Below are 72,089 nucleotides of genomic sequence, written 5' to 3'. Positions count from 1 at the left end.
ATTGAAAATTATGGAAAAAATATAGTAATTTTTAGTTCTATTTCTCCAATCTCTGGCCCTGACACACATAAGGTATGATACAGATGTCTCGAGTCACTGCAGACACCCTCTATATAAAAAGTATTGAAAATGATGGGAAAAATATAGTAATTTTCAGTTATATTTCTCCAATCTCTGGCCCTGACACACAGAAGGTATTGGACAGATGTCTCTAGTCACTGCTGACACCCTCTATAGAAAAAGTATTAAAAATGACGGAAAAAATATAGTAATTTTCACTTATATTTCTCCAATCTCTGGCCCTGACACACAGAAGGTATTAGACAGATGTCACTAGTCACTGCAGACACCCTCTATAGAAAAATTATTGTAAATGTTGGATTTTTTTTATACTGTAGCTATAAAATACTGCCAGCTTGCTACCACACACAATAGTCCTTAAACTTTAAGGACTTTTGGGTTTTTGAAACGTTTTTCTACTGAATTGATTGCGATCAGATTCCCTACACTCTCTGCCCCTTCCGAAGCGCAGCTCTCCCTGACTACAAACGAGCCGAACATGCGTCATCGGGTGCTATATAGCACCCGATGACGTCTTCCGGCCAGCCAATCACTGTAATGCCAGTAGCCAACATGGAGGGCAGTACTTACCTGCAAGTTTATTGGCTGCATAGCAGTCGCAAAACGTGCGGGAAGGAGACTCGAGCATGGCGCTCGAGCACATGCGGTAATCGGCCGAGTGCCGCCATGTGCCGAGCATAGCGATGCTCGAGCCGAACTGCAGTTCGGCCGAGCATGCTCGCTCAACACTAGTCATAACCATGGAAATTAGCAGTGTATAATGTTATGGGAAAATGAATCCAGCTAGCAAAGTATGCAATACGGATAATGATACATTAGTAAGTGGCTTACATTAATTTCCTCTACATGATAAATGTTATTTGCTGAAGTGAGATTTAATGTCACCCTAAATCATTGTAGACGACTGGAAGTATAACAGGAATACTTTTACAACACTACCTCAGCACTTTCCTCTAACCACTTTTTTGGAAAAGTGGTAAGCGGGGGCGAAATCCTCCCAAAGGGCAGAAAATGTGGGGTGTCTGATAAATTTTAAAACTTTTTGACTCCATTTTTTTTTTTAACACACAGGGGATGATAAGTGTTCCCCTAAGTGTTTAATAATTAGTATTGATGGTGATGATAAATTATGACATATAATAAAAATGACTTTGCCCATTTCCTTTTTTAACCTTTTTCAATTGTAGTTAAATTCCTGCAGTAGCGGATCACACGCACAATACAGAATGCAAGCTGAACTTTACTATAGCCTGTCAACATCAATATGGTTTGTGGTCATTGGGCAAAAATTGCATATAAAAGCATAAAATCTGTGCTACACAATGAAGTCAAGATATGCCAATGACAATCCATTCATGTGACTCACTACAAGTATTATGGAATTTAAAATAGTTTACATGAGTTACAAGGGGGGCTAATTTCAGACAATACCTCCCACTTGCACAGGTTTTCCTTCCATTAATATGTTTGCACCAGTTATTGACTGGGAGTTAATGTGAAGCAAACCTGTGCAAGTGAGAGTTATAGACCTGTGAGTGACCTGAATTGACTGATATTGTTCTACCATGATTACAGTGTGACGGCAGTGAGTATGGAATCACTGTGCCTACTCAACAGATTAGAATTTGGGCTACTCCTAATGGCATTTATCCTGGCAGTCCAATGATCCCTGTACAGGGATTTAAACTTGTCTTCAGGGGAACAACCAGGCTGTTACCACCTGGAGTAATCTCGGTATGATTGACAGCTGACCCACAGGGATCAGAGACACCGAGGGATCAGGCAAAACCCTAGTCAGGGACAGTCTGAGATCAGGATGAGCAGAGTACAAGTAATTAAAAAAATAGCCCAAGGTTAAAGCAGTCAGCAAGAGGTCAGAATCCAGGAAACGGGCAGAAGTCAGTATACAGGCAGAAAAACAAAAACAGAACACCTTTACAGAAACTTAGCAAGTAGGGATGAGCGAACCCGAACTGTATAGTTCGGGTTCGTACCGAATTTTGGGGTGTCCGTGACACGGACCCGGACCCGAACATTTTCGTAAAAGTCCGTGTACGGGTTCGGTGTTCGGCGCTTTCTTGGCGCTTTTTGAAAGGCTGCAAAGCAGCCAATCAACAAGCGTCATACTACTTGCCCCAAGAGGCCATCACAGCCTTGCCTACTATTGGCATGGCTGTGATTGGCCAGTGCAGCATGTGACCCAGCATCTATATAAGCTTGGGTCACGTTGCGCTGCACGTCACTCTGCTGATTCAAGCATAGGGAGAGGTTGCAGCTGCGACGTTAGGGCGAGATTAGGCAGATTAACTCCTCCAAAAGACTTCATTCTGTGATCCATCTGCAGCTGTGGATCATTGAAGTGCTAATATTGACTTGCTCACTTTTTTGAGGCTGCCCAGAGCGTTTTTAGATCACTTTTTTTCTGGGGTGATCGGCGGCCATTTTGTGACTTGTGGTGCGCCAGCACAAGCTATCACCAAGTGTACTTAACCATCAATAGTGTGGTTATTTTGTGCTATATCCTACATCAGCTGCAGGCTGAGCCTGTGTCACCGAAGTGCATTTAACCATCAACAGTCTGGTTATTTTTTGGCCATATACTACATCAGCTGCAGGCTGAGCCTGTGTCACCGAAGTGCATTTAACCATCAACAGTCTGATTATTTTTTGGCCATATACTACATCTGGTGCAGGCTGAGCCTGTGTCACCCAAGTGCATTTAACCATCAACAGTGTGGTTATTTTTTGGCCATATACTACATCAGGGGCAAGTTGAGCCTGTCACCCAGCGCCTAAAAAATAGACCTGACATTTCTATTCAACCAAATCTGTACTGTTTTAGCTGGTCAAGTTATTTGTAGTGACCGTAAAAGCACATTTTTTGTTCTGGGTTGAAAAACTATTCCCAAATTTGCCATTCTCAAAATAACTAGTTTCTGGTATATGAGGCCTACTTGAAATCTATCCCAAAAAGGATATCTTACATTGAAGGTGCTGATAGTGTCATTCAGAAAAACCAAAGACACACGCTACCGTGCAGATAGAAGTCTGATTCTGTGATTAAACCTATACCTGTCACACAGCGCAAAAAAAACAGGCCTCACATCTCTATTCAACCAAATCTGTACTGTTTTAGCTGGTCAAGTTATTTCTAGTGACCGTAAAAGCACATTTTTTTTTCTGGGTTGAAAAACTATTCCCAAATTTGCCATTCTCAAAATAACTAGTTTCTGGTATTTGAGGCCTACTTGAAATCTATCCCAAAAAGGATATCTTACATTGAAGGTACTGATAGTGTCATTCAGAAAAACCTAAGACACACGCTACCGTGCAGATAGAAGTCTGATTCTGTGATTAAACCTATACCTGTCACACAGCGCAAAAAAAAAAACAGGCCTCACATTTCTATTCAACCAAATCTGTACTGTTTTAGCTGGTCAAGTTATTTCTAGTGACCGTAAAAGCACATTTTTTTTTCTGGGTTGAAAAACTATTTCCAAATTTGCCATTCTCAAAATAACTAGTTTCTGGTATTTGAGGCCTACTTGAAATCTATCCCAAAAAGGATATCTTACATTGAAGGTACTGATAGTGTCATTCAGAAAAACCTAAGACACACGCTACCGTGCAGATAGAAGTCTGATTCTGTGATTTAAACCTATAACTGTCACACAGCGCAAAAAAAAACAGGCCTCACATTTCTATTCAACCAAATCTGTACTGTTTTAGCTGGTCAAGTTATTTCTAGTGACCGTAAAAGCACATTTTTTTTTCTGGGTTGAAAAACTATTCCCAAATTTGCCATTCTCAAAATAACTAGTTTCTGGTATTTGAGGCCTACTTGAAATCTATCCCAAAAAGGATATCTTACATTGAAGGTACTGATAGTGTCATTCAGAAAAACCTAAGACACACGCTACCGTGCAGATAGAAGTCTGATTCTGTGATTAAACCTATACCTGTCACACAGCGCAAAAAAAAACAGGCCTCACATTTCTATTCAACCAAATCTGTACTGTTTTAGCTGGTCAAGTTATTTCTAGTGACCGTAAAAGCACTTTTTTTTTTCTGGGTTGAAAAACTATTCCCAAATTTGCCATTCTCAAAATAACTAGTTTCTGGTATTTGAGACCTACTTGAAATCTATCCCAAAAAGGATATCTTACATTGAAGGTACTGATAGTGTCATTCAGAAAAACCTAAGACACACGCTACCGTGCAGATAGAAGTCTGATTCTGTGATTAAACCTATACCTGTCACACAGCGCAAAAAAAAACAGGCCTCACATTTCTATTCAACCAAATCTGTACTGTTTTAGCTGGTCAAGTTATTTCTAGTGACCGTAAAAGCACTTTTTTTTTTCTGGGTTGAAAAACTATTCCCAAATTTGCCATTCTCAAAATAACTAGTTTCTGGTATTTGAGACCTACTTGAAATCTATCCCAAAAAGGATATCTTACATTGAAGGTACTGATAGTGCCATTCAGAAAAACCTAAGACACACGCTACCGTGCAGATAGAAGTCTGATTCTGTGATTAAACCTATACCTGTCACACAGCGCAAAAAAAAACAGGCCTCACATTTCTATTCAACCAAATCTGTACTGTTTTAGCTGGTCAAGTTATTTCTAGTGACTGTAAAAGCACTTTTTTTTTTCTGGGTTGAAAAACTATTCCCAAATTTGCCATTCTCAAAATAACTAGTTTCTAGTATTTGAGGCCTACTTGAAATCTATCCCAAAAAGGATATCTTACATTGAAGGTACTGATAGTGTCATTCAGAAAAACCTAAGACACACGCTACCGTGCAGATAGAAGTCTGATTCTGTGATTAAACCTATACCTGTCACACAGCGCAAAAAAAAAACAGGCCTGACATTTCTATTCAACCAAATCTATACTGTTTTAGCTGGTCAAGTTATTTGTAGTGACCGTAAAAGCAGACTATTTGTTCTGGGTTGAAAAACTATTCCCAAATTTGCCATTCTCAAAATTGTGGTGAACGGGAACAATGAGGAAAACATCTAATAAGGGACGCGGACGCGGACATGGTCGTGGTGGTGTCAGTGGACCCTCTGGTGCTGGGAGAGGACGTGGCCGTTCTGCCACAGCCACACGTCCTAGTGAACCAACTACCTCAGGTCCCAGTAGCCAGCAGAATTTACAGCGATATTTGGTGGGGCCCAATGCCGTTCTAAGGATGGTAAGGCCTGAGCAGGTACAGGCATTAGTCAATTGGGTGGCCGACAGTGGATCCAGCACGTTCATTTTATCTCCCACCCAGTCTTCTGCAGAAAGCGCACAGATGGCGCATGAAAACCAAGCCCATCGGTCTGTCACATCACCCCCATGCATATCAGGGAAACTGTCTGAGCCTCAAGTTATGCAGCAGTCTTTTATGCTGTTTGAAGACTCTGCTGGCAGGATTTCCCAAGGGCATTCACCTAGCCCTTCCCCAGGGGTGGAAGAGATAGAATGCACTAACGCACAACCACTTATTTTTCCTGATGATGAGGACATGGGAATACCACCTCAGCACGTCTCTGATGATGACGAAACACAGGTGCCAACTGCTGCGTCTTTCTGCAGTGTGCAGACTGAACAGGAGGTCAGGGATCAAGACTGGGTGGAAGACGATGCAGGGGACGATGAGGTCCTAGACCCCACATGGAATGAAGGTCGTGCCACTGACTTTCAGACTCCGGAGGAAGAGGCAGTGGTGAGACCGAGCCAACAGCGTAGCAAAAGAGGGAGCAGTGGGCAAAATCAGAACACCCGCCGCCAAGAGACTCCGCCTGCTACTGACCGCCGCCATCTGGGACCGAGCACCCCAAAGGCAGCTTCAAGGAGTTCCCTGGCATGGCACTTCTTCAAACAATGTGCTGACGACAAGACCCGAGTGGTTTGCACGCTGTGCCATCAGAGCCTGAAGCGAGGCATTAACGTTCTGAACCTTAGCACAACCTGCATGACCAGGCACCTGCATGCAAAGCATGAACTGCAGTGGAGTAAACACCTTAAAAACAAGGAAGTCACTCAGGCTCCCCCTGCTACCTCTTCTGCTGCTGCCGCCTCGGCCTCTTCTGCTGCTGCCGCCGCCTCGGCCTCTTCTGCTGCTGCTGCCGCCGCCTCAGCCTCTTCCTCTGCCTCTGGAGGAACGTTGGCACCTGCCGCCCAGCAAACATGGGATGTACCACCAACACCACCACCTGCGTCACCAAGCATATCAACCATGTCACACGGCAGCGTTCAGCTCTCCATCTTACAAACATTTGAGAGAAAGCGTAAATTCCCACCTAGCCACCCTCGATCCCTGGCCCTGAATGCCAGCATTTCTAAACTACTGGCCTATGAAATGCTGTCATTTAGGCTGGTGGACACACACAGCTTCAAACAGCTCATGTCACTTGCTGTCCCACAGTATGTTGTTCCCAGCCGCCACTACTTCTCCAAGAGAGCCGTGCCTTCCCTGCACAAACAAGTGTCCGATAAAATCAAGTGTGTACTGCGCAACGCCATCTGTGGCAAGGTCCACCTAACCACAGATATGTGGACCAGTAAGCACGGCCAGGGACGCTATATCTCCCTAACTGCACACTGGGTAAATGTAGTGGTGGCTGGGCCCCAGGCGGAGAGCTGTTTGGCGCACGTCCTTCCGCCGCCAAGGATCGCAGGGCAACATTCTTTGCCTCCTGTCTCCTCCTCCTCCTACTCAGCTTCCTCCTTCTCTTCTTCCACCTGCTCATCCAGTCAGCCACACACCTTCACCACCAACTTCAGCACAGCCCGGGGTAAACGTCAGCAGGCCATTCTGAAACTTATATGTTTGGGGGACAGGCCCCACACCGCACAGGAGTTGTGGCGGGCTATAGAACAACAGACCGACGAGTGGTTGCTGCCGGTGAGCCTCAAGCCCGGCCTGGTGGTGTGCGATAATGGGCGAAATCTCGTTGCAGCTCTGGGACTAGCCGGTTTGACGCACATCCCTTGCCTGGCGCATGTGCTGAATTTGGTAGTGCAGAAGTTCATTCGCAACTACCCCGACATGTCAGAGCTGCTGCATAAAGTGCGGGCCGTCTGTTCGCGCTTCCGGCGTTCACACCCTGCCGCTGCTCGCCTGTCTGCGCTACAGCGTAACTTCGGCCTTCCCGCTCACCGCCTCATATGCGACGTACCCACCAGGTGGAACTCCACCTTGCATATGCTGGACAGACTGTGCGAGCAGCAGCAGGCCATAGTGGAGTTTCAGCTGCAGCACGCACGGGTCAGTCGCACTGTGGATCAGACACACTTCACCACCAATGACTGGGCCTCCATGCGAGACCTGTGTGCCCTGTTGCGTTGTTTCGAGTACTCCACCAACATGGCCAGTGGCGATGACGCCGTTATCAGCATTACAATACCACTTCTATGTCTCCTTGAGAAAACACTTAGGGCGATGATGGAAGAGGAGGTGGCCCAGGAGGAAGAGGAGGAAGAGGGGTCATTTTTAGCACTTTCAGGCCAGTCTCTTCGAAGTGACTCAGAGGGAGGTTTTTTGCAACACCAGAGGCCAGGTACAAATGTGGCCAGACAGGGCCCACTACTGGAGGACGAGGAGGACGAGGATGAGGTGGAGGAGGATGAGGATGAAGCATGTTCACAGCGGGGTGGCACCCAAAGCAGCTCGGGCCCATCACTGGTGCGTGGTTGGGGGGAAACACAGGACGATGACGATACGCCTCCCACAGAGGACAGCTTGTCCTTACCTCTGGGCAGCCTGGCACACATGAGCGACTACATGCTGCAGTGCCTGCGCAACGACAGCAGAGTTGCCCACATTTTAACGTGTGCGGACTACTGGGTTGCCACCCTGCTGGATCCCCGGTACAAAGACAATGTGCCCACCTTACTTCCTACACTGGAGCGTGATAGGAAGATGCGCGAGTACAAGCGCACATTGGTAGACGCGCTACTGAGAGCATTCCCAAATGTCACAGGGAAACCAGTGGAAGCCCAAGGCGAAGGCAGAGGAGGAGCAAGAGGTCGCCAATGCAGCTGTGTCACGCCCAGCTCCTCTGAGGGCAGGGTTAGCATGGCAGAGATGTGGAAAAGTTTTGTCAACACGCCACAGCTAACTGCACCACCACCTGATACGGAACGTGTTAGCAGGAGGCAACATTTCACTAACATGGTGGAACAGTACCTGTGCACACCCCTCCACGTACTGACTGATGGTTCGGCCCCATTCAACTTCTGGGTCTCCAAATTGTCCACGTGGCCAGAGCTAGCCTTTTATGCCTTGGAGGTGCTGGCCTGCCCGGCGGCCAGCGTTTTGTCTGAACGTGTATTCAGCACGGCAGGGGGCGTCATTACAGACAAACGCAGCCGCCTGTCTACAGCCAATGTGGACAAGCTGACGTTCATAAAAATGAACCAGGCATGGATCCCACAGGACCTGTCCATCCCTTGTGCAGATTAGATATTAACTACCTCCCCTTAACAATATATTATTCTACTCCAGGGCACTTCCTCATTCAATACTATTTTTAATTCCATTATATTGCGGGGCAACCAAAAGTTGAATGAACCTCTCCTCTGTCTGGGTGCCGGGGCCTAAATGTGTGACAGTGGCCTGTTCCAGTGGTGGGTGACGTGAAGCCTGATTCTCTGCTATGACATGAAGACTTATTCTGTGCTGACATGAAGCCAGATTCTCTGTTACGCGACCTCTCTCCTCTGCCTGGGTGCCTGGGCCTAAATATGTGACAGTGGCCTGTTCCAGTGGTGGGTGATGTGAAGCCTGATTCTCTGCTATGACATGAAGACAGATTCTGTGCTGACATCAGGCCAGATTCTCTGTTACGGGACCTCTCTCCTCTGCCTGGGTGCCTGGGCCTAAATGTGTGACAGTGGCCTGTTCCAGTGGTGGGTGACGTGAAGCCTGATTCTCTGCTATGACATGAAGACAGATTCTGTGCTGACATCAGGCCAGATTCTCTGTTACGGGACCTCTCTCCTCTGCCTGGGTGCCTGGGCCTAAATGTGTGACAGTGGCCTGTTCCAGTGGTGGGTGACGTGAAGCCTGATTCTCTGCTATGACATGAAGACAGATTCTGTGCTGACATCAGGCCAGATTCTCTGTTACGGGACCTCTCTCCTCCGCCTGGGTGCCTGGGCCTAAATGTGTGACAGTGGCCTGTTCCAGTGGTGGGTGACGTGAAGCCTGATTCTCTGCTATGACATGAAGACAGATTCTGTGCTGACATCAGGCCAGATTCTCTGTCACGGGACCTCTCTCCCCTGCCTGGGTGCCTGGGCCTAAATGTGTGACAGTGGCCTGTTCCAGTGGTGGGTGACGTGAAGCCTGATTCTCTGCTATGACATGAAGACAGATTCTGTGCTGACATAAGGCCAGATTCTCTGTTATGGGACCTCTCTCCTCTGCCTGGGTGCCTGGGCCTAAATGTGTGACAGTGGCCTGTTCCAGTGGTGGGTGACGTGAAGCTTGATTCTCTGCTATGACATGAAGACAGATTCTGCGCTGACATAAGGCCAGATTCTCTGTTACAGGACCGCTCTCCTCTGTCTGGGTGCCGGGGCCTAAATGTGTGACAGTGGCCTGTTCCAGTGGTGGGTGACGTGAAGCCTGATTCTCTGCTATGACATGAAGACAGATTCTGTGCTGACATAAGGCCAGATTCTCTGTTACGGGACCTCTCTCCTCTGCCTGGGTGCCTGGGCCTAAATGTGTGACAGTGGCCTGTTCCAGTGGTGGGTGACGTGAAGCCTGATTCTCTGCTATGACATGAAGACATATTCTGCACTGACATAAGGCCAGATTCTCTGTTACGGGACCGCTCTCCTCTGTCTGGGTGCCGGGGCCTAAATGTGTGACAGTGGCCTGTTCCAGTGGTGGGTGACGTGAAGCCTGATTCTCTGCTATGACATGAAGACTAATTCTGCGCTGACATAAGGCCAGATTCTCTGTTACGGGACCTCTCTCCTCTGCCTGGGTGACTGGGCCTAAATGTGTGACAGTGGCCTGTTCCAGTGGTGGGTGACGTGAAGCCTGATTCTCTGCTATGACATGAAGACTGATTCTGTGCTGACATGAAGCCAGATTCTCTGCTATGGCATGAAGAGACTGATTCTGTGCTGACATGAAGCCAGATTCTTTGCTATGGCATGAAGAGACTGATTCTCTGCTGACGTGAAGCCAGATTTTCTGCTATGGGACCTCTGTCCAATTGATATTGGGTCATTTTTATTTTTTAAATTTTTATTTTAATTCATTTCCCTATCCACATTTGTTTGCAGGGGATTTACCTACATGTTGCTGCCTTTTGCAGCCCTCTAGCTCTTTCCTGGGCTGTTTTACAGCCTTTTTAGTGCCCAAAAGTTCGGGTCCCCATTGACCTCAATGGGGTTCGGGACGAAGTTCGATTCGGGTTCGGATCCAGAACCCGAACATTTCCGGGAAGTTCGGCCGAACTTCTCGAACCCGAACATCCAGGTGTTCGCTCAACTCTATTAGCAAGCTATGAACTTATTGCTCTTGCACTTTCTCACAGGGGAATGTGCCTTAAGTACCTAAAGCAGCCAGCCATAGGCTGGAGCAGATTAGGGTGCATTCGCACTGGCCCTTTAAAAGCAAGAGGGAGTGTGTTCCCTATAGGTAGAGGAGGAGCCTTGCTGGTTAGCAGGCCGCAGACTGTGTAGATGGACAGAGCAAGAACAGGTCTGTGCCGCCGCGATGAAGAAACCAAGGACTGGAAAGCAGACAAGTGGTAGCCATTGGTAGCTATTGCAACATGCAGTGCGTAGTTGTGGATTTTATGCTTTTTATAGAATTTTATGCTTTTACTGTGTATAAAATTCTTGCTCATTCCCCGATGACCACAGACACTAATGATTTTTGCTGGCTGTAGTATAATGCAGCTTGCAGTATGTAATCCTCAGTAAGCTGTTGGAAATTTTTAGACTACAGTCGTGACCAAAAGTTTTGAGAAGGACACAAATATTAGTTTGCTGCTAAACTGCTTTTAGATCTTTGTTTCAGTTGTTTCTGTGATGTAGTGAAATATAATTACACGCACTTCATACGTTTCAAAGGCTTTTATCGAAAATTACATGACATTTATGCACAGAGTCAGTATTTGCAGTGTTGGCCCTTCTTTTTTAGGACCTCTGCAATTCGACTGGGCATGCTCTCAATCAACTTCTGGGCCAATTCCTGACTGATAGCAACCCATTCTTTCATAATCACTTCTTGAAGTTTGTCAGAATTAGTGGGTTTTTGTTTGTCCACCCGCCTCTTGAGGATTGACCACAAGTTCTCAATGGGATTAAGATCTGGGAAGTTTCCAGGCCATGGACCCAAAATGTCAACGTTTTGGTCCCCGAGCCACTTAGTTATCACTTTTTCCTTATGGCACGGTGCTCCATCATGCTGGAAAATGCATTGTTCTTCACCAAACTGTTGTTGGATTGTTGGAAGAAGTTGCTGTTGGAGGGTGTTTTTGTACCATTCTTTATTCATGGCTGTGTTTTTGGGCAAAATTGTGAGTGAGCCCACTCCCTTGGATGAGAAGCAACCCCACACATGAATGGTCTCAGGATGCTTTACTGTTGGCCTGACACAGGACTGATGGTAGTGCTCACCTTTTCTTCTCCGGACAAGCCTTTTTCCAGATGCCCCAAACAATCGGAAAGAGGCTTCATCGGAGAATATGACTTTGCCCCAGTCCTCAGCAGTCCATTCACCATACTTTCTGCAGAAGATCAATCTATCCCTGATGTTTTTATTGGAGAGAAGTGGCTTCTTTGCTGCCCTTCTTGACACTAGGCCATCTTCCAAAAGTCTTCGCCTTACTGTGCGTGCAGATGCGCTCACACCTGCCTGCTGCCATTCCTGAGCAAGCTCTGCACTGGTGGCACTCCGATCCCGCAGCTGAATCCTCTTTAGGAGGCGATTCTGGCGCTTGCTGGACTTTCTTGGACGCCCTGAAGCCTTCTTAACAAAAATTTTACCTCTTTCCTTGAAGTTCTTGATGATCCTATAAATTGTTGATTGAGGTGCAATCTTAGTAGCCACAATATCCTTCCCTGTGAAACCATTTTTATGCAACGCAATGATGGCTGCACGCGTTTCTTTGCAGGTCACCATGGTTAACAATGGAAGAACAATGATTTCAAGCATCACCCTCCTTTTAACATGTCAAGTCTGCCATTTTAACCCAATCAGCCTGACATAATGATCTCCAGCCTTGTGCTCGTCAACATTCTCACCTGAGTTAACAAGACGATTACTGAAATGATCTCAGCAGGTCCTTTAATGACAGCAATGAAATGCAGCGGAAAGTTTTTTTGGGGATTAAGTAAATTTTCATGGCAAAGAAGGACTATGCAATTCATCTGATCACTCTTCATAACATTCTGGAGTATATAAATCGCTGTTATAAAAACTTAAGCAGCAACTTTTCCAATTTCCTATATTTATGTAATTCTCAATACTTTTGGCCACGACTGTATTTCCATTATCTCTGCTTTGACTTCACTGAAGACAGTGTGCTGGTACCTCATCACCTACATAAACTACACATAAAAAAAAAAATTGAATATACTGAACAAATAGTACAGCAAAGCAAATAAGTAATTTTTAAGCAGTAGAAGAAAAGGGCACAGTCACATTTTCACTTAATATTTACATTATGGAGAAATATCCATGCTAATAATTAGCTATTGATTCCCCAACTTCCCTAACCTTTTCTTTCTATGCTATTTAGCAGATCACTGAAGGAAAGAATGAACTCTGCGCAGCAAATCTATTTGTCAGAATATTGCATGCCAGATAAAAAAAAAGTTCTTGAACTATGAAGTTGCGCCTTTTGATTTCTACTTAAAAACGTTGATGATGTAGAGCAAACAAATAATATAGCATTTTCCCATCTTTGCTGTAATTTTTGTACCATGTAACCTTCACAATGCAGCTGGGGTTCCTGTGACAACTAAGGACTATCAACTTATCAACACCGAAATAAATAGCTTTCTGTAAATCCAGCCAAGGGCACTTCCATCATCACAAGGTGTGATAGCACTAAGGTGCTTGGGGACTCTCTCTTTCATTTAAAATTTTGTCAGTTGTAATTTTACAAGGATTTTTTTTTCTTCCGTAGTTACACATTTTTTTATTTTTTTCCCCTCTTTTACCAGTATAGTACCAGAATGTTAATTTGGAAAGTATCAATTGTGTCCTCTCAAGTGTACTTAAGAATAAACACAGATATTCTGCCAATAACATTTATTAAAAATTCAGCAAGGCAGCTGGGTGAAACACAACTATACATATTTTATCCTGGGGAACTATAAAAGTCCCTCAGCTTGCAGATGTCAAGTATAGTTACATTATGACAGACACGAGCTGCCTAAGAAACTGATGTGTAAGCTCCAATGAAGCATTTACTCTTTTTGTTACATCCATCTCAGTAAATGTGTTAGTTTTAACATATCGTTAATTTGACCTGTTAGGCTCCCTAGGGTTCTCCTGTTGTATTACGATTTTAGAACTGTACCACGACCGCTGAGCACCGGCTTTAAAGCTTTTTTTAATACTTTGAAGACAATGTGATTTCATTTTTTGTTTCAAAGCCATTTATAAAATAAAGGACGATTATTGTTCACACATGAAACAAGATGCTCTGGGTTCTGTATTTCACTTCTCATTTCATTACTTTCTATAGTTATACATTACATGAGTGCTAAGGAAGCATAAACAGGCACCATAATACCCTAGGGTTTAAAAGAAGCCAGAAGAAAAAGTGGCGTCTATTTTTTCACCACACAATACTTGAACAGATGTATAATCTTCTTTTGAAATTCTAGACACCACATGAGCAGATTCTCTCCATGATATCTGACGTATTTAGACTGTGACTGATAGATTCAGATTTGGAAATGTAAGAAGATGGATAATTATTTTCACTTGTAAGATTTCTTGATAAAAATGCTTCCAGAGGAGAAGCCATAACTATTTATTAGGCAGGAGTTCTACTGCTGGGACCACCTACATTATTGGAACATGGCGGTCCCTAGGGGACTGGCAGTGTCTGCATTCAGGCAGAGGCTGACTCTTATGAACTGAGCTCTTCGGATATGTTTGAGAACGATGTGGGTAATTTTTACATGGTTTCATTTATGTATTGCACAGTCCAATGCATGTTTAATACACATTTATATTCCATTTGATAATTTTTTTGTCTGAAGAACATACACACATTTTGAGGTGGTTAAAGAAGCCTCTGTGATAAAGGTAAGTTGCCTAAGCCAAGATATGGTCAGGATATAGATGGTTGATACTGGAAATATAGTGCAACAGCTGATCAATAACCATGTTTTAAAGAAGAGTGCTAGGCACATGGATTCAAGCAGTTCATAAGGGTTGTCCTACTTTGCCAATTCCATGGCGAGATGGGACTAGCCGCCAGCCCCAGGTGTCTGGGCTTATGGAAAACACCAAAAGGGCAAGCATTCTGCTATTTCCGTAACTCTCCTTGAAGTTAATGGGAAAAGGCAAGCTGGGACCACCTCTTTAGGTACTGATTCCAGATCAGGCTTAAAGAGTCACTGTGTTTTCAAACAATTACATTTAATATAGAATTGTGTAGTTAGCAAGTTTCTAAATCACTTCATTTTAAAAATGTATCTGCATCAACCTGAAAAAAATAAATAACATCATAGCCACTAGAGGTCTCACTTCCAGCTAATTTGCAGTCCAATGCCTGTTATTGGTGTCACGAACCAACGGGTGTGAACCGATTGTGCCACGTGTCCTACCTCCTCTAAGGGCATTGTCTATGTGAACCCCTCGATCGTCACAGTACCCCTGATGGTGGGGATAGACTTTCCCGAGGGGAATACCAGGTAGCTACCTGTTGAGGAGGATAGACACACGAGGAAGCTGGTCCAGGTGGACCAGGAGGTACCTGAGAAAGGTAACAGAGGTATAGGCATTGTTAGCAGGCTGAGTCGTTACCAGGAGCAACAGTGCAGGACCGAAGGATGAGGTAGAGGCAAAGTCAGACAGGCAATAGGTCAGGGCATGTGGCACAGATACAGCTCAGGCAATCCAGGTCGGCAACAGGAGAGTCAACGCAAGCAGGCAGGGGTCAAACAGGTAGCAGAGTCCAGGAACACAAGTACCTATCAGGAACACAGGAACACAAGCAAATATCAGGAACCTTAGCAGGACACAAGGACCTTGACACTCAGGCATCTAGGAAGGGGGCTGAGCCACTTATATATGTGCAGGAGGGCTAGGATTGGTTGGCGAGGTCACATGATCCTACTTATAAAACACAGGAAATGACTCGTGCCGGCCCTTAAGGAAATGCTGCATGAAACAAACAGCAAGCATGCTGTGGCCAGGGCAGAAAGGAAACCCTGGCAGCAGATCACCGATGAACATGGCGCCCGGGACTGCGGCGGTAAGCAGGGGAACAGCTGCGCACAGCAGCCGCTGTTACAGTTAGGCTAGATCAGTCTCTAATAGAAACACAGTAGATGGTTCACAGTAAATGGGGGAGTGTTACAGCTAGCTGGGCTCCTGAGCCTGACAAAAGAACTGCTTCTGAAGAGAAGAGAATTGCCTGTTTGTCTGTAAATTTGATCTCTCCTTCCTCTCTCCAGATTTCTGAGCTTCCTAGAAGAAAACAAGGAAAGTATTGTGAAGGATTGTACGGTATATGATCATGAAAATACCAACGGTGTCCACAATAGGATGTTCTCAAAGAAGTTTTGTTGTACATTCTATATTAAAGAATGGTGGTGTAATACATGGTTATTCCATCCATTGATACAGTAACTGAGCTATTATTTGATTGCATTTTATTGTAATCACATTTTTTCACCTTGTCACGTAGCACTTCATGTGTGTTTGCACTTGCAATTTCACTTAGTATGTCACTTTTGTTTGATTATATTACACAGTTTTTTTTTTCACTTGTTTCACATTATATTTTTTAATAATTTTATTATATACATTCTGATTTTTCATTGTTTTTGTATGTACTGGTTTTTATTTATGTACACTACTAATTTATTGTATTAATGAAGTATTTCTGTATATTATTTTGCTATAGATAATTACTGCTAATTATTGTGTTCACTTACATAGTAACATAGTACATAAGGCCGAAAAAAGACATTTGTCCATCCAGTTCGGCCTGTTATCCTGCAAGTTGATCCAGAGGAAGGCAAAAAAAACCTGTGAGGTAGAAGCCAATTTTACTCACTTTAGAGGAATACAAAATTCCTTCCCGACTCCAATCAGGCAATCAGAATATCTCCCTGCATCAACGACCCCTCTCTAGTAGCCATAGCCTGTAATATTATTACACTCCAGAAATACATCCAGGCCCCTCTTGAATTCCTTTATTGTACTCACCATTACCACCTCCTCAGGCAGAGAGTTCCATAGTCTCACTGCTCTTACCGTAAAGAATCCTTTTCTATGTTTGTGTACAAACCTTCTTTCCTCCAGACGCAGAGAATGTCCCCTCGTCACAGTCACAGTCCTGGGGATAAATAGATGATGGGAGAGATCTCTGTACTGACCCCTGATATATTTATACATAGTAATTAGATCTCCCCGGCACCTACACTTATTATGTATTTTTTATGTATTTTTCATGTATTCAGCTTACAGGCATTGGCAACTGTCCCCCTTGTCCATGGCGTTGTCAGTAGATAGGGATCAGCAGTATAGGGCACATATGGCACATGCGTCCCACTGTGGAATGCAACCTGATAGATTTTTCGGTATTGGTCCAAGGTCTCGCGAGATCACGCGACCAAGGTTTTCCTTTATGTGCTCCCATGATCGCACAGGATCGTGCTCATTCTGTGCACTAGCAGGGGCGGAACGTGACTTTGCGCTCCATGGTGGACCGCAGACCGGACTTCCTGTTGGGGTTCTGCGATCCTCCATGGAATACCTCGTATCCGTCCTCCTGTTTATTATATTTTCTGCTTGGCCCAGTCTATATGTTTCTCTTTCCCACATGTGAATTATGTTTCTATCTTCACCTCCTTGTAGATGACGGATCTCCCAAACATGTGTCCAGACACCTGAGGAACTGGAAGTGATGTTGTGCGTTCCAGCTTCCTTTTCCCCCTCTCCTATTTTGATCGTATTAGGTTTTTTCCCATGTGTATCTAACCAACCTAATGAAGAAGCTATATATAGGTAGTAAGTAGAGTTGAGCGGAAACCTGGATGTTTGGGTTCGACGGGTTCGACCGAACTTCACAAAAAACCATGGTGGCTGGTATTGGTTGAGGAACCCCCTGAACTATAGGGACATTACCTTTAGCGAGGACCACCATATCCTCACACACCAACGAGCAGAGGACCATCTATCCCTCTGCAGCACGGCAATCCTGCACCACGGATGTCAGTTTTTCAGGCTCTCACTCCAATCTTTTGAGCCTGTCTTTTTGTAACCATATGACTGCAGTGTTTGCCTACTTGTTACCTGCGGTTACATATGGTGCATATTGTCTTTTCCTACATGTACTGATTTCCCCTGAGGAGTCGACACGACAGAAACGTGCTACGTCGGGAGGTCTGTAGTATTTGCATGTTTAATAGACTAGTGATCAGGTCCATAACTAGGGACAGGTATCCTGACGGGGTCGCCCTTTCCAGGGCGAGTGCTCTGTGTAGACAGGCAGTATGGGAGCAGCCCCCTTCCCCCAAGTTTCTAGGGTGAGATAGGGCACAGCATCACCACTCCCGTGACTGCACGTCTACTCTAGACTCCGTCTGACCTAGGCATTAGCGTTGCCACGCTGATCCTAGTCACCTGGTTGGTCAGGTAAGACTGTCTGCGTCCACACAGGCGCAGCAGTTTCTTTACTTACCCTTGTTCTACCAGCAGTGGGGTATCTATTACAGAACCCCTCATTTGTTTATATGTTTGTAATGTTGATGCATCCTCTGGTGTATATTTTATTGCATATCTTATAAAAGTTATTTTTTAATAAGGATATTTCCCCACATTTTCTCTGGTGGGCCTCTGGCAACTTTGAATCTTGAAATATCGGTGAGACTTCTGTAACTATTAGTCCCACTCAGGTACTGTACTTACAGTTGATAAATCTTGGAGAGATATTCGATGACACAATCCTGTCACCTGTCTTGAGTTTGCGATCTGCTGTTTTCCTCCAAGAACACAGCATCCTAGATCAGTTTGAACAGCGTAGGGTTCACAATTTCCTCCTGTGATCGCCTTTCCTGGTACCAAGGCTTCGGGACAATTGTAGCCTATCAACAGTCCAACACCAAACTCCTTCAGCGGGGACATTTCATGTGATATGTCAGATAGGTGCATTTATTGGCTGTTTCACAGGTAGGTATGCGATCTCGAACTAGAGGTATATTGTCTTTTGTATAAGCTGGAGGTAGATCTAATGTGCAGATTGAATGAAGTCCTCTAACTCTCAGTCCTTTGACCCTTTGACTGTTCACTAATGTGTCTCTCCCCATCATTGTGGTGAGTTTGAGCTTCACTGGTTCAGTAATCACTTGTAATTTCTTGCAGATTTTTTGATCAATGAAGGTGACGTCACTCTGGGCATCCAGTAGCGCATAGGCATATACCTTCTTGTTCCTACTTTTAGGATTTGAAATGCAAACTGGTACAACCATTGATGTGCCGTTGCTTTCTCCTTCCCTCACTCTGCAAGAGAATACCGATACTTTATTTTCTTCCTCAGTATCTTTAGGTATTGAGGATTTATCCTTCTTTGGACATTCTTCATGTAGTGGTGTAGGATGGCGTCCTTTTGCAAACGCTGCATGTGGCCCTTTTCTTACACTCCTTAGTAACATGGCCTTTTCTTAAACATCCAAAACACAGTTGGTTATCCAGTACATTGTTTTTATTTTCATCTGGGGGCTTCTCCTTCAATTGTTGGCACTTATGGATGGTTTTGTCCACAGAACATGCATTTGAAGGTAGTCTGAAGATTTGTCGGTTCTGTCTCTCTACTGATCCCAGTAGTGACTTTGAACTTGCTCTCGTAGGTATCTGGACCTTTAGCTGCTGCGTTTGTTGCAAAGCTAGTTGCTCTTGCGCGTCTTATCTCTGTTGTATACCTTTCTTCTAAGGATTTCAAGATGTAAGATGATATTACTGGATTACATGTTATCCGTGCTTCCTCATTGACGAACCCAGAGAACTCTTTAAAACTTGGGAAGTTCTTAACTAGATCTAACTGTTTAGTCACATAGCAATTCCATCTAGAAGCTACTTCTTCAGGTAGCTCAGTTAGCATCCTGTGGTTTTCTAGATAATCGTTCAGCACTTATAGTCCTCGTACATGTGGGATGGTATTGCTGCATGCTTGCAGGAAGTCACCATACTTTTGGAGTTTGAAGTGTTCTTTAGGACCTATTTTAGGCCAGTTATTCAGTTTCTCTCAAAAAGCTTTTTCCCAAGCTTGCTTGTAGGCTTCTTTGTCTTTTCTAAAGGAGTTACCTTCAAGAACTTCCTTGGCTTCTTAACCAACATATCTCTGAATGTAGAATATCTTGTCAACTGGACTGAAGCAATGATGCTCAATGATCATTTCAAAGCTTGCCTTTCACTCTATGAACTTCAGTACTTCTCCCGAAAATACAGTGGGTTCCGGAACAGGAAGTCTAGCTAGGACTGTTCTTTGTTGTCTTGCTGGGACAATGGTTGTAACACTCTCCTGAGCATTGCCGTGACATCTAGGAATAGAATCATCCGGTTCTATTTTTTCACTTAGTTCTGTATTAGGGCAGTCCCTTTCTTTATCTTTTCCAGTAGAGATAGAGGGTAAATCCACACACCTTTTTCCTAACACTAGACTAGGCCTCTCTTTGTCTTTCTGAGCAGGGATGGAAGGATAATGACTTATTTCCTCACTAAGTGCTGGAGATTTCCTTTCATTCTCTTGAGCGTATAAAGAAAAATAAAAGTCTTTTTCTTCACTTAGTACAGATTTGAACCTATGACTACTCTGACTCATATCCTCCTAGCGTCTTGCTTCTATGATCTTAACTTTTTTCTGCCTTTCCAGACTTTTCATCTGTTGGCGCTGTGCTTCCATTTCAGCTTCCATTTGATGGCACTGTGCCTCCTTTCCAGCTTCCATCTGATAGCATTGTGCATCCTTTTCAGCTTCCATCTGATGGCATTATGCATCCTTTTCAGCTTCCATCTGATGGCGTTGTGCATCTTTTTCAGCCATCAGTTGGCGCTGCGCCTCAATGGCAGCTTCCATTTCAATTTCTGCTCTCTTGACAGCAAGTTGTACAGTTAATTCCTTTCTTTTGGCTGAAGTATTTGAGGACTCTGGTATGTGGCTGGTACTTCTGCTAGCAAAGGAAGTCACACTTGAAATTGTGGTACCGACCTAAGGACCTAGCATAGTCTCTCATAAAAAGCTTGTTTATTCTACTTCTTGCTTTAACTTCATCATAGTTATCTGCAGATGATAGTTCTCTCATGAGCTTTACCAAATCTTTAGTGACTGCAGTACATGTGTCCATGTTCCTTACAATATCCTGGGAAGGTTGACATATGCTGCCATAAGCTCTGATTCAGATTCTTCTACTGTCTCTACCATATCACTCAAGTTCCCTTTTATACTTTCTTGCTTTAGCTTTTTACGAATGTCTTTAATGTATAATTTCCACTTATCATACATTCGGGCAAACTTTTTCTCTTTTAATGCTGCTTCTTGCTCCAAATTTTCTAGCATCTTTGGGGTCGGTTATCTGGCACATGATGAATGTCTTAGTTCCTCTGCTTGGGCTATATTTGTTTTAGGCAAAACTAATGCTGCATCAGACTCTTCTACCTCAGACAGGTTCCCTTGCTCTTTAACTTCTACCCTATCTATCTTTGCGTCCTCTAATAGTGGCATGGTAATACTAGGCTCAGACATTTTACTTTAAATGCAATACTGACAATCAATATGAATAATAAGATTCATTTCACTTTAGGCTACTTTCACACTAGCGTTCGGGTGTTCGCTCGTGCGCACCGTTTGAAGGGGCTCACGAGCGGCTCCGAACGCATCCGTCTGGCCCCAATGCATTCTCAGTGGAGGCGGATCCACTGAGAATGCATCCGCCTGCCAGCGTTCAGCCTCCGTTCCGCTCAGTGAGCGGACACCTGAACGCTGCTTGCAGCTGTCGGGTGTCCGCCTGGCCGTGCGGAGGCGAGCGGATCCGTCCAGACTTATAATGGAAGTCAATGGGGACGGATCCGCTTGAAGATGACACAATATGGCTCAATCTTCAAGCAGATCCGTTCCCCATTGACTTTCAATGTAAAGTCTGAACGGATCCGCTCAGACAACTTTCACACTTAGAAAATTTTCTAAGTTTTAATGCAGACGCATCCGTTCTGAACGGATGCGAACGTCTGCATTATCGGAGCGGATCCGTCTGATGAAACATCAGACGGATCCGCTCCGAACGCTAGTGTGAAAGTAGCCTTAAATGCAATATTGACAAATGCAAATATAAATGACTTTCACTTTAAATGTAACAGCGATAAATGCAGGCAATAAATGACTTTCACTTTAAATGCAATAGAGTCCGTGTATTACAAACTGTCCTTCGCTTTTATTCCTGAACACGAAAATGTCTCTTTATGCCAAAACATATGTGCAATGATAAGCAACAAAAGGAAAGCTCTGAACTTATTCTGAAGAGCAGGAACGAATGTCAGTCTTAAAGGAGACGTGTCTTTTCTTGATGTGTTGCGATGCTTGCGCTGACTTGCGATGCTCTGCGATGACTTGGGATGCTCTGTGCAGACTTGCGATGCTCTGTGCAGACTTGCGATGCGCTGCTTAGATACTCTGCTGCAGGCTTTGGGCCTAGTGGCGGGAAACTAGCTGGTTGCAGTACGTGGTCTCTCTGTGGATAGCAGTGCGGGCACTATAGCTCTGGACTTTGGCCTCCCACCATGTGTCTCTTTCTCTCTCTAGGGATCGCAGGATTGTTGGTGCTCTTTCTATGACTATTTTGCCTTTGCCGTTCTGCCACTTTAGGAGTTGGCTGCAGTTTGACTAATGCACACGTTCTATGGCCTCTATGGTAGCTCCGCTGAGGTGTCTTTGCTTGCTCACTCAGGGAACAGTTGCTGCACGGTGGTATATGCTCTAATGAGCTCTTTACTGTGCGAATTGAGGAGCGCTATTACTTCGCCCTCTGAGGGTAATAGTTCCACTGTGGCAGGCGCAGCACTATGAAGTGCCTTTTGCGATGTGGCATTAGAAGAATTTTGATATCTCTGACTTTTTAGTCTAACCAGACTGTCTAGTACTCTGTAATTACTCTAGCGCCGTTCTATGGAAACAGTAGGTCAAAAGAGCACACCAAATGCTTGAAATAACTTCTTTGTTAACTTCAACTTTTCTTCATATATAACACTGCCGCCTCCGCAGCAGATGGTCAATGTACAGTACAGACCAAAAGTTTGGACACACCTTCTCATTCAAAGAGTTTTCTTTATTTTCATTACTATGAAGGCATCAAAACTATAAATTAACACATGTGGAATTATATACATAACAAACAAGTGTGAAACAACTGAAAATATGTCATATTCTAGGTTCTTCAAAGTAGCCACCTTTTGCTTTGATTACTGCTTTGCACAATCTTGGCATTCTCTTGATGAGCTCACCTGAAATGGTCTTCCAACAGTCTTGAAGGAGTTCCCAGAGATGCTTAGCACTTGTTGGCCCTTTTGCCTTCACTCTGCGGTCCAGCTCACCCCAAACCATCTCGATTGGGTTCAGGTCTGGTGACTGTGGAGGCCAGGTCATCTGGCGCAGCACCCCATCACTCTCCTTCATGGTCAAATAGCCCTTACTTTCAAAGTTTTCCCAATTTTTCGACTGACTGACTGACCTTCATTTCTTAAAGTAATGATGGCCACTCGTTTTTCTTTACTTAGCTGCTTTTTTCTTGCCATAATACAAATTCTAACAGTCTATTCAGTAGGACTATCAGCTGTGTATCCACCTGACTTCTCCTCAACGCAACTGATGGTTCCAACCCCATTTATAAGGCAAGAAATCCCACTTATTAAACCTGACAGGGCACACCTGTGAAGTGAAAACCATTTCAGGGGACTACCTCTTGAAGCTCATCAAGAGAATGCCAAGAGTGTGCAAAGCAGTAATCAAAGCAAAAGGTGGCTACTTTGAAGAACCTAGAATATGACATATTTTCAGTTGTTTCACACTTGTTTGTTATGTATATAATTCCACATGTGTTAATTCATAGTTTTGATGCCTTCATAGTCATGAAAATAAAGAAAACTCTTTGAATGAGAAGGTGTGTCCAAACTTTTGGTCTGTACTGTACATAACACGTGTTGAAAAGATATCCCAAAATGGCAGTATGCATAAGATGGTGGTTCAACTGTTCAATCTTGTCATTCAACATAAAATGGTGGATATATTTCTATCTTCAGAATCTGTACTCTCACTTAGTATTATTTAAGCACTTTATGATCTCTCTGAGAGGTATATCTGAGGTTAACCAATAGTTCACTTGGTTTGCAGTTTTCTCTATACAATTGCTTATGATCTGGTATGAGCAGTTCGCATTTGTATGCAATTTGTTTGGATTGTATGATTGTATAGCTCAGTAGTTCGTTTGCATGGTGGAACAATTTTGGCCTCTCTGCTTCCATAAAACACAGCTCTTAGTGGAGTGAATGTCTGTTCAGCTTCTCTCTCTGGTAAATAATGATTCCAGCAGCTCCTGCTAGGGGAATTTCCCACACAAGCTGTGTGTGAGGCTGACATTAATTGGTCAAAACTCCTGGGCTGTGTGAGGCTGGCTAGGATTGGTCAAGCAACAACAGTTTAACTCTATGCTTTCTGTTGTTTCTGCTGTGTCATTGAGCATACCTTACATTATATAATGAATCTTAAAGGCATATTATCTTTTCTGCTTCTGTGAACACAATATATATAACAGTTATATGACATCCAAACATGAAGTCATAGTAAATAACTCTGCTTTTGTCTTTAACTTATAAACATAGGAACTGTATTAAGGTTATTGGCAGGTCTAGCTGTATAAACACACAAGCTATATTAGCAAACTAGGACAGGACTTACACACAGGGCCCCCCACCCTAAGTATTTTCATTGGTGGCAGTGGCAGTTTCTGATCGGAGCACCAGCAGTGAAATTGCGTTGCTCTGATCGGTTACCATGGCAGCCAGGATGCTACTAAAGGCACCCATAGCTGCCATGGTAAGCTCCCTGCTGCTGTGTGCACAAAGCACAGGGCATCAGGGACAGTATAAAATATTATTCATCCTAATAGATCTCTATTAGGATGAATAGGACAAGGGTTCTAGTCTCTGAAGGGGGCTAATAGACACTAAATTATTAAGTTTAAATCATAAATAAATAAAAACAATAAATCAAAAACAACAATAAAAAAACAAATTAGGTATCGCCGTGTCCGAAAAAGTCCAAACTATTAAAATAGTAAAAAATATCACCTATGTTGTGAATGCCGTAACAGAAAAAAAAACGAGATTCGCCAATATGTCAATTTGTCCCCCCTAAAAATAGTATAGGACTATTCTATGGGCAGAATGTACATGGCTTTTTTGGTGTTTTATTTTTCTTTCGCGTGATATCAAACGGTATCGAGTATCACAATATTTTTTTATGGTACCAAAAACAAACCACAATTTGGTATTGTGACAACCCTAGGGCAAAGTCCGACTTTCTAACAACCCATGACAAGGGAAAATAGCCAAGCCAAATATCCATCTTTAGATAGCTGTTTGAGAAGTGCTTTACCCTCATCACAGTAGGATTCTGGCTGGTTGATTTGGCTAATTTTCCCTAGTTGAGTTCCCAGGCTTCTTTAACTCACAGGGAGCCACCTCCAAAAGTGGTGCTAGTAAGATGGTTCTTTTTCCCTGGGAGATACTTTTTGCATGTTATTTTCCCATGGAACATTGCCACTAAGGCCTCATGCACACAGCCGCTGTGCGGCCGTTCCGTGCATTGGGGACCACAATTTGCCTTTCCCAATGCACGGGCAATGTCCGTGTGGCGGCCGGGACGTATCGAGACCCATTCAACTTGAATGGCTCTGTGATCCGTCCGCACCACAAAAAAATAGAACATGTTCTATTTTTTTGCAGTGCGGAGGCACAGACAGAAACACCACGGAAGTGAATGGGTCGGCATCCGCGATGCGGGGAGCACATTGCCGGTGCCCGCATATTGTGGACCCACTGTTTGCGGGACGCAATACGGCAACGGCCGTGTGCTTGAGGCCTAAGTCTCCATCCACAGCTGGTCCTGTTAAAGAGCACCCCCTAAGAGAAATACAAATGGCCATTAAGCTGCTATGTGCAGTTTTACTAAGTTGTATGTGCTGATATTTTATAACGTGTTCTCTTTAGCCATAAACACAAATTCTACTGTAATTTCCTTTTTTAAATGCAATTTTTTTCTTGAGCTTTGTGAAAAGTATATTGGTACGTGTTTTTTTTTTTTTTCTATTTTCAGAGGCAAACAAAAAACTGCTTACAAGAAAAAATGATGAAGTAACGAAATCTTCTGTACAGAATGGCGAGCTGGCTGATTTTTCAATGTCCCACTTTATTCTGTTATGCTTCACAGCTGGTAGAAGCTTGTTATGTGACATTGGGTCTTGGACTGTGTTCCCCTCACAAGAAATCAAGCAGAGAAAGACAGGAAAATGCTTTTTAAGGTTGTCTGTCCTGAATCTTGTTACAGTATCCTAACTACAGACACATCTTCTGAAAAGCAGCTTTAAGCCTATTAACCTCTTAAGGATCTGGCCAATTATTTTTTTTTGCATTTTTGTTCTATTCTCCCCACTTTCCAAGACTTTCCAATTCACACAGCGTTATGAATGACTCTTTTTTTTTGCGGGACAAGTTTTTTTTTTTTTTTTATAATTCTCATTTTATTATAAGGAAAAGTAACAAAATAAAATTACAAAATCCAGCAAGTATAAAATACAGCTCCACATTGTAAATGCAAGAAAAACATAGTAGTCTTGGGCTACACTGCCCTACTCATCAGGAAGTGAAGAGCCAGTAAAGAAACTAGAAGGTGATGTAAGTCAATGGATATGTAATATCCAGCAATTATCATCCTTTATTAGCCAGTTGTATAGGAACTATAACCAAGGGTGGGGAAAGGGGGGAGGATACGGGGTAGGATGGCGGTATTACCAGGGATATAGGTGTCGACCTAGAGCACTGCCGCCAGCATCTGTGGAGTAGTGTAGTATTCACAAAAGGATGAAGTTTACACATTTTTATGTGAAATGGGATACAATAAACTGTCTATCTTCATTTTCTCCCAAGACCATGAGCCGCTACCAATTGTGTCCCGAACCCGGTGAACATCAAGCTCATGTGTCAGGGTTTATCTCTTCTGAGTATTGAGGGAGAGTCGCCTTCTCTTTCATGTAAAGTAACCATGTTTGCCAAACTCGCAAAAAGGTATCTCTGTTTTTATTTTCCCACCACGCCAACTCCTCCATGCGACACAAATTTAGGATTTTAGCATAACACATAGCAATAGATGGGGGTTCTACGTTCCTCCATCTCATGGGGATGAGAAGTTTTGCTGCAGTGATCATATGGGTTTCCAGATTAGTTTTGGCCGGTCTGAAAATCCCATTTGGCAGCCATAGGAGTACTAATGGAGCTGAGAGTTTTAAATAAGGGAAGCAGATTTTATTTATGGTGTCTTCCACTTCCTTCAAAAAATAGCCTAGAGCTGGGCAGGATCTGATGGTCCTGCCCAGCTCTAGGCTATTTTTTGAAGGAAGTGGAAGACACCATAAATGTGGGAGATGGAGCCTGTGCTGTTGTTGCATCTCCAACATCGGTCAGAATCATTCAGAGTGATACCCAGTTACCTCTTCCATTCTGCAAGCTATAAAGGCTCCCGTGGTGTATGGTTTAGTGACAGTTGTTTATAAATCAAGTAAAGGCATTTTGGTGGGGGAGAAGGTAGCAATATGTAGGACTCCAACCACGAGGGGTCAGGTAAGGGCAGGAGTTTGGATTTTTTGAATTTAGTGCAAGTTAGCTCAAAGTCCATTTTATGTAGTACATTCCCATTACCTAAAGGTTTGCCAGTCAGAGCTATATAGTGGTCTGTGACCGCTGGGGAGAGTGCCAGATCACCCAATCTAAGTGCAGAGACAGAATACCAAATAGGGGCAATAAGCGTCCTCCACTCATGTTCGGTGCTTCTGATCTGGAGCATATGGCTATAGTGCTTCTGGTAAGTTTGCTTATCAGCACCTGTCTGTTAGGCAGGGATGCCTTAAACCATAACAAATTATCCTTGTCTTTCCCTAGTAATTCTCTTTCCATATCTACATGAATAGCTGTAGGGGTAGATCTTGAGAGGGCTAACCACCTCTCCAAATATAGTATAGCTTGTAGATATAGGGTAATATCAGGTAGTGAAATACCACCTTGTTTCCTTTTGCGGGTAAGTAAGGAATAAGGCAATCTGGATTTTTTATTATCCCATAAGAACCGGCTGAATATCATCTTCAGTTTGTCCAGATATATTCTGGACAGGTAAAAGGGAAGGGAACGGAAAGTATAGAGCAACTGTGGAATAATATACATAGTTAACATATTCTTCCTGTCCAACCACGATAGCATGGGAACCGAAAGGCCCGACAGGAAGGACTGAATTTTGGTTAGTAAGGCGGCATAGTTTAGCTGGAACGGTAATTTCGGATTGGCTGGTACCATGATGCCAAGATATTTGATGGCTGTAGGCAGCCATCTAAAGGGAGTTAAGGCTCAGTTGGGTAGCGGACAGTGACACTCCCAGGGCCTCGGACTTCTTAAAGTTTATCTTGAAGTTGGAAATTCTGCGGGCCGCAATGCACAAACACTCACCGCGGGGCAGCCGCAGTGGATTGCGGACCTATTCACTTTAATGGGTCCGTGATTCGCCCGTTCGCGAAAAAGATAGGACATGTTCTATCTTTTTGCAGAACGAAAGTACGGTACGAAACCCCATGGAAGCACTCCGTAGTGCTTCCGTAGGGTTCCGTTCCGTGCTTCTGTTCCGCACCATTCCGCATATCCGGACTTGAGGACCCATTCTAGTTAATCGGTTGCATCTGTGATGCGGAATGCCCACGGAACGTCTCCAGTGTATTGCGGATCCGCAAATGCGGTCCGCAATACGGCCATGGAGCGCACACGTTCGTGTGAAAGAGGTCTAAGGTTGTACCAAATTTACATAGCTTTTGTTTTACTATTTTCTTTGCATCGCCATATTCTGACTACTACTGACCACAAACCCTGTGTGAGGGCTTGTTTTTTTATTGGCAGCATTTTGGTAGCTTTTCATTCAATTTTTTAGAATGTGCAAGGTGACAAAAAATGGCAAATCAGGCATTTTTATTTTCTCCATTACAGCATTTGCAGCACAGGAAAAACATTTTTAGATTTTAATAGTTAGGACATTTTATGACACGACAATACCAATTTAATTTCATATGTAAAATTTAGAAAGGGTGGTTTTTTTATCTTAATTTTTTTTCACTGTAATTTTTAGTCCCCTTAGTGGATTTGTACATGCAATCTACTGATTACTTGTACTATAGACTGCAATGCAATAATAGGCAGCTCAGTATGACAGGCCTGGGAGCCTTCTCAAGGCCCCAGGCTGTCATAGCAATAGAGCAATTAGAGCCCCTGGGGGCAGCTGCGGGGGATGCCGTGGTCACTACTGACTGTGCCATCTCAGAGGTTAAACAAAAATGTAATTTTTATTTTTGTTTTGTTTTTTATTTTTTTATTTTGTTTGGTTACTTTGTTATTCAATTAATATATACTATGTTATAATATGGTATTACTGTAGGGCAGCAATCAAATGAACAACACGAGGTAAGATTTAAATGTGCCGGACTACACGTGGGCAGGCACTAGATTTCTTATAAAATCTAATAACAAGGACAGGTGCACTCTGCAATCTTACTAAGCCCTCAAACTGGTGTTAAAATTTAGAGATTAGCCAACATGTCCTACTATGAGGACATGTCTGAGCCTGAGAACCGCGCCAAGGTTTCTCAAGTAGCTTGGGTCCTAACACTCACCTACCTGAGCCGTATGGGCAATACCAGTGGCCTGTGGGCGAATTACAGGAGTGTGAGGACCGACTCACAGACAACTCACCAGTTAACTTCAGCATCTACCACGCTAGCAATGGGAGGAGGGAGGAGTCTGCAAGTCCCACTCAAGACTGGCTGGTATGGCCCAGGCCTCACAGGTGCACCTAAATGCAGCCTGTAGATGGAAAACAGGCACATTTAAATTTGAGTTTATACACCTCCATATACAAGCAAACTAACAGAAATAGTGTGGTGTTCAACAGGCAGGAAATGCACAAACCCATATGCAGTTTTGCACATATATACAGGGGAGCAAATCCTGCACTTGTGGCCCGTTGCTAATGGTGATCCACAGCAAAATTGCATACAGTGGAGGATGCCTGCAGCGGACCACAAGTACCACAAGAGACATCCTATACAAGATAGCAATTGTGTGGATGTGATAAACAGTATAAAAATCTAATAGATTTCTTACCCTCACATCTAACTGGGAGTAACTAAAAGACTTCTGCGCTATGGTTTGCTATGTACACAATTGAGAATTAGACATTACTTTCCGGCGGATCGGTTGCGGGGAGGTCCCAACACTGTGCAGCGTTGTCTGCACTGATCTTACAAACCTGAAACAATAATAACTGTCAATACTGTGCAGCGTTTTCTGCGCTAATTTCACAAATGGGAAACAATAGGAACTGTTACCACTCGGCTTACTAACACCTTGGGAGACATTTACCTTACAGGAATATGGATGCATGATTGTACAACAGTATAGGATGTAAGATAGATATACAACCTGCAAAATCCTGCTGCTAACGAAACTGTGAACTGAACCCTGAGCAGTTTATTTTAGGTATTTCTACACTTATACACCACATCACATATAGTCACCTGTAATAAGGTATAATAATACTGCATCTACGGTTCAGCTCACAGCACCGATTGTCCCTAAATACTTTGATACGGGGACATAATAGAACACTGTACACACTTACCAGTTAGTGCGTTTCTTATCAATTTTGTTTTTAGGTGTTTTTAACAGATTTGATTGTAATAGGTACTATATACAAGGACATTGTTGATATCTCAATATCTTATAATTTTTTATTCTTTATCTTGATTTTTATGTTTATTTTTTACCTTTTCATTTTTATTTTTATTTTCATTTTTGTCATTTTTTACATCCATGCCTCATGAAAGATTTAAATGCCTTAAATGAATTGCAAACCTTGAAAATCACACAGGTTTTGATTGAACTATTTCAGAAATGGATTCAATGAGTTTTAGTAAATAGCATACAGTACATTGTAACCGCACCATCAGTAAAGGTTTTGCTATAAGATTTGCTATCCAGAGATTAGCCTATACAGCGTAAAATGATAAGGATGATAGCACAAAGTATCTATTTAATATTCTAAGCATGGGAGGATGGGCTTTTTCCATATCGACTGCAGTCTTTCAACCAGAGATACTAAACTGAAGAAGTAATAAGATAGAAGAGTTCTCTCTGGGCCACTACTCGTTCCTCTAGGACTCAACAGCTTGTGATTTAATTTGCTGCAATGTTGGCAGAAATCACTGGTGCCATAATTAGTTTCCATCCAACAGAAGTCATTTTATAATGTGCAGAGAACTAAGTGATTTATTGTAAAGAACTCCAGCTCATCCCAGGGTAATCCAGAGCATGAAGTTTTAATCCAGATCTGCCTTTTCCATTTACTGGGGTTAAAGCAGCCATTAAAATTGGGTTAAATCAGCCATTAATTCAGCAGCCAGTATGGCTAAAGAATTACTGTACTTATTGGGCAACTATTTACAAAGACTGGCCTCTGAGGAATAATACACTATTCTAGTTTAAAGAATATCCTGATACTGGTCGATGATCCCATGATTCTTCCTTTATATATTCAGCTTCAGGACACTACTCTGGTGTTTTATCTTTCGGTATTGCTATGTCCATGTGAGTTTTGAAGAGTTGCACCATTTGATATTAAAACTAGAGATGAGTGACTCGAAGTTGACTAAGTGGAATTCGATTCATATTTGAGGAAAAATTCGTACCGAAGTTGAATTTCCTTGCGCTTCATGGTAGCAAATCGTATTTTTTCCTAAAATGGCTGCTGCACATGTTAGAATGAGTAACTAAGAACTCTGGGAATGAGGGATAACCCACAATGCCATGCATGCAGCCAATCAGCAGCCAGCCAGCCCCTGTGATTTCACAGCCCTATAAATAGCCTCAGCCATCTTGGTCTCTGCCATTTTCCAGTGTACTTAGTGCAGGGAAAGATGTGACAGGCGCTAGGGACAGTGTTTAGGAAAGACTTTATTCAGCAAAAAAAAAAAAAAATTGAGCAGTTCATAGATCATTCATAGTGTAGAGATAGGATAGGGAGGTATTATACACACTGTAGAGAGATTCACCCTTGCTACAGTCTTGAAATAGCAGTCTGATATTATTGCTTTCACTCTTGCAGTTTCTTTGAATTTACAGTATGTCGGACAGACATGTGACAGGCCCTTCAAAGGGAACGGGCAGTGGCCAAAATGTTTTTGAAGCAGGCAGAAGTATCAGCAGAAGAAGGGGGGGTGGCAACAGCAGTCACAGCGACAGGCCTGAGCTCACAGTGTCATCTAGCGGTCGTGTTTTGACCAGCAACCCAGCGGGGTAACATCACTCTGTCATTTTTTGTTCCCTCAGCTCGAGAAGAATTGTATGCCGTCGGCTTGGCTCCACTTTTCAGCGATGACCAGATTCTAGAGGACAGTCAGCAGCTACTGCCCAGCCAAGATCTGGAGGAGAGATCCACTGCTTCCTCTAGTAGGCTGGCAACTAGTGATGATGAGAATTGCGTGGGAGCTGATGTTGCGAGCTGTCAGTCACGTGTCCCTGAGACTGGTGAGGGCGACATCAGTGACATGCAGACAGTAGTGAATGATGATGTGGTCGACTGCACATAGGAGCCAGGTGAAGAGAGGGCTTCTTCATCATCAGGAGACGAGGGTGGCAGCTTGTGTGTGAGGCGGCAGCAGCTGAGCCAGAAGGGTGGTAGCGTGGTTGGGAGCCAAAACGTGCCCGGGGTAGACTGCCTGCTACACAGGAGCCTACCTGTCTGGAAAGAAGTAGCAGTGCAGGGGTTCATGGAGGCAGCGGTAGCAGGCAGTCAGCACGGAGTGGTAGGGGGAAGATGCTATACTCGGCGGTGTAGCAATTTTTCATAAAGCGGCCGGAATATGTCAGCATGGCCATTTGCAGAATCTGTGGGCAGAAGGTGAAACGTGGCCAGGGTGCCAATGTTGGCACCATGGACCTGCATCAACACATGCAGCATCACCATAAAGTGGCCTTGGTAAACCGTGGTTTTAATGTAGTGGTACAGCCTGAGGCAGCAACCGCTGCTTCAACCAGTGACTCGCACCCTTTTTCCGCAAGTCAAGGCTCCACCACCTCGGCAGAAGGGAGCTGTGTTTCCTTCAAATCATCTACTGGTCCTGATGCTCCTGCTTCTCCACCTCCTATTGCTCATCAGTTATTTCATCAGCAATCGATCTTAGAGGCAATTGCAAATAGACAACACTATGCGTGCACTCATACAACAGCGCAGAAGCTGAACGTGCTCCTGTCAGTCCCACACTTTGCATGTGGTGGACTCTGCACCTTTCCGAGAACTAATGGCTTGTACCAAGCCAAGGAAGAGAGTCCCAAGCCATCATTACTTCTCCAAAGAAGCAGTACCAGTCCTGCATAAGTATGTTGAACAGAAGGTGGGCCAGTCCTTGAGCCTGTCGGTGTCTGCTAAAGTTCACGGCAGCGCCAACGTGTGGAGCTGTAACTATGGTCAAGGAAAATATATGCCTTTTACAGCCCACTGGGTAAATGTGTTTCCTGCCCAGCCACACCAGCAACTTGTCCAGGTGATGGCACTGCCACTTCCACAGTCTCAAGTTGCGAGTCCTGCACTAATGTCCTCCGTTGCCTCCTCATCCTCCACCTTGTCCTCAGCCTCCACTGCAGGAACAATTCAAAGTGTTCCTCTAGCATACCACATGTGCAGGGCACAACGGTGTCACTCTGTTCTGCACCTAGTTTGCCTGGGCAAACTGAGTCACACAGGGGAGGAACTGATTCGTGTCTTCCATCAAGATATTGAATCCTGGCTGTGTTCTCGCCAACTCAAGATCGGAACCATGGTCAACCACAATTGGAAGAACATCTTGTCGGTGCTGCATCAATCAGGTCTGATCCATGCACCCTGCATGGCGCACGTGGTTAATCTGGTTGTAAAGCAGTTCCTGAAGTTTTCCACCCATCTGTAAGACATTCTGAAAATGGCTAGGAAACTGTGCATGCACTTCAGCTACTCTTACACTGCAAAGCACACCCTTCTTGAGCTGTAAAGGCAGAATGGCATTCACCAATATTGTCTCATATGCGACATTTACACCTGTTGGAACTCCACCCTCTGCATGTCGGACCGACTATATGAGCAGAGGAAGGCCATAAATGATTTCTTGATGATGCAGGCAGACAGGAGCACTCCCCTGTGTAACTTTGATGTTAGCCAGTGGCAGCTCATGCGTGACACCTGCCATTTGCTCAGACCCTTTAAGAAAGTCACTATTTGTCAGTCACAAGGACTACAGGATGAACAACATCATTCCACTATGTCCTGGAAAAGATGCTGCTAAATCTGTCTGGCCAGGGGATAGGAGACATGGCGACTACATCTCACGGCCACCTGAGCCCTGTGGGGGCTGAACTGGAGGAGGAGGAGGACATTCACGCACAAGCAATGTATGCAGAAATGGGTGGTTTTTCTGCACAGGTGGCAGGAGAGGAGGGGCAGGAGGGGGTAGATGATGATAAGGAAGACCAGGCAGATGACCGCGAGACACAGTGGAAGTATGGAGTGGAGATGGAGGCAGGTAGTCCCTCCGAGTCCCTTGCATAAATGGCCAGATGCATGCTCGGTTGCTTGTGTAGTGACAGCCGAATTGTCACAATACGGCAGAGGGATGACTACTGGCTCTCCACCATATTAAACCCTCAATACCGGTCCAAAATGGCAGTCTTTTTTCCACCCACTGAGAGGAGGGATAAACTGAACTACTATCAAGACATCCTATGTAATCAGTTGGCCGCTGCCTATGTGCGGCATCGCACGTTCCACTGCCATGGCTGCTGGAGGGGAAGGGGGGCAGTAGCAGTACCTGCTCCATCAGCAGCAACTCAAGTCTAGAGTCTTTGATGAGCACTTTTCTTCCCCCACCTAGTGAAGAAACCACCCACCAGCAGCAACAAGACATGGAGCAGAACCTGAACCAGCAGGTGGTGGCATAGTTGGACTGCATCCTGCCATCCCACATGGAAGATCCCCTGGACTACTGGGCAGTTAAACTTGCTCTGGACAAGCTTTCCTGCCTGGCCAGTAGTGTGGCATCAGAGTGGTTGTTTAGTGCGGCTGGGGGCATAGTTACCCCAAGGTGAAATCGCCTTTCCACCCAAAAAGTGGAGAGACTGACCTTTGTCAAGATGAATCCGGCATGGCTCAGCCAGGATTTCCACATGCCAGTGCCTGATACATGAGACTAGATCATTCTGGGTGCCACACCCAAACTTTGTGACAAGAGACCCGTTTCTTCAGCCACTATTTGGATGTTGCCACCCGCCTGATGCCACATACCTGCTGCCATGTGCTCCTACTGCCATTTACCATCTTGTGATGATGCTGCCACTGCTTTTGCACCCACCTCACCACTCTGTGACTGGGCCACTGTGTTGACTCCTCATGACTCTGTTACTGGGCTACTGTGTTGACTCCTCATGCTGTTGCCACCTCACCACTCCTTCACTGGGCCGCTATCGTCCCTGTTTGGCCTTGTTGACATCACCATTTATTTTACCTTTCTTCTGATCTGTCAGAAGGATGGAAAAATGAGAAACGCAATGGATCCTATCTTTGGAGCAGCCATAAGGACTGTATCATACGGTCCCTATTTTCCATCAGGATTGGATTATGATTTGGAAGCCAAAAGCAGGAATGGGTAAAAAACACAGAAGACATGCAAATATTCTATTCATTTGTCATCTCTGTTTTGGATCCACTCCTGTTTTTTTTGGCCTTAGCAATACTGATGGATTACTGAGCAAATGGTGACCGTGTGAAGGGGCATGCTCAAAAGACAGGGTCCATTTTTTGGGGGTTGTTCTTATGATGGATGAGAAGAAGAGCAAAATAAACAGTGATGTCAACACAAACTTACTCCTGACACCCTATCCACTCTGTCAGGGAGACACTACTTGTTCCAGCATGTAATAGAACTAAAGGAGTGCGCTCTTTCACTCTATAGTAGAATCTTGGGCCACTGCTAGGTTCTTTGACCTGTAAGGCTGAGTTCACACTTGAGTTATTTTTCAGTTTTGGCCATGTAACTGACCAAATGAGTGAAGTGATTCTAAGAGGGACACCTGTCATCTGCGTGTCATACTGACTCACTGTACTGTTTTACTAACACAATGGACTCCCTATGTATGTTTCTGCAATGCACAGTGTTCTACACCACTATACAGGCTCTCAGCAGCCAGGAAATTTTGAAGTTTAAGCGTTTTTTAATGCGATTCGTCATGAATAAATTCTACTAAAATTTTTGAGAAATTCGCTCATCTCTAATTACCGTATTTTTCGCCCTATAAGACGCACCCCCCCCCCCAAAATGTGGGAGGAAAATGGCAGTGCGTCTTATGGGGCAAAGGCTGACATTTTTACACTAATACACCGCCGACCGCAAGCTGCACAGCGCGGCCGGCGTGTGTATCAGCGAGGAGGGAGGAGGGGCTGGGGGCCGGCCTTTAGTTTTGTAATGGCAGCGGGGCCCATTGCAGTCACTGTATTCTATTGCACCGGGCCCCGCTCACTATACTAATGGTATCTACTGTAACTGCAGTCATGCAATGGTTAACTATAGATATGTTCGATCCAGCGCTGAGCAGCCTGTACTTAAGATCATAGCAGGCTGGAGGCAGGAGGCAGGAGGCTGGGCGGGCAGGCACTGGCAGCGTAACTTCCTACGTCATGTGCCTGCTCCATCCACTTTATGAATGAAGCAGGCGGCGCAGGCACGTGACATAGGAAGTTACGCTGCCAGTGCCCACCCGCCCTGCCTCTTGCCTCCTGCCTCCAGCCTGCTATGATCGTAAGTGCAGGCTGCTCAGCGCTGGATCGAACATATCTATAGTTAACCATTGCATGCCTGCAGTTACAGGTTACAGTAGATACCATTAGTACAGTGAGTGCAATGGAATACAATGACTGCACTTGGTCCCCGCTGCCATTTAAAAACTAGTGTAGATGCCAGCCCCCACCCCCTGTATTGGGGGTCATTCACAGTGCCTGACACTGTTATGGGGGGGATCTGTGGATGTCAAATAGCATAAGATGCTATTTATCAGTCATCCACAGATCCCCCCATAGCAGTGTCATGCCATCCACAGATGCCCCCATAACAGTGCCATCCACAGATGCCCCCATAACAGTGTCAGCCACAGACCCCCATAACAGTGTCAGCCACAGACCCCCATAAAAGTGTCAGCCACAGACCCCCATAACAGTGCCATCCACAGACCCCCATAACATTGCCATCCACAGACCCCCATAATAGTGTCATTTACAGGCTACCATTAGTTCAAAGCCCACCAAAAGCACACCTTTTGGTTCAAAATAATTTTTTTCTTATTTTCCTCCTATGTGCGTCTTATGGGCCGGTGCGTCTTATAGGGCAAAAAATACGGTAATACTAATCCAATATAGACACATCCTGTTTCTTGACTTGTTAAGGACATAGGCAGCATGGTGGCTCAGTGGCACAAACTATTGTCTTCTGGCACTGGGATCCTAGGTTTGAATCTCATCACGGTTTCATGCGTCATTAACGAAGCAGTGTTCAGCATCGCATTTTGATACAGTAATTTATGCAAATAAACGAAGTGACGTGATAAAGGCCAGACGAAGTAAGTCTTTGGAAAGACCTCCGCAGAGGCCATACATTTTATAGTAGAACGGAGTCGATATTCTTAATGTAGTTTTTAACAGAATTGGTTTTGAATACAGCAATCTGAATCCAATTTTACGCACTTACAGTATATAGCGCTGACATATTCCACAGTGCTTTACAGACATTGTAATCACCTGCTGTCCGCATCGGGGCTCGCAATCTTAGTTCCATATCAGTATGTCTTTTTGGAGTGTGGGAGGAAACTGGAGTACCCAGAAGAAACCAACTCAAACACAGGGAGAGGATACAAACTCCATGCAGATGTTGTCCTTGGTCAGATTTGAACCTAGGACCCCAGCACTGCAAGGCACCAGTGCTAGCCATTGAGCCACAGTGTACAGGGTGGGCCTGTTTGTGGCACATTAGTATATGTGAGGGGGGAAACTTTTCAAGATGGGTGGTGACCATGGCGGCCATTTTGAAGTCGGCCATTTTGAATCCAACTTTAGTTTTTTCAATAGGAAGAAGGTCATGTGACACATCAAATTTATTGGGAATTTCACACGAAAAACAATGGTGTGCTTGGTTTTAACGTAACTTTATTCTTTCATGAGTTATTTACAAGTTTCTCTTTGTTTACAGCCATTGACATGTCGCCGAGGTTAACACGTGAGGAGCGGATAGAAATTGTGTTGATGTCTGGTGAACGCAGTAACCGGGTCATTGCAGCAGATTTCAATGCAAGACACCCTACGAGACCACCCATCTCCCATGCTACAGTTAGCAAACTGCTTGCTGGTTCAGTGTTGGATTTGCCAAAATGTGGACGCATGAAATCTGTCTCTAATGAAGAAACATCAGTGGCTGTCCTAGCTTCATTCAGCAAGAGCCCACAGCGTAGCACTCGCCGCATGTCACTGGAGAGTGGCATTAGTCGAACATCCCTTTGGCGGATATTAGCTACTCACAAATGGCACCCTTACAAACTCCAGCTACTGCAGCATCTCAACGAGGATGACCCAGATCGGCGCACTGAATTTGCAGAATGGGCAAAACAAAAATTGGAACAGGACCCTCAGTTTACGCAGAAGATTTTGTTCAGTGATGAGGCATACTTTTAGGTGAATGGTGAAGTTAACAAACAAAACCACCGCTATTGGTCTGACACTAACCCACATTGGATAGATCCCTCCAAGACTGTTGGAACAAAAAAATTGATGGTATGGTGTGGTATATGGGGTACAAAGATAGTGGGGCCATTCTTCATCAATGGAAACCTCAAGGCCACTGGATATGCGAAATTGCTACATGATGATGTGTTTCCCTCTTTATGCACTGAAGCTGGCACGTTCACTGAGTTTTACCAGCAAGATGGTGCACCACCACATTATGGGTGTCAGGTCCGAGCATTCCTAGATGAACAGTTTCCTGGAAAGTGGATTAGTCGTCGTGGGCCAGTTGAATGGCCCCCAAGGTCTCCCGATCTGACCCCCTTAGACTTTTATTTTTTGGGGTCATCTGAAGGCAATTGTCTATGCTGTGAAGATACGAGATGTGCAGCACCTGAAACTACGGATACTGGAAGCCTGTGCTAGCATTTCTCCTGCGGTGTTGCTATCAGTGTGTGTAGAATGGGAGAAGAGGGTTGCATTGACAATCCAACACAATGGGCAGCACATTGAACACATTTTATAAGTGGTCAGAAATTTATAAATAACTCATGAAATAATAGAGTTACGTTAAAACCAAGCACACCATTGTTTTTCTTGTGAAATTCCCAATAAGTTTGATGTGTCACATGACCCTCTTCCTATTGAAAAAAACAAAAGTTGGATTCAAAATGTCTGACTTCAAAATGGCCGCCATGGTCACCACCCATCTTGAAAAGTTTCCCCCCTCACATATACTAATGTGCCACAAACAGGAAGTTAATATCACCAACCATTCCCATTTTATTAAGGTGTATCCATATAAATGGCCCACCCTGTAGAAGCAACTTTGTAATAGGTCTTCATTTCCTACCATTTTGTTTCAAAAGCTTCTATGTAAACTATGCATCTCCATGGTAACAGACAACAAGCAAAGTCTGTGTAGTCTGATCCTGCAGTCACATTCTCTCCTCTACTTCTGGCGAACCTACCAAATATACATTAGCACAAAGTAGGGGACAAATAGAAGAATGTATGACACTACAAGATTACACTATGCAGAATGTGTTTGCTGGCTCTTACTATGGAGACGCATTGTCTACATAGGAGCTGTCAAAATTAAATGGTAGAAAATGTTTTTGCTTTTGCAAAGTTGCTTACTTTTTCATTCTGGATTTATTAAAGGCTGAGATAGTCTTTAACATCATGATGCATAATGCTTCCCCATTATCTAATCCAATATTGGAGTCACAATTAAAATAAAAGATGTTGAGATTGGGTTTTCCCCGAATACTGGACACCTGGACAATGGTGCTTATTCTAGGGGTAATAGTAGGCTCCGTAGCCCTAACAATATAGCCACACACACATATGTGTGTATATCTATCTATATACAGAGAGGGAGAGAGAGGGAGTATATAATGAAAACATTAAATAACATTTACAAATGAATAACATTAATTAAAGGGAATCTGTCTTTCTCACATGTTGCATTTCTATAAATACACAAGAACCATAGCTCATACTGAGTCTGAATCATCTCTCCAGTCTAACCCCCCCCCCCCCATACAATTATAGTATCGTTAGCTGAACCCTCTGTTTTCAGCTAGCCCAGCTGACAATCTAATGTGTATGGGTAGCTTCAGATCGTCCCAAGCATTGGATGGAGTAAAGTACATCATGCTGCCACTGGTCTTTGGAGCAGTGGAAACGTGTTCTGTGAAGTGATGAATCACACTTCTCTATTCAGAAATCTAATGGACAAGCTAGGTTTGGTAAATGCCAGGAGAACATAACCTGCCTGACTGCATTGTGCTAACTGTAAAGTTTGGTGGAAGAGGGATAATGCTATGGGGTCTCTTTTCAGGGGTTGCCTGAAAGTGAAGGTAAATCTTTATGCTTCAGCATAGCAACACATTTTGGACAAATGTATGCTTCCAACTTTGTGGGAACAATTTAGGGAAGTGACTTTTCTGTTCCAGCATGACTGTGCTCCAGTACAAGAAGCAAGGTCCATAATGGCATGGTTAAGTATTAATCTGGTGTGGACGAACTTGATTGGTCCACACAGAGCTCTGACCTCTGACCTCAACCCCACTGAACCTCACAAGTGATCTTTTGAATGAATGGGCAACTATTTCCACGGAGTGTTTTAACTGTAATGCTGGGTTCACACCTGAGCGTACAGATCTGTATGCACGATTTTATCGTGCGTACAGACGCGGCTCCGGCAACAAGCAAACGCCCATTGTCGCGCGTTCCCGGAAGTCTATGTACGGGAACGCGCGACCATACGCCCCAAAGAAGCTCCTGTACTTCTTGGGGTGTAGGGCGTTTTACATCGCGTTCGTAGGCGCTGTAAAACGCTCAGGTGAGAACCATGCCCATAGGGGATCATTCGTTCTTGCATGTTGAGCGTTTTACAGCGCGTAGGAACGCGCTGTAAAACGCTCAGGTGTGAACCCAGCCTTAAGGAAGCAGGGGGAGCAACTCTATGTTCATGCCTATGGATAATGAATGAGATGAAAAAGCTCCCATATGTTTAAGTGTAGGTCCCCATTTTGTCCATATAGTTTATAGTACAACATTTTGTTTATTCGCTTGTACGATTCATTTTTAAAACAACAATTACTCTTTAACATCTGTAAATTCCTATTCGTTTGGTCTATGGATACACTACACAGAGGAGCAATAGGTAATGTGCGCCTACAATATGCAGCCGGCTTTTAAGAACAGTAGCTGAATAAGCTTTCACTGATGCATTTGCACGTGTCTAAAGCTCTAATGTAGAACATCACTGATAAATGTAAATTACATTTATCTATTACCAACATCCAGGTAAATGAGCAGTAATACAGCAGTTACAATGTAATTATCCTTAGATGAAAGAAGTGGGAAGTCTAATTACCTAGCTGGAGACATATGAGGGAATGGTTATGTATCTTGGCACTGTATGGTCCTTTAAAATACACTGTATTACAAAGCAAGAAAATCGGTTTCGAAAAGAACCCTTCGAAATGAGAATGGCATTAATGTCATGCCATTGAAATGAAAAAATGAAAATTTAATAATTATCCCAAATCCCAAAATTTTTAAAGAGGTTGACTAATTTTAGAAGTCTTAGAAAGATGGTCTCATCTTAATAAGTACATTAGTCCTTTGTTATAGCAGGGAGCCAGACCCGCAGGTTCCAGTTGATTCTAAAATAAAAGGGGTTGGCTGTAAAGAGATGGTCCATTTACATTATTTGTGAAGCTTTTCATAACATTTCACAGTTTATAATTAGTTTACTGGTTCTGAGTTATTGCCTGTCCACAACAACATTCCTAATTTTCCTGGCTTCTGAGCTGTATTCTTCCTGCAGCAAGCTTTGTAACCTTTGTACCAGCATGGAATATTGCGTACTTAAACTTTGATCACTGTCGAATTGTGAAAGCAGGTCTGTACTATAATATATAGGCTATAAAACAGGATAAGCACAAAGTAACAAATGCTCCCCCCCCCTACCAAAACAGACTCACTATGTGTGTTACTGCAAGGCACAGTGTTCTACACCACTATAAAGGCTCTCTGCAGACAGGAAATAGCTGTTTTTTAACACGATTAGCCACAAATAATTTTGTATCGAACTGAATTTTTTAAAAAAATTCGGTGAAACGGCCTAATTCAGTTTTTGAGAAATTCGCTCATCTTTTTCCCACCACACCACGGCAAAAAAAATTAATAAAAAATTATCAAAAAGTTGCATGTTCCACAAAATGATTTAAAGATGAACCACAAAAAACAAGACTTCATACACCTTCATCGATGGAAAAATAAAAATGTTATGGGTGTCAGATAAAGGTGATACAACATAGGGGGTCATTACTATCAGAAATACGCCTATATTAGGTGTATTTTTGTTGCAGATTGCAGCACAAAGGTTATTTGTGTGGCAATCTGCCACTCTTCCCAGCTAAAAAAGTGGGCGTGACGGGGCCGGGGAAGGGTACAGGCAAAAATTCATCATTTTCTACGCCTGTTTTAGGCATGGAAAATGGTCTAACTTTAAGCCAGTAAAAAAGCCATTGCCTCTACATAACTTTGGCAGATCCACCGCCAGCTAAAGGGCTTATTATGACCAGCGTCTAAAATGCCAGTCTTTATAAATGACCCCCATAATTATTTAAGAAACTACTTAGAATTGGTATCTCCATAATCATGCATAATGAAAGCCATAAAACAAAACCCAAACAACAATGGCAGAATTGCTTTTTTCACCCCACAAATGCTATTTTTACAGTTTTTAACATAAAATGGTACCATTAAAAAAGTACAATTAGTCTTGCAAAAAACAAGCGCTCATTCAACTATGTCAACAGAAAAATAAAAAATGATGGCCTTTTAAATGTGAAGAGACAAAATAAAAAACGTACTTTCCAAAAGTGACCGGATCGTGAAGGGGTTAAAATTAAGGTCACACTTCCGAGTTCAGCTTTGATAAAAAAAAAATATAAATACAAATTCAGTCAAAATGCAACTCCAAGCATTGCCTGACAAAACATTAGTGCATGCTAGGACAGTAGCAACGCGCACACTATACACACAATGAACATAATCCAGCACTGGATTACGTTCTTTGCGAGGCTTTGGAGTTCCAGCTGTCTGTGACATGTAAGGTTCAGGTGAAGGAAGTGAGGGGCTATGAAGTTGCTGAACCCGGTGCAGGGAGTATGCCTATTTTGTGCTAAAACTATACACATAGGTAGAAAAACTGATGAGCATCAAACCCAAGACCAAACCACAAAATAAATGTGGACTCCAGATCAGGCATCTAAAGTCAAATTTCAGATCAGATTCCAAAATAAATAAAGATTTCCGACCAGACTCTTAAATTCAGATCCCACATTAGACCCTGAAATAAAAAATCAGACACCAGGCCATATTCCATAATTAATTCAGACCTCAGACCAGACCTCTAAATATAGTCCAACCACTTTATTTATCACATCCACAAATACACTATAAACTACAAACCGGATTCCCAAAAAGTTGGGACACTAATCAAATTGTGAATAAAAACTGAATGCAATGATGTGGAGATGGCAAATGTCAATATTTTATTTGTAATAGAACGTAGATGACAGATCAAACGTTTAATCCGAGTAAATGTATCATTTTAAAGGAAAAATACGTTGATTCCAATTTTCACGGTGTCAACAAATCCCCAAAAAGTTGGGACAAGTAGCAATAAGAGGCTGGAAAAAGTAAATTTGAGCATAACGAAGAGCTGGAAGACCAATTAACACTAATTAGGTCAATTGGCAACATGATTGGGTATAAAAAGAGCTTCTCAGAGTGGCAGTGTTTCTCAGAAGCCAAGATGGGTAGAGGATCACCAATTCCCACAATGTTGCGCAGAAAGATAGTGGAGCAATATCAGAAAGGTGTTACCCAGCGAAAAATTGCAAAGACTTTTCATCTATCATCATCAACTGTGCATAACATCATCTGAAGATTCAGAGAATCTGGAACAATCTCTGTGCGTAAGGGTCAAGGCCGTAAAACCATACTGGATGCCCGTGATCTCCGGGCCCTTAAACGACACTGCACCACAAACAGGAATGCTACTGTAAAGGAAATCACAGAATGGGCTCAGGAATACTTCCAGAAACCATTGTCAGTGAACACAATCCACCGTGCCATCCGCCGTTGCCAGCTGAAACTCTACAGTGCAAGGAAGAAGCCATTTCTGAGCAAGATCCACAAGCTCAGGCGTTTTCACTGGGCCAGGGATCATTTAAAATGGAGTGTGGCAAAATGGAAGACTGTTCTGTGGTCAGATGAGTCATGATTCGAAGTTCTTTTTGGAAATCTGGGACGCCATGTCATCCGGACCAAAGAGGACAAGGACAACCCAAGTTGTTATCAACGCTCAGTTCAGAAGCCTGAATCTCTGATGGTATGGGGTTGCATGAGTGCGTGTGGCATGGGCAGCTTGCATGTCTGGAAAGGCACCATCAATGCAGAAAAATATATTCAGGTTCTAGAACAACATATGCTCCCATCCAGACGTCATCTCTTTCAGGGAAGACCCTGCATTTTTCAACAAGATAATGCCAGACCACATTCTGCATCAATCACAACATCATGGCTGCGTAGGAGAAGGATCCGGGTACTGAAATGGCCAGTCTGCAGTCCAGATCTTTCACCTATAGAGAACATTTGGCGCATCATAAAGAGGAAGGTGCAACAAAGAAGGCCCAAGACGATTGAACAGTTAGAGGCCTGTATTAGACAAGAATGGGAGAGCATTCCTATTTCTAAACTTGAGAAACTGGTCTCCTCGGTCCCCAGACGTCTGTTGAGTGTTGTAAGAAGAAGGGGAGATGCCACCCAGTGGTGAAAATGGCCTTGTCCCAACTTTTTGGGGATTTGTTGACACCATGAAATTCTAATTCAACATATTTTTCCCTTAAAATGGTACATTTTCTCAGTTTAAACTTTTGTTCCGTGATTTATGTTCTATTCTGAATAAAATATTAGAAGTTGGCACCTCCACATTATTGCATTCAGTTTTTATTCACGATTTGTATAGTGTCCCAACTTTTTTGGAATCTGGTTTGGACATACATTACTCCTTGAGCACTAACTACACGCACACTACACTCAAACACTACTTACAAAACACACCAATGAAACCCTGCTATATATCTTTATGCATTGCTTCTTGGGTAGAATACTGTGGTAGTTGTGCTGGGGCAGTATTGCATTTGGATCTGCTGGGGCAGTATTTTGTGATACTCTGCTGTATTTGGTTCTACTAGGGCAGTATATTGTGCTGTACTGTCGTAGTTGGTTCTGCTGGGGCAGGATTTTATGAAACACTGCTATTTATTTCTGCTGGGTTGGTATATTGTGCTGCACCGTGGTATTTGGTTCTGCTGGGTTGGTATATTGTGCGTTACTGTGGTATTTGTTTCTGCTGGAGCAGTGTATTTTGCTGCACTGCGGTATTTGCTTCTGATGTGGCAGTATCTTGTGCATCACTGTAGTATTTGTCTCTGCTGGGGTGGTAAATTGTGCTGCATTGTGGTATTTGCTTCTGCAGGGGAAGTTTTTTTTACTGCACTGTGGTACTTGATTCTGCTAGGTTAGTATTTGCTTCCGCCACTTGCTTCTGCTGAGACAGTATATTGTTCTGCACTGTGGTAATTTTCTCTTCTGAGGTGGTCTTTTGTGCAGGACTGGGCTAGTTGTTCTGCTGGGGTAGTATTTTTTGCAGCACTGTAGAACTTGGTCCTGCTGGAGCAGTGCTGATTTTGGTTCTGCAGCAGCAATATTTTGGGCAGCGATATGGTATTGCTAGACCTGCCTACAACATGGGGCCACTTTTACTTTTTTCCAGGGCAACTTTAAGTTCCCAGACCACCTCTACAAAATTAAACCCTGTTGTACATTTCTAACTAACCTGATCTTCATCTGAATTTCAAATAGATTTTTATTTTACTCTTGGAAAGTTGACAGAATCCAATCCAACAACTAATGGTTGGAAAAGCAAAAACAAAAAAAAATGGATGTGGTTGTTGACTGATCTGCAGTCTGAAAACAGTTGGCTAGCTGGAAAAGTCAGTGGAGGCTCAGAGTCCCTGCCAGGCATTGTTTAGATTGAATGGAAGTCAGAAATGACTTTATCAAAGAAATTACAGTGCTGTGCTATTAGAAGTGAAAAGAGTTACAACTGTTTCCTCTCTATTCACTGTTGGCTAAGCATTCAGAGGCAGAGGCAATACACAGCTTCATTGTACGCACCAGATAAACATTTCCTATGGAAAATAATAGACTGCAGGGATATATATGGCACTTGCTTTTTAAGGCAGTTTGTGTAATACATTGTCCACACGCCTGACTGAACGCACGGCCAAATGTGTGTCTGGCAAAAGAAAAAAAAAAATTTAAACAAGTTTTCCAGTAAAAATTGTTATTTTAAAAAGTTCCTGCAGCATGTGACTTGAAACAAAAGATTCATACTTACCTGCTCCACACCACTCTGGTGGTCCACGCTGCCTCCTTTCTCTCCATCTTCCGGTCCTTGCACTGTTTATATCTGGCTGGCTATGGACATGGTCACAACATGTAGTGCTCCAACCAAGGACTTAGTTCAGCAATGATGTGTATCAAGCAACACACTATCACTGAAGCCAGTCATTGGCTGGAGCGGTTCATGTGACCATGTCCATAGCCAGCCGGATGTAAACAGTCGCGGGACCAAAAGATGGAGAAAGCGAAGGCAGCGCAGAGCGACGTGGAGAAGGTAAGTATGAATCTTCTGTTTTGGGGTCATGCTGCAGAAATTTGTTGAAAATCATTTATACCAGAAAACCCCTTTTAAGGGAGCAACTGTTTAAGATTTGTAATTAAACAAAACTCTGCCGGAAAAGCATTTCATGCCACACTTATTGTGGACTTGAGACTAAATGTTAAGTTTATGGCTTATTTTTAAAGAAAATGTTTCACTGCCTGCACTAGACGGTTAAAAATAAAAAATAATAACACCTTTATTTGTCTGTTATTAAAACATATATCAGCAAGGACATCCCAGAAAAGGGGACAAAACAGGCCAAAACATGGAGGGGTAAAGCTTCTGCCAGCAATGGGTGCCTGTAATTGATCGCACCACTATCACTTGTTGGTCAGAAGTACGTATCTGCTGAGGGCTAGCTAAAAAAATAGCGTACCTCTAATACATTGACTCCAATGGTCTTGGGTCTATTAACAGCTAGATCCGCAACCCCTCCACGCAAGAAAACACACACATAGCTAGGATGGTGTCCTGCTGAGAATTATTTGTCAGCTCAAAAGCAGGATACACTACACCCTTTGTCCAGCAAGTCCCTCAGCTTTTAATATGTTGCTTATTGGGGACAAGTTACATGTATCTTTCTAGTTAAGAAATGACTTTGAGATCAGTGAGGTCTGACTGCTGGGCCCCTCACAAGTTGTGAGATCTGGGGTTCCCTTTTTGAATAGAGTTGTGGTCAAACAGACACCCTACCACCCCATTTAATGTCTATGGGACCAATAGAGATCCCAAGAGGTTGCCCACCTTTTGGGAGGGTTTTGGCAAACCCTTGTCTCCTGGACAGAAGTGCATAGGGAAGCATTCTTACCTGTTCTTCACTGCTGGGACCCGGCTAATTTCCTCCCTGTCCTAAGATGCCTCTCTTTGGTCCCTCGCTGTCAACTTGGCACAACGGTGATCTGTTCCCCTTGCGTCAAGTCAATTGGTCGTCTGAAACAAGGTAGCAGGTCCCCCCTATGGCCAGCGATTGGTTGCAGTGGCATCAAAATGTTTGTTGAGGGTGGGGGACCAGAGTAAAACTACTGAGGCCAGGGAGCTTTGACCCAGCGGTGGGGGCAGGTAAATATGTTTTATTTAGCAGAACAGCCTAGGAGGGGGTTTGTCCACCCCATTAAGGCTAAGTTCACATCTGTGCCGGGGGCTCTGCTTGGGTCTTCCGTTGTGGATTCTGATAAAATACTGGACTCTTGAACGGAAACCATATGGAACCCATTATAGTCAATTGGTTCCGCTTGGCTCAGCGATGTACCCAAATCTCGAACATAGCTGAGCAAAACAACAAAATCAATAGTGGTGATGTGAACCCTGCCTAAAACATGAAATATATAACAGTCTGTAATAGGATTGTGTAGAAATGTATACTGCAGACATATTGGAATATACAGTGTTACCTTGTTGCATCTCACTTGCCTTTGATCACATTGATGCCAAAATCATGTCTTAGTTGTTTCTATGCCATTATGTTTGTGCTTTCTTCATCATGTGTTAAATGCCAAGATTAAACAACTGACAATTAGGTCTTCATTTATCATATGAAGCACAAGGAAAACTGTATCATAGCGGCATTTGCCATGCGGAGCTGTGCACATGAATAAGAAAAAGAAAGAGATTTCCCTTTAGCTCTTAGATGTCAGTTCCTTTGAGAAACATTACTGGAAGATTTAAGGATCCTTCCAAATCTGAAGCAAATTACAGAGCAGATGTTAATAAGATGTATGTTTGGGAATATCTCATTAGTCCGATATGGTATTCCAGGTGGAACACAAAACTGACACAAATTGAGTTAATTAGATGCATACTAAATACAGATATAATATTAAGAAAGAGACAACATGGGATTTGTACTTGATTTTCTTTTCAAAAACAGATCACAAGATGCGAATTAAGTGTGGCGGAAAAAAAATCTACATATTATGGGAAGTACAGTCATCCATTTAGTTGCTGCATTTCCAGCCAGGGAAAAACTAAACTTCTCTGAATAACCTCAATTAAGATGAACGTAAGAAAATAAATTAACAGTAATAAAGAACATATACTAATGTCAGGTATTTGTTTTCCCTGTAGGAATGACAGAAACAAAAGAAAAAACAAAGACAATGAGAAGGGTGAGAACAAGAAGCAAGAAAGAGAGGTAAAAAGGTCCCAACAAACAGGTTTTGGTCAAGGACAGTAGGCAATGCAGCTCTACTGGCATGTCTGTGTAATGGTAATGAAAGTCTATGGGCATGTTAGGTGTAGACGACATGAACGTAATCTTAGCCTAATATGTTCTGAGGCTATTACACTGGTGGCCTGTGTCCGGTGCTGCCCCGCTATCCCAGGCGGGCATCTCTCCACTCTCCTTGTGTGTACTGGGGCCTGTATTCAGCAAACTTCTGTATGGTATTGCAAGAGTTAACCTTCTTCCTTGCTCCTCATCCAGCTGCTGACCATGGTACTGATCAGCCTTCCTATTTATGCTGGACTCTTTTGTCGTCGTCGTCCCCCAACCCCCGTTTGCGTGGGTTTTAAGTTTCCTATTGTTCCAGAAAAGGTGTGCTTATTTGTTTGTCTGCCCATGTACAAATGTATATATATTTAAGTGGAACAAATTTTTATTTGAAAAATTAAAAAAATCACCCTCCAACTCACCTACTTTATCCAACTTCTATGTCAGATAAAGTGGAATAGGTGCTTCCTAAATATGGCGCTCATTCTGAGCACCATATTTCTTAGTGTATTTATATCAGACAACTGTCAAAAATACATTGATAACTCTGCTTCTATTACAAGGCTGTCTGTCTGGAGCCAATACTAGAGGGAGCTTACTGCATAGGAAAATATCCTGTACAATTAGTTACCATGTACTAGAATGGAAGCTGTAACAATCTCTTTGCACAGAGCTCCCCCAGTGGCAACTCCATGAAAATGTAGTGTTTTCTTGTTGAGAAAAAAATTTGTTCAGTGCCTCCCCCCTCCCCCAGGCCATGTAGCAGTTGGGTGGACTGCCTACATTTAAAGTACGCAACTGGTCGCTCTCCTGGTATTAGTAGATATTTAGTAATAATGATGAATCAGAGGTGCTTGCCTGGTAAATTATTACCTTGATTTAAAGATATATTCAGTATTAAAGCCAAGGTTTATTGCTTACTGTTTCTCTAGTCCTACATTTTTTGGGAAAAACATTGGTTTTTCTTGCCCGAAAATTCTGCAGCAAGATAATACATGAAAGTTTATCGTAAAATACATTACATATAATACAGTCAGGTCCATAAATATTGGGACATTGACACAATTCTAATATTTTTTGCCTCTATACACCACCACAATGGATTTGAAATTAAACGAACAAGATGTGCTTTAACTGTAGACTGTCAGCTTTAATTTGAGGGCATTTACATCCAAATCAGGTGAACGGTGTAGGAATTACAACAGTTTGCATATGTGCCTCCCACTTGTTAAGGGACCAAAAGTAATGGGACAATTGGCTTCTCAGCTGTTCCATGGCCAGGTGTGTGTTATTCCCTCATTATCCCAATTACAGTGAGAAGATAAAAGGTCCAGAGTTAATTTCAAGTGTGCTATTTGCATTTGGAATCTGTTGCTGTCAACTCACAAGATGAGATCCAAAGAGCTGTCACTATCAGTGAAGCAAGCCATCATTAGGCTGAAAAAACAAACCCATCAGAGAGATAGCAAAAACATTAGGCGTGGCCAAAACAACTGTTTGGAACATTCTTAAAAAGAAGGAACGCCTCGGTAAGCTCAGCAACAACGAAAGACCCGGAAGACCACAGAAAACAACTGTGGTGGATGACCGAAGAATTCTTTCCCTGGTGAAGACAAAACCCTTCACAACAGTTGGCCAGATCAAGAACACTCTGCAGGAGGTAGGTGTATGTGTGTCAAAGTCAACAATCAAGAGAAGACTTCACAAGAGTGAATACAGAGGGTTCACCACAAGATGTAAACCATTGGTGAGCCTCAAAAACAGGAAGGCCAGATTAGAGTTTGCCAAATGACATCTAAAAAAACCTTCACAGTTCTGGAACAACATCCTATGGACAGATGAGACCAAGATCAACTTGTACCAGAGTGATGAGAAGAGAAGAGTATGGCGAAGGAAAGGAACTGCTCATGATCCTAAGCATACCACCTTATCAGTGAAGCATGGTGGTGGTATTGTCATGGCGTGGGCATGTATGGCTGCCAATGGAACTGGTTCTCTTGTATTTATTGATGATGTGACTGCTGACAAAAGCAGCAGGATGAATTCTGAAGTGTTTCGGGCAATATTATCTGCTCATATTCAGCCAAATGCTTCAGAACTCATTGGACGGCGCTTCACAGTGCAGATGGACAATGACACAAAGCATACTGCAAAAGCAACCAAAGAGTTTTTCAAGGGAAAGAAGTGGAATGTTATGCAATGGCCAAGTCAATCACCTGACCTGAATCCGATTGAGCATGCATTTCACTTGCTGAAGACAAAACTGAAGGGAAAATGCCCCAAAAACAAGCAGGAACTGAAGACAGTTGCAGTAGAGGCCTGGCAGAGCATCACCAGGGATGAAACCCAGCGTCTGGTGATGTCTATGCATTCCAGACTTCAGGCTGTAAGTGACTGCAAAGGATTTTCAACCAAGTATTAAAAAGTGAAAGTTTGATTTATGATTATTATTCTGTCCCATTACTTTTGGTCCTTTAACAAGTGGGAGGCACATATGCAAACTGTTGTAATTCCTACACCGTTCACCTGATTTGGATGTAAATACCCTTAAATTAAAGCTAACAGTCTGCAGTTTAAGCACATCTTGTTCATTTAATTTCAAATCCATTGTGGTGGTGTATAGAGCCAACAATTTTAGAATTGTGTCGATGTCCCAATATTTATGGATCTGACCAAGTCAATCACCTGACCTGAATCCGATTGAGCATGCATTTCACTTGCTGAAGACAAAACTGAAGGGAAAATGCCCCAAAAACAAGCAGGAACTGAAGACAGTTGCAGTAGAGGCCTGGCAGAGCATCACCAGGGATGAAACCCAGCGTCTGGTGATGTCTATGCATTCCAGACTTCAGGCTGTTATTAACTGCAAAGGATTTTCAACCAAGTATTAAAAAGTGAAAGTTTGATTTATGATTATTATTCTGTCCCATTACCTTTGGTCCTTTAACAAGTGGGAGGCACATATGCAAACTGTTGTAATTCCTACACCGTTCACCTGATTTGGATGTAAATACCCTTAAATTAAAGCTGACAGTCTGCAATTTAAGCACATCTTGTTCATTTCATTTCAAATCCATTGTGGTGGTGTATAGAGCCAACAATTTTAGAATTGTGTCGATGTCCCAATATTTATGGATCTGACTGTATATTTCCTTGATGGCGTTTTTGCAAAACTACATGGGTATTTTTCAAATTTCTGAAAATGCAAGAAATCTAAAAGACATGAATAATGGCAAGAAAACATTTTAAAAATGAAACAAATTTAAAAGACACAATGAAAAACGCTATGGGGGTCATTTACAAACAGTTATATGCCACTTTTATCATGTATATCTGGCGCAGATTCTGTTCCACACCATTTTGCAACACAATCTGCGACTTCTTCCCTGTTCACGCCAGGTCTAAAAAAGGGGGTGTGCATGGTTGGGGAAGCCAGTCATTCCTCATTTTCTATGTTAGGTGTAGAAAGGAAGCTGTCTTACATTTAGAATCGGCGGTGGATACGACAAAGTTATGTAGAGGCCGGCGCCTCTACATAACTTCAGCAATCCACCACCAGCGCAGAGTTTATTAAGACCAGCGTCTAAAATGCCGGTCTCAATAAATGTGCCCCTATATGCTCATGTAGTTGCTTACCTCATGTATATCTTCCCCATGCATTTTTCTCGATTTGTTTTCTCCTGAAACGTTTTCACCAAGTAAACAAATCAATCTGGTTTCTTTACATGCAGTATGTATCACTTCTATGTTGTATCCAATCATACCCATGATGCACTTCTCTACACAGACATGCCCCTATCACTGCCCATGTTGCTGCTTTGACACACCCATAGACATACTAAAACAGGAAATAAAAGTGAGCGGCATTGACATGGTCATGTGAGCACAGCCCAGAATGGGAGATAGGATCAATAAAGGTAAAATAAGAACTTACATCTAATAAGAAAAATATGTCTGGCTCTCAGTTCAATTGATATGTAATAATATTTCATAAAATACATCCACACATTAAAACAATAAAAAAAAAAATGTATATCTATTGTGGGGATTCGCTCTAGTAGTTAGGACTAGCGGATGCAGTATAGAGTACACCGTTCTTGAATCAAACAGCGGTGTTTATTCACATATGGATGTATAACAAAATGCAGATAAGCTGTATCATAATACGCAGGTGGCTTGGTGTTTGTTCACACACAAGGAAAATCCATAAAGAATAAAAGTCACCTTTTCTCCTGGGTGTTAATTCACACCCTGTTAGCAGTTCAGCCTCATCAAGTCCATAGGCAGCCTGTTCACCTTTAGAGGGGCCTGAGTCCTCCAGTCCAAACCTCAAATTCCAGCACAGCCCTCAGTTCACAGCACACAGACTCCTGAGCTCCACTGTCGGGGGGAGGTAAATCCACACACCTGGCAGTGCTGGCTGGTTTTTATGCCTGGCAAAACTCGACCTGGAACATGGGGAGTAGTCACCCACCCAACACTTTGACTACTCCCAGTAAGATTCGCCCCGGATCAGCTATGACAGCCATGCTAACTCTCAAGGTGTCAATTTGCAATAGCTGCTACTGACACATAAAATACCGGCTCTTACTTCACCGAGGCCAGGAACCTCGGTGACACAGACCTTCCATCCATGACGGTCCCTTGCACCTTCCTACACTATTTTGCAGTCACGGTCCCTTCACAGTGCTGGATTGCGGATCTCTCGCATATAAGGCTACTATTAAATCACACCAAATGGTTAGAAGTGTTTATTTGCAGAATAAAAAGATTTTAGTTTCCTGTAATCCTAGTAATCTCCGTTCATGTATAAGTTTAAAACTAGACAGTAGAAGTCCTCTATACTTATAATTAGAGATAAGCGAAGTTTCGAAAAATTTGATTAGGCCGATTCACCTAAGTTTGCCAAGAATTTTGATTCGCTATAAATCATCTATACCTGGAAGCAGACACCTGGCCGAAATGATGGGAAATAGGGATGGCTCCTAACCCTGTCATTTAACCCCTCAGATGCCGTGATCAACACCGATCGGAGCATCTGTGAGGTAAGACAGAGATATTAGGCTCCCTTTGAAACTGAGGGGCTCCGATCGGTTACCATGGCTGCCATGGTAACCTCCCTATTGCACTGTGGCACAAGGCACAGCTCAGCAAGAAGAATGTCAAAATCCTATTCACCCTAATAGATCTCTATTAGGGTGAATAGGACAAGGGATCAAAAGATCGCAGGTCCTTGCCCAGAAGGGGGTTAAAAGTTGTCACTGTAATTAAAATATTAAAAGTTTAAATCATCCCCCTTTCCCAATTTTAAATATAAAAATATATAAACTAAAAAAATATATATATTAGGTATCGCCACATCCTAAAATGTCTGAATTCCTAAAACATTAATAAAAATTTCCTGTGCGCTGATCGCCATAATGGAATAAAATAAAAAACACACGATTCGACTGCACCTTTTCTCACCAAAAATATTGAATAGCAGTGATCAAAAAGTCATCCATGCCACAAAAGGATACCAATAAAAACAAAATTTCATTTTACAAAAAACAAGCCCTCATATAGCTCTGTAAAAAAGTTATGGCTGTCAGAAAACCGGAATTAGACTTACCAGTATTTCTGTTTCCTTGAATCCACCATGACGTCCACAATGAGATTGACCCTTGACCTCTGTAGGGGCAGGAACACAGAGAGAGAGTTTAAATTACCCCACCCACCCTCTCCCCTCAATGTTTAAATATTATCCCGCTGGGTGTCCGGTTTTTGTAAAAATAATATTACATTTTTGGGGGATTTCCTTTGATACCCAAATTTTTTTATTTTATTTATTATTATATTTTTTATTGGGAAAGGGTAAGTATGGGCTGTCATGGTGGATTCAAGGAAACAGAACTACCTGTAAGTCTAATTCCAGTTTTCCATTTCATCCACCATGACGGCCACAAGGAGAGGGTGGATGGTAAGGGGCGGGGGTAAAAGCTGGTAACACAGGTCTTCTGAATCTATAGTGTTTAATGAAGGTGTTTATACTACACCAGGTAGCTGCCTTACAGATTTGGTCTAGAGAAACTCCGGCTTTTTCCACCCAGGAAGAAGCTACTGCCCTGGTAGAGTGTGCTTTAACCCCTTAACGCAAAACACCGTTCATGTATGGCGGGGGATGCTGTGCCAGAACGCATTCCTCCATACATGCACGGCAGGCTGATCAGACGGGTGCAGGAGCTGCGCCCGCCTGATCACTGCAGGGGTCCGGCAGTCCCTAGTAGCCGGGCCCCTACTGTATCCGCCGACATCGCTGTTTACAGCGATGCCAGCGGATTAACCCCTTCTATGCCGCGGTCAGCGCTGACCACGACATAGAAGTGGTTTGCGGTGGGTAAAGGAGCGCATCGGGTCCCCGCGCTGCTGTGGCGAGGAACCGATGTGTGACAAGGCAGCCCGATGCCGTGCAGCGGCTGCCCAATGCCTTGCACGACATGGGGACCTGCCTTCTATGGGTGCCCAGGAGATCGAGCCTCATGCTGGGTTCTCCTAGGCAACCTGTTAGTGTATTACTGAGTGTAATCCACTAACAGGCAATGAATTACAATACAGATGTATTATAATGCATTGCAGAGGGGATCAGACCCCCAAAAGTTGAAGTCCCAGAGTGGTACAGAAATAAAGTTTAAAAAAAATAGTTAAAAAAAAGTGTTTTCAATAAAAAAAAACACATGATCACATGATCCACCCCGTCTGATAGACACCATAAAAAAATTAAATAAAAATTGTGTAAATAAAAGCCATTTTTGTCATCTTACATCACTAAAAGTGCAACACTAAGCAATCAAAAAGGAGTACCGTATTCCACCAAAATAGTACCAATATAACAGTCACCTCATCCTGCAAAAATGGGACATAGGACAATCGCCCCCCCAAAAAAAAAAAAATGGCTCTCAGACTATGGAGACACAAAAACATGATTTATTTTTTCAAAAATGCTTTTATTGTGTTAAATGTAAAAAAAAATTAAAAAGTATACATTAGGTATCGCCGCATCCATAAACATCCTGCGCTATAAAAATACCACATGACCTAACCCCTCAGTAGAACGCCATTAAGAAAAAATGTTGTAAAAAAAAAAAATTTTGGTCACCTTACATCACAAAAAGTGTTATATCAAGCGATCAAAAAGTCATACGCACCCCAAAATAGTGCCAATCAAACCCGCCACCTCATCCTGCAAAAATTATACCCTACCTAAGACAATTGCTAAAAAAATATAAAAAAAACTATGGCTCTCAGACTATGGAGACACTAAAACATGATTTCTTTTGTTTAAAAAAATGCTGTTATTGTGTAAGACTTAAATGAATAAAAAAGTAGACATATTCAGTATTGCCACGTCCATAACGACCTGCTCTATAAAAATATTGCATGACCTAACCCCTCAGGTGAACATCGTAAAAAAAATATATTATAAAATGGTGTCAAAAACGCAATTTTTTGTCACCTTACATCACAAAAAGTGTAATACCAAGCAATCAAAAAGTCATATGTACCCAAAAATAGTACCAATCAAACTGTCATCTCATACAAAAAAAAATGAGCCCCTACATAAGACAGTTGCAGAAAAAAAAAAAAAAACTATGGCTTTTAGAATATGGAGACACTAAAAAAATTTTTTTTTCTAAAATGCTTTATTATGTAAAACTGAGACAAACAACAACAAAAAAGTTGTCATATTTGGTATTATCGCGTCCGTAACAACCTGCTCTATAAAAATAGCTCATGACCTAACCTGTCAGATGAACATTGTAAATAATAAAAACAGTGCCAAAACAGATATTTTTTGTTACCTTGCCTCACAAAAAGTGTAATATAGAGCAACCAAAAATTATCAGTACCCTAAAATTATCAGTACCAACAACACTGCCACCTTATCCCGTAGTTTCCAAGATGGGGTAATTTTTGGGGAAGTTTCTACTCTAAGGGTTCATCAGGGGGTCTTCAAATGTGACGTGGCAAGTTAAAATTATCCCAGTGAAATCTGCCCTCCAAAAACCATATGGCGTTCCTTTCCTTCTGCAGCCTGCCGTGTCCCCGTACAGCAGTTTACAACCACATATGGGGTGTTTTGCGATCAAATGTTCGCGAACCACGCGTTCGCGGCGGGCCCCATTCACTTTAATGGCAGGCGAACCTGAAAAACCTTCAGGTCATATTTGCAGCCAGCAAACACTTACTAGAATTGCACAAATAGTCCCACAACATGAAAAGTGATATACCAGAGGGGGATCATTGGCAAAAATTCCCACAAAAAATATGTATTTTAATAAGGGGCCATTTGTATGCGTCTTAAAGGGTAACTCTAAAAGATGTGCCCTGCTGGAGCCTAGAAATTTTTTATTTCCTATCGGTTTGATGTATACAGATGTGCAACACTCCACGTTTTGCAACACTCCACGAGTCCATTAAAAAAATGCATACGTTAACGTAATTTCTTTTTCTACCATGGAACTGTATGGTGAACGAACGCCACTGTACGGCATCAGTCTGAGGCATCTCTTAACGCATACATTTTTGGTATGCATTAAACGGATGGTGAAAATAGGGTGTGAACCCAGCCCTAGTGTCAGAATAAGCACCAGTACACAGCGGAGCAGCGTGGCAGAGACGGGAGGCCGCCATGTACTGACATAGTGCTACCTGGTCCTGGTGGTCAGGGATAAGGACTGTGTTTCCCAAGGATCATTTTCTACTGGGAAATACAGGGCACAGTATAATACGCTAGAATCTATATAATATAAAGATATTAGCCCTACCCCCGAACAAAAATAAAATTAGGTGGTCATTTATTATATAGAAATACGTCTGTGTTAGGCGTGTTTCTGACAGATTGTGGCGCAAAGGTCCTTAGCACCGCAGTCTGCATATTTTTCCCGCTCATGCCAGGTCTAAAAAAAGATGGCGTGGGCAGGGAAAGGGATACAGTTATGGCCAACCAGTTATTGGATACCACCGCCATACATTGACCGGATAACACTTCTGTACAGTTACAGGATAACACTGCCATACAGTAACCGGATAAAAGGGTATAAGAGGACACAGTACAGGGAATGACTAGGGGCACTGCACAGGGTGTGGCAAGAGGGCACAATGCAGGGTGTAAGGGGGCACAGTCACATGACCCTGATTTAAAAGGTCCTTATGGTGAATGCAGTTCATATGCCACCATAAAGAGAGGCAGAGGAGTGAGATAGGGGTGTGATTATGTGGCTAGAGATAAAAAAAAATTACTGTCGGCCAGTACAGGCCCCAAAAATTAGGCAATAGGCATTCACCTGACAGCAAAGAACTTTGGATTCTGTGGCTGGAGGTACATTAGGCGGTAACAGGATAAATATGTAACTGTTGGCGAGTACAGGCCCCAGAAATTAGGCAATAGCCATTCACCTGACAGCAAAGAACTTTGGATTCTGTGGCTGGAGGTGCATTAGGCAGTCACATGATAAATATGTTAGGGATCGACCGATTATCGGTTTGGCCGATATTATCGGCCGATATTGAGGATTTTGAACGTTATCGGTATCGGCATCTATTTTGCCGATATTCCGATAACGTATTGGGAACACAGAACACGCTGCTGTCAGCGCGTTCTGTGTTCCCTCCGCAGCACAGGGGAGAAGGAAGCAGTGTCTCCCTCCCCTGTGCTGCTGCTGCCGCTGCCGCCAATGACAGGAGAGAAGACAAGAGGAGGGGAGGGGCTGTGGCTGCTGCGCCACCAATGAAGATAAGTCTTTCATTCATATACAGGAGGCGGGAGCTGGCTGCAGAATCACATAGCCGGCTCCCGACCTCTATGAACGGTAGCTACGGTCCGCGGTAGTTAACTCCTCAGGTGCCGCGGATCGCAGCTACCGCTCATAGAGGTCGGGAGCCGGCTATGTGATTCTGCAGCCAGCTCCCGCCTCCTGTATATGAATGATTGAGAGACTTATCTTCATTGGTGGCGCAGTGCGCCCCCCCCCAAGCCCCCCAGTATTAATCATTGGTGGCGCAGTACGCCCCCCACCCCAATCCCGGCCAATAGTAAAAAAATTGGTGGCGCAGTGCGCCCCTCCCCCCCCCCACCCAGTATTACTCATTGGTGGCAGTGGCCACAGGATCCCCTCTCTCCTGCTCCTCCGATCGGAGCCCCAGCAGTGTAAGCCTGGGGCTCCAATAGGTTACCATGGCAGCCAGGACGCTACTGAAGCCCTGGCTGCCATGTTCAGCTCCATGCTGCTGTTTGCACAAAGCACAGAGCAGCAGGGACAGTGTGAGCTCCTATTCACCCTGATAGAGATCTATCAGGGGGAATAGGACAAGGGTTCTAGTCCCTAAGGGGGCTAAAAGTTAGTAAAAAAAAAAACACAAAAATATTAAGTATAAATGAAAAAGATTTATAAAAAAAAAAAAATACACATTAACAATAAACAAAAAAATGCATATTAACAATAAACATATTAACATTTTCAGCAGATTTGTGTAGGAATTTTTTTTTTTTCTCAAAAATGAAAATTCCCAGAATATCGGTATAAATTATCGGCTATCGGCCTGAAAGTTCACAAATTATCGGTATCGGTATCGGCCCTAAAAAATCAATATCGGTCGATCCCTAAAATATGTAACTGTTGGCCAGTGCAGGCCCCAAAAATTAGGCAATAGGCATTCACCTGACAGCAAAGAACATTGAATTCTGTGGCTGGAGGTACATTAGGCGGTCACAGGATAAATATGTAACTGTCGGCCAGTACAGGCCCCTAAAATTAGCCAATAGGCATTCACCTGACAGCAAAGAACTATTGATTCTGTGGCTGGAGGTACATTAGGCGGTCACAGGATAAATATGTAACTGTCGGCCAGTACAGGCCCCAAAAATTAGGCATTCACCCGACATAAAAGGCCTTTTATGCCACTGTATATACATAAGGCAAGGACCATTTTCTGTTCTGGGTAGTGGCGGATATGTGTGGGCTGGTGTGAGGAAATTCAATTACACGTGGTCATCACAAGTGTTGAATTCCTCCGAGATCCATGCCTCATTCATTTTAAAAAATGTGAGGTAGTCCACACTGTCGTGAGCTAGGTGAGTGCACTTATCGGTCATGATCCCCCCTGCTGCACTGAACGTCCTTTCCGACAGGACAAGAGTTCCATGGCAAATTGTGCCAGCTCTGGCCACAGGTTAAGCCTGCACAACCAGTAGCCAAAAGGATCCTCGCTTCTCAGAGTGTCCACATCGGCCGTTAACCCAATGTAGTCAGACACCTGTCAGTCTAGGCATTCCCTGAGGCTGGATCCAGAGGGCGGCTATCGATGGGTTGGCTGCAAGAATGATCTCATATCCAAAGTGACCAACACATCTTTAAACCGCCCTCTTTTTGAAGGCTCGGTAGGATTGGTACTTGTTTTGCTTTGGGTGGAAATTCCTCTGCCAGTGCCTGCAACAGTATAACGCAGCATCTCTCGCAGCAAGGCCTGGAAATGCTGCATTCTGACAGCCCTCTGAGATGCTGGTAATATGTCCACCATTGTGTGTTTCTACCGGGGGTCTAAGTGCATTGCCACCCAGTACAGGTCCTTGACCTTTATGCTTTTTATACGGGGGTCCCTCTTCAAACACTGGAGCATGAATGCCACCATTTGCACTAAATTGAAAGCAGTGGAGCGCCCTGGCTCCTGCTCATCGCCCAGGAGAATGTTGTCCTCAGTCTCCTCCCCCCATCCACGGACAACATCAGGGATCCTCAAAAAATCTAAAGCCTGCTCTTCTTGCTCCTCCTCCTCCTCATCTGACTTGTCTCAGATGGAGTAGCCGCCACTGGGAATTTATTCAGCATTGCGACTTCCTCATCTTCCAGCTCCTGCTCCTTGATGGCTTGATCAATGACACAACGCAATGCACTCTCCAGAAAGAAGGCGTACAATATCACTGATGGCACCATGGCTGCGACTGACCAGTATGGTGATCTCATGAGATGGCCACAGAAGTCTACATGTGTCGTGCATGAGCAGCCACTGGCGCAGTGAAAAGAAACAAAGCTCCCCAGAACCTGTCCTGCCGCAGAGTTCGTACAGGTAGTCAGTAACGGCACGTATCTGCTGGAGCAGCCTATCAAGCATATACAAGGTGGAGTTCCAGAGCATCGGGCAGTCACAAATCAGACATCTGACTGGCAAGCCATGGCCGTGTAAGATCTTCTTAAATGACCAGAGATTTTCCTGGCCTGCCGCAAGACGTCCTAGACCCCGGGGTATTTGGCAACGAATCGCTGCACGACTAAGTTCATGACGTGTGCCATGCACGGCACGTGTGTCATTTTGCCCTGTTTCAGCGCGCTCAGCAGATTGGCACCGTTGTCGCACACCACTTTACCAACTGTCAAATTGAGCGGGGTTAGCCACTGATCGGCCTGTGACCGCAGAGCTGACAGCAGTGCAGGACCGGTGTGGCTCTTGGCTTCCAGGCACAACAGCCACAGCACAGCATGGCAACGTCTCATCTGGCACGTCGAATAGATTCTGGGGAGCTTGGGGGGTGCAGCGGAAGAGGCTGTAGCAGTGAAAAAGAAGGATGGAGTAGGAGGAGGAGAAGAAGAGGCAGGTCTGCATGCAATCCGTGATGGTAACACAAAATCCACACCGGTGCCATGGGTTACATGCTTGATGGCCGTCAGAAGGTTCACCCAGTGGGCAGTAAAAGGGATGTACCTTCCCTGCCTGTGTTTGCTAGACCAAGTGTCTGTGGTCAGATGTACAGATGTAGCAGGGTTAACACGCAAACTCCTAACTCAAATTTCTTAACTCATTGCGTTATCTTGAAACAAAAGCCATTGAAAAGCAATTGAAGATGTTTGCTTAACGATGTCCACGGGCAGGGCCGTCTTTAACGCAGGGCAAAAGGGGCAGCTGCCCCGGGCCCAGTTGCTCCTGGGGGGCCCAAGGCAGCTCCCTGTCCCGTCCCGACCCGATCCTAATCCTATCCTTCACTATGCGAGCAGGAGCAGAGCGGCATGGCTCGCATAGTGAAGGACTTCTTGCTTATGTGACACTGACTGCTGCGCTAGTCTCACCAACCAATGTCACCATAATAATGAGAAAGTGCGGGGGGGGGGGGCAGGCGGCTCGCGATGTCTGTGTAGTCAGAGCAGACAGGTCCACATTATCATCAAGTAGATGTCAGCAGCGCAGCAGGGTCACCATCAGGGCAGTAACTGAGCCCTGTCAGGGACCCTGCTGGCTGCTGCAAAGAGGCAAAATAGGGGCCACTCATAGCTGCCCCCAAGCCCCCCATCGGGCAGCCCATATTAAAGTTTACTGACCCCAAGAGAAGGCAGCTCCCCCTCCTCTCTGCAGTGTGATAGTCCGTGTGAGGAGGGGGCGGGGACTCCTCCAGACCTTCAGTGGCTGCAGGAAAAGATGAGAGCTGGCCTGCAGAGACTTCACCTCAGGTAACGTTAGTGCACCTCATGTCACTGTGTGTGAAGTCCCCTCACTGGCCCCTGCTTCCTTCTTACATACAGCAGCAGGGGGGTAAGTTACTGTAGGGGGCGGTCAGTCCTGAAGGTGCTGCCTATAACCTGTGTTCAAGTCCAATTCTGTGCCCCCCTGACCTTACAGAGCCCCCCCTGCAACTCTAGTGTTCCCCTGTGTCCCTTGCCCCATCACAGATCCCTGCCCACCAACCATCTCACCTTCTGACATCTATCCCTGCCCTCTGGAGTTTATATCAGCGCCGGAGCGTTATAAGAGGAGCGGCTGATATCAGTCACATGTGATGTAATGTCTCTGGAGGCTATATCAGTGCTGGAGCGTTATAAGAGGAGCAGCTGATATCAGTCACATAGGATGTAAATGTCTCTGGAGGTTATATCAGTACTGGAGCGTTATAAGAGGAGCGGCTGATATCAGTCACATAGGATGTAATGTCTCTGGAGGCTATATCAGTGCTGGAGCGTTATAAGAGGAGCGGCTGATATCGGTCACATAGGATGTAATGTCTGGAGGTTATATCAGTGCTGGAGCGTTATAAGAGGAGCGGCTGATATCAGTCACATGTGATGTAATGTCTCTGGAGGCTATATCAGTGCTGGAGCGTTATAAGAGGAGCGGCTGATATCGGTCACATAGGATGTAATGTCTGGAGGTTATATCAGTGCTGGAGCGTTATAAGAGGAGCGGCTGATATCAGTCACATAGGATGTAATGTCTCTGGAGGTTATATCAGTGCTGGAGCGTTATAAGAGGAGCGGCTGATATCAGTCACATAGGATTTAATGTCTCTGGAGGTTATATCAGCGCTGGAGCGTTATAAGAGGAGCGGCTGATATCAGTCACATAGGATGTAATGTCTCTGGAGGTTATATCAGCGCTGGAGCGTTATAAGAGGAGCGGCTGATATCAGTCACATAGGATGTAATGTCTCTGGAGGTTATATCAGTGCTGGAGCGTTATAGGAGGAGCGGCTGATATCAGTCACATATGATGTAATGTCTCTGGAGGTTATATCAGCGCTGGAGCGTTATAAGAGGAGCGGCTGATATCAGTCACATAGGATGTAATGTCTCTGGAGGTTATATCAGCACTGGAGCGTTATAGGAGGAGCGGCTGATATCAGTCACATATGATGTAATGTCTCTGGAGGTTATATCAGTACTAGAGCGTTATAAGAGGAGCGGCTGATATCAGTCACATAGGATGTAATGTCTCTGGAGGTTATATCAGCACTGGAGCGTTATAAGAGGAGCGGCTGATATCAGTCACATATGATGTAATGTCTCTGGAGGTATTTTTTCCTTGGCTGTGACGCTCTGGCTGTGATTGGACATCGCTACAGCCAGGGAGAAGGAGACGCAAATTGAGAAACCCTGGCGTCTGCTCCCTGTTCCGATGCTAGTAATTTGCATAACAGGTGCGATAATTAAACAGGGGCACAGCGGGCGAAAGGAGCTGCGCCCAGGAATAATAGTAGGCTCTATTAGATCCCTGTTTGATGCCTACCTAACGTGCCACTTATTTTATAATGTCTGGACCCATAAAAGGTCCTCTTTAAATGGGTTAAAGGGTTTGTCTCACTTCAGTAAATGGCATTTATCATGCAGTTAATAAAAGGCACTTACTAATGTATTGTGATACTCCATATTGCCTCCTTTTCATCACATTATACACAGCACTTATCCGTGGTTATTACCATCATGTAATCCATCAGCGGTGGCCGTGCTTACACACTATAGGGAAAGGCTGGAAGTGCTCATAGGCGAACACCTTTACCTATAGTGTGCAAGCACGGCCACCGCTGCTGGATTACACAGTGGTAATAACCACGAATACGTGCTGTGTATAATGTGATGGAAAAGACTTACAGACACAGAATGCACACTGAGTCTTTTTATTTTTTTTCAGCCCCATTGAAGTGAATTGAACGGTACAGACATGGGGAAAAAAATAAAAATAAGTTAGTGTTCAGGAGCCCTAAGGTGGGCCCCCAGAATCAGTTACACTGGTGGGCCCTAAGTACCCCAGTCCCACACTGCACAGAGGCACTGCAACGCTAGGGTGACCTGAGCCCCTGGTCTCCTTCCTGCAGAGCGGTGCCCACTTCCAGCCTGAGCCCAGCTGCCCAGAGCACTGATCCTGAGCCGCTGGAGTCTTCAGTATTGACAGTCATTCACTGTAAGCTATATTATATATATTACTTGTTTTATGTGCGTAAGGGTGCTGGGTGGTTGGAGAAGGTGGGTGAGGGGGGGGGAGGAGTGGATGGAGGGGTTAGTAGTACAGTATTATCTGAATATTGTAAAAAAAAAAATACTATATATTTGTGTCAGAAGTTGTGCTTTTTAAATTTTTAGAATAATGATACAGCCATATTAGTTGATACTTTTGTGCTGATTCTTTTTTTCCCTCTATATTAAGGGACACTACAGTCACCAGAACCACAACAGCTAAACGTAGTAGTTCTGGGGTCTATAGCATGTCTCTTCAAGCTTTTTAATGTAAACACTGCCTTTTCAGAAAAAAAGGCAGTATTTACATTTAATGCCAAGGAACACGTCTTGTGGCCACTCATCAGGCGGCCACTCATCAGACGACCACTAGAGGTGCTTCCTAGTCCAGTGTTGTACAATTTGCAACACTGGCATTCACGCTAAACACTCCTCATAGAAATGCATTGCTTCAAAGCATCTCTATGAAGCCGCGCATGCGCAATAGCCTCCCAATGCTTCTCTATGGGAAAGCAGTGGGTTGGCTATGATATACTCACACACTGCACATTCCTGTGCATTGTATTGATGAGGTTGTATGTGTATTGTGGTGGAGGGTGTGATTGCCTGCTAGGGTGTGGGAAGGTGGGATCCAGGGGGCCCAGGTAAATTCTTGCCCAGGGTCCAATCAATATTAAAGACGGCCCTGTCCACGGGCGCCATATTCTTTTACATTGTGAAGAACTTTGACCCATGACACATCCATCAGGTGGTACAGGACAGCCAATTTAGACATTTCAGCACATGGACATACCCCCCACCTTATAAATAAACCTGATCTGGCAGCCATTTTACATTCAGTCTTTTGCCAGTGTAGGGAGAGGTTGCTGTGTGGAGCAGGGACAGACTGTTAGGGACACCAAAAGCTAGCTAATAGGGCCACAAAAGTCCTTTTAAGGACTGGTATAGTTGTGCTATCGATAGGTGTGACTTACTGAGGGGTGTAATATACTTATACTTTCTAACATAGAAAGTATATTATAGTGCATTTGTATTGTGTGCGGTGCTGCTAGGATAGTGCAGCTTCACAGAGTGCCAAACGCTTTTGGAACAAATAATTTCTACTGGTGTGATATACCAGTTGCCCCCCCAAAAAACTGATTGAAGCAGGGGTGTTATATACCAGTAATATATTTTCTATATAGTGCATTTAGGTAGTCCAGCATTTGTTTGCGGTTTTGCTGTGTTACCTCAGCTCACAGAGTGACAAACGACATTGAAACAAATAATTTCTACTGGTGTGATATACCAGTTGCCCCCTAAAAAAAATGATTGAAGCAGGAGTGTGATATACCAATTATATACTTTCTATATAGTGCATTTGGGTAGTGGAGCATTGGTTTGCGGTTTTGCTGTGTTACCGCAGCTACAGATAGTGACAATCGACATTGGAACAAATTATTTCTACTGGTGTGATATACCAGTTGCCCCCTAAAAAAACGGATTGAAGCAGGGGTGTTATATACAAACATTATACTTTCTATATAGTGCATTTGGGTAGTGCAGCATTTGTTTGCGGTTTTGCTACATCACCGCAGCTACACAGAGTGACAAACGCTATTGGAACAAATAATTTCAACTGGTGTGATATACCAGTTGCCCCCCCAAAAAATTGATTGAAGCGTGGGTGTGATATAGCAATAAATATACTTTCTATATAGTGCATTTAGGTAGTGCAGCATTTGTTTGCGGTTTTGCTATGTTACCGCAGCTACAGAAAGTGACAAACGACATTGGAACAAATAATTTCTACTGGTGTGATTTACTAGTTGCCCCCTAAAAAAACTGATTGAAGCAGGGGTGTTATATATACAAACATTATACTTTCTATATAGTGCATTTTGGGTAGTGCAGCATTTGTTTGCGGTTTTGCTTCGATACTGCAGCTACACAGAGTGCCTAACGCTTTTGGAGCAAATAATTTTAACTGGTGTGATATACCAGTTGCCCCCAAAAAAACTGATTGAAGCAGGGGTGTTATATACCAATTATATACTTTCTATATAGTGCATTTGGGTAGTGCAACATTTATTTGCAATTTAGCTACATTACCTCAGCTACAGACAGTGACAAATAACAAATAATTTCTACTGGTGTGACATACCAATTGCCCCCCCAAAAAAGTGGAAAAAAAACGTGAGCTACTGTAAAATTGTTATTCAGTGACTGCATAATGTACTTCGAGCCACATAATTACAATTTCTTTTATGTCAGGTGAATGCCTAATTTTTAAGGCCCGTACTCCTGTGGCCAAAAATAAAAATTTTCTAGGCTCCAACAGGGAGAACTTCCCTTTAAGACACATAAAAAAGTCCCGATTAAGATACATATTTTTTTTGGAACTTTTGCCATTGATCCCCCTCTAGTATGTCACTGTCCATGTTGTGGGACTATTTGTACACTTCTAATAAGTATTTGGTGGCTGCAAAAATGAGCTGAAGGTTTTTTAGGTTCGCCTGCCATTAAAGTAAATGGGGCCCGGTTTGCGAAATTTTGTTCGGGTTTCCGCAATCGCATTTGCAAACCGTCCCGGACGATGTTTGTCCATCACTACAAGAGATATATTAACTTGCCGCTGAACATGACCATATAGTTCAGGGATGCCCTTCTGGGAGAAATATTTCCTTCCGGGGACCTACCATTGCGGTGTGCCAATGGCCCAAATTTTCTAAAGGCCTCCGAGTCCACCAATTTACATGGCAGTAGTTGGCGGGCTAGCAGTTCTGACAAGCCAGCGGTCAGCCGTTGGGCAAGAGGATTATCCGGCGTCATCTTTTTTTTGTGCTCGAACATTTGGGCCACAGAATCCTGCCTTGTGCCAGATAAACGCGACGACGGCATGGTGGAAGGTGGAGTAGAGGCCAAATTGGAGGTGAGAGGAGAAGGAAAAGGAGAAGAGGCAGGACGTGGAGCGCGGGGAGTGTGGCTTTGTGGGTTCTGACGACGTTGCTCCCACTGGTAATGGAAGGCCAGGTGCTTTCTAAAGGCGGTCGTCCCTAGGTGAGTGTTAGGCTTACCGCGACTTATGCGTTGACAGCACAGATGGCATCACTATTGTCAGCAGCTGACACGTTAAGAAAAGCCCACACTGCGGAGCCATGTACCAGCGTCCTGGGAGCGCAAGATGTGACCGTACATGGTAGATGGCTCGCTCCAGATACATTTGCAGTCTGCTTTTTGCCTCCTATACACTGCAAGTTCTGCCTGCTTCTCCTCCTTCTTCTCCCTATCTGCTACTCTGTCTGGGTGGTGGCCATTGCTACCTCCTCTTCCTCATCATGTCAAGAATGGCTGCGCATTGTTAAGGTCTGGGAAAATAATTCGAGTGGAGGGGCTATGGTGGTGTCTTTGGGGGGCACACAGCAGAGAGTGAGGAGGGTTCAGATACAGAGGATGAGGAGGGTGCAGAAGCGGAAGGCTGAGTGAGCCACTTAACCAACTCTGGTGCGTCCTTTGACGTAATCGCACGCATCTTCTCCAACTGAACACTTAGGCTCCGGCCTGGTGCACCTGCCAGACCCCTACCACCCCTGCAGAATGGCCTGCCTCTTCCTCTGCCTGTCATTTTCAAAATGACCCTGTGCCAAAGTCCCTAGAAAAGAGACGCATTTGTGGGGCGGAGCCTGCGCCTGTTCTATGAGGACATGCTTTGCTGAGCTCCGTACATTGCCTTGCTAAGGGACCCGCATACGTTAGCTGACAACCTTCAAAATGGTAAAGATCGGGGGGCAGAAGACCACTGACCCTGCCACAGTGCCCAAATCCCACAATCCCGGAGCAGGGATGGCGAAATACCTGAAAAAACAAGCCAGCATAGCTGCGGTCAGAGAATCCAAGATGGCGCCGGCGGATGAACGCACTCCCGCCGAGACAGAGGAAGGCGCATCTGATGATGAAAGTGACGGAGGTGAGTCAGTGAACTCACGCCACTTACCAGTCTCTAGACGCTTCATTAAGCAGGCCCTCGCCGAAGCTCTATCCCCGCTTAAACAGGAGATTTCGGTCCTAACACACGAGATCCAGCACATAGGCCACAGAGTGGAATCGCTGGAAGCCGCTTAATCGGCTGACCCTGGAGCATAGCTCAGCTGTCTCGCAATCATTCTCCGCCTGCCAGCACCACATTAACACCCTCTATGCTGCAATGGAGGATCAAGAAAACCGCAGCAGGCGGAATAACCTCAGATTTAGAGGTGTTCCTGAAGCGGTGCCTAATGAGGAGCTTATGTCTACCATCAAGCGGATTGCTACATCCCTCCTGGGCAGCAAGGATCCTGCCGACATGATCATAGAAAGAGCTCACAGAGCCCTTAGGCAAAAGCCAAGAGATTCTGAACCGCCCAGAGACATTATCTGCCGATTCCTGAATTTCCTAGATAAAGAAAGAATCCTGGCAGCGGCTAGGGCCGCTAATACCATCACATTGGGAGACTCTACAATCTCAATTTATCAAGACCTTGCTCCTGTCACCTTACAGAAAAGAAGAGCTCTCAAACCTCTTACTGAGTTTCTCCGCAATGACCGCATCCCATACAGATGTACTTTTCCTTTTGGCCTTGCCTTCACATTCTCCGGAAAATACATCAAGATCTCCTCCTACTCAGATCTTCAAACAGCCTTTACTACAATGGACATTTCTCCACTGGACATTGCCAATTGGGAAACCGTATCCGACATCACGTCCCTACCTGATCTTCCTAAAGTGACCCCATGGGAGAAGTCACCTGCGCCTAAGCTCCAGCGGTTCAGACGGAGGAGTGGTTTCCTGACTCCCAGGAGGATTACCTGATCTACATCGTCCCCGCCCAGGATACTTAGAAGTTCTTAAAAAATATCTTCTCTGTCCTACTACCTCATCATTCCACCATTCCTTTCCTCTCTCGATTCCCCCCTCCCCTGAGGGATCTTTCTCTACAGAAAGTCCTTTCCTTATCTCTATCTCTCCCTTGAAGTAATTGTCTTCTATCTCCTTTGGTCCCGACTAACAGCAAGACCTATTATTTGGGTTTACCCACACTACCCCCTCTCATGAATAAGCCTTTAGGCTTCACACTGTTGCTTCTGAAGATATTCACTGTATCACTACAATACCATTGTTCCGTTTACTATTATGTTTATGGTTGTGCTTTCCTTCCCTTTTCATCCAGTCATGATACATTGAGATATTACCCCTACAGTCACCTTATATAAATGTAAGATGGGTGCCTGCTCTCCTTGGGGCTGCCAAGTTATTCAACATGATACCTTATATATCATACCCACATGGTGATGGTCTGAATATCCTACTCCATCCTTATCCTAAACACTATGGCTTATCTGAACTTAGTCACTTACAATGTGAAGGGGCTTAGATCTCCATCTAAAAGATCCCAAATTTTCTCCCTCCTGGGGAAGGAGAAGTGTTCGGTGCTCTTTCTCCAGGAAACCCATTATAAACACGGTAAATACCCAGACCTCTCCTTCTCTAGATTCTCAAACTGGTATCACTGCGGTGCAGATGGTGCCGCCTCGAGGGGAGTAAGCATTGGCTTTAGAAAAGATGTCCCTTTCTCATATGCTACTCACACCCAAGATCCTGAGGAGATCCTGAGGGGAGATATATTATCTTAAAGGGTCATATTTGTCAGAAGATGTATACTTTTGTAATCATATACGCTCCTAACTCTGACCAAATATCCTGGTTGCTGTCTGTCCTATCCCTAGTAGAAAATATCCAGGAGGGCACTCTTGTCTTGGCAAGAGATCTCAATATTGCGCTGCAACCTCTTACTGACACTTCCTCTAAAAGGTCCTCCTTCTCTGCCAGATTGCTGAAAAAGCTGAATACTAAGTTGTATGATTTAGGTCTCATAGACATTTGGAGATGCCTTAACCCAAATTGTACTGATTACTCTTTTTATTCCATTCCAGGACAATCCTACAGCAGGATTGATTATATCTTTGTCCCTAAGGACCAGGTACAGCTTTGCACAAACACAAGGATTGGAAGTATCACCATCTCTGACCATGCGCCGGTATTTTGTACACTTCGCTCTCCAACTAACACTGGTAGGCTTAACGAGTCCATACTGACTAGTGAGGCTAATAGGACACATTTTTCGTCACTTTTAGATGAATACTTTTCCACGAATAACACACCAGAAATATCCCCCCAAGTTCTCTGGGATGCCCACAAAGTATTTATCGGGGGACACTTTATCAGTAAATGCTCCTTCATGAAGAAGCAATCGGAGAAACACCTATCTTCTCTTCTAGATCATATTCATGCCCTAGAATCCCTTCATAAACAGTCTCTAGCGCAATAACACTTAGCTGACCTCAAAGCCCTTAGGGCGGAACTTAAAAACCTTTTAAATGAAAAATCAGCAAAATATTACTTATCATCACAACATAAATTCTTTGCCCACGGCAACAAGGCATCCAAATTCATGATGAGACGCATCAAACGTAGGCTGCAGGCAAGGCACGTAACATCTATCAAGCCTTCCTAAGGCCCACCGATCTTCTCCTCAAAAGCCATAGCTGAACAGTTCAAACTTTTCTATGAGTCCCTTTACAACCTTTCTCCACTGGGAGATGGCCAATCCCTCTCAGAAAGAGACAATGAGGTACATAACTTCCTAGATTCCTTAGACCTCCCAACTCTTACCCCCACCCAAAAAGATGCCCTGTCAAAACCATTCACACTCCTAGAGCTGACCACAGCATTAAGATCCTCCCCAAAAGGCAAAAGCCCTGGACCTGATGGTCTCACTACTTCTTATTACATGGCATTCCAAAATTTGCTGCTCCCCCACTATCTCCCGGTCTGTAACCTAGCCCTACAAAACATACCACTGTCTTCTGAAATGACTAATGCCCTAATTGCCATAATCCCAAAAGAAGGGAAAGAGCCCTCCTCCTGTGCAAACTACCGTACCATATCCCTTTTGAATATCGATCTGAAACTACTAGCGAAAATGTTGGCTACCAGACTACAATCCTTTCTCCCAACTTTGATCCACCCAGATCAAGTGGGATTCGTACGAGGCCGAGAAGGAAAGGACAATACCACCAAAGTTCTTGACGCCTTATACTATGCCTCTCATAAAAAGAAGCCACTTGTACTTCTCGGCACTGATGCCGAAAAGGCATTCGACCGCATAGACTGGTCCTTCATCAAATATACCCTACAGAAATTCCATCTCCCCGACTCCTTTATCCATGTCATTTTTGCAATGTACAATAACTCCTCTGCCGCAGTATCAGTTAACAACCTCATTTCACCCCGCTTTTCCATAAAAAAATGGTACCCGTCAGGGATGTCCTCTTTTCCCCCTTATATTTGTCCTCGTGA

Source organism: Bufo bufo, chromosome 2 (genome assembly GCF_905171765.1).
Source record: "Bufo bufo chromosome 2, aBufBuf1.1, whole genome shotgun sequence".
Taxonomy (NCBI): Eukaryota; Metazoa; Chordata; class Amphibia; order Anura; family Bufonidae; genus Bufo; species Bufo bufo.
Note: the sequence above shows the minus strand (reverse complement) of the source record.